Here is a 72,089-nt window from a genome sequence, read left to right as displayed (position 1 = left end):
AATATAGTGGGATGGGCAGATTCCTTTCTTGGCTTTTTATGGTGTTAACACCTGGTGAGGAACTGCACTGTGGAAACCCTTGATTTCAGGGAGAAGATCAAGGCAGTAGTTAGTGTGCAGGACAAAACGTGGTGCACTTGAAGCATGCTTGGGAGCCTGTTTCAGACATTTATCAATCAAGGATGGCCATCAAAGCAATCTAGTTTACCTCAAGAAGTGCAACCTTATTTTCCATACAGAGATGAGATTTTGTGTGAAAAAGGTATCATAATGAAAGTCCAAAAGTAATTGTTCCAAAGACCTTGCAACCAGAGTTCAGTACTATCTGCATCATGGTCACCCAGGAACCGAATCTAATAAAAGAAGGGTAAGATACCTAGTATTTGGCCTTTTATGTCACATGACATTGAGAGAGCACTTTTATCTTGTTCAGTGTGTAATAGTACAAAGCCACATCAACAGAAGGAACCACTTCAGCTTAACCAGATTCTGGAACTACCTTGGTCGACAATAGCCACTGATATCATCAAGTGGAATGGTCAACATTGTTTGGTGTTAGTAGACTCTTACTCCACTTGGTTCAAGATTAACTTACTTCCCAACCTAGCATCCAGTACTGTCCTTACTAAGATGAAGCTTAATTTTGCTGTTAATGGTAGTCCGCACAAAGTTATATCTGACAATGGCACATGGTTTAGCCAACAGTTCAAAAGATTTGCTGAAGAATTGGACTTTACTCATGTCACAAGTAGTCCAGAGTACCCACAGTCAAATGGTTTGGCAGAACATACAGTCCAAAGTGCAAAACAGTTGCTGAGAAGTCAAAACGAGACAATAGTGATGTTTTCCTGAATCTTAGAAATATTCCTTGTGATAAACATCTTGGTTCACCTGCCCAGAGACCTCTGTTGAGACAAACCAGAACCACATTGCCAATCAATAGTCAATTGTTGGTTCCATGTGTCAAGAAAAACAGATCAGTAAAATCCATTCTGTTGAAGAAGCACCTATCCTGGAAGTCCTACTATGATAAGACCAGCAAACCGCTCAATCCATTACGAGAGTTAGAAGTGGTAAGGATGGAAACATCCAGTGGTTATGATCGGATTGGTGTCATGAAGTATAGTGGTCAAGAGCCGAGATCATACATTGTAGAATCAGTAGGAGCAACTTTTAGGTGGAATCGGAAGCATTTGAGACCAGTGTCTGAGCCTATACCACAGCAGATAGCCTGTGAGAAAGACTCTTTATCTCAGACTGAGTTGTCTGGTGTTCCAATTCCAGAGGAAGTTCCAGAGACATTCCTGTTCCTATAATGAATCCAGGAGTTCCTGATATGAGTTGTGCAGCACAGACTGTCCCTGTTGCTAAATTTAGTACAACTGTTATTTTGCAAGATATGGTCGAATCTCTAAACCTTGCAGCAGATATGAAGCAACTTGGACATGAAAATTATGTTTTCTTTCTGATGAATATAATAATGCATGGCTAACTCGGATATTCTTTTGCATAAAAGGCAATCTTTTTAAGAGGGAGGATGTAGATCAATATGTGTGTATATACCTTTAAAAAGCTATCAAAGGGCTTCCACAAGTGTATAAATACTGAGTATGTGTGAGCCTGACTGCCATTTTGTAGTTAGCTGTTGAGATGTAAGTATGTATGTATGTAAGCTCTGTTTAACTAGTTCATTCATGTTTAATGATGCTGCTACCCATCCTGATGTGTTTGCATGTATTAAAGCATCTGAACAAAACCCCAAACCTTTTTCTTTTATGTATTAGAGATGAATGAGCAGCACTCATCATACTTACTATTACAACTGCAGTAGATCATGAAAGAAGTGGTGCTGGAACCAGTCTCTTGATCTAATCACTTTCTGATCTAGTTATTTTTGGTGCTTCCTAGTCCCATCTCTGTCAATGGCTATGTCTAGTATATTATGTCATAAATGTTACTGGGATCCAGCTGATAAAGTATAACATCTCACAAATGCTTCTGGGATTCAGTTGATGATGTAATATTATATTCAGTCCTGATCCTACTTGATCTGACAATCTGTATATCATCACACTGTTGTGGATTATCTGACACTGTGATTATATGGTATGTCTCTTACCCTTCTTTTTTGTTAAACAAGAAACATATTTATTAAATTCATAGGCAATCATATATTTATATAAATGAAAACAAACCATATTGACATATTTTAGTTGCAAACATTATAAATCACTTATAATCGATCCAGATATTGGCAGTCAAACATTACATAGCTTATTCAAATCCAGCTTTCTTTTAAACCCCATCCCTCTTCCAAAAATGTTATTCTGCATGTATTGTTCCCATTATTCCAATTTATATAATTTGCTCTTCCCCTTTTTTAAACATCCCATTTTAGCTGTTTTATCTCTGTTACTATATTCACTACATCTAGTACAGTTGGATTATACTTTGATTTCCATTTTCTAGTAATTGCTTTTTTGATAGCCACCATAATTAGATTCAGCAATGCCTTACTATGTCTAGGTGATTCTGATTCTGTATTATAGCTCAAAAAATAATTTCTTTATTTATACCAATTTGCTCACCAAGTATTTCTGATAGAGTAGTCTGCAGGGAATTTTTAAAGTCTGCCAACTCATTACATTCCCAAAATAAATGTTCGCATTTACCTATTTCTTCCCCATCACACGTCTAACATTTGCAATCTACCTAAGGAAGAATTCTTTGGAGTCTATTTGGGGTATAAAAATACCTATGCAAACATTTCCAGGAAAAGATCCTAAATCTTCTTGGTTTTGTTGCATATTTGGGAGACATACATATATCCCCCATTGTTTTTTGTGAATTGCTTATCCAGTCTCTCTTTCCAATCTTTTCTAACCTCCTCTGATTGATTCCTATATCTATCATGCAATATTTTATATGCTCTACTAATTATCCTCTTTTAAACAGTGGCTTCTTTTCTAGATTCTACTAAAACTCTTATCAGTGCTGGCATTGCACTTAGGATCCCCCTATTTCTTTCTCTTTCCCTATACTCTGACATCAATCATTGATAGGGAAGGCAATCTCTAGCCTGCAGTCCAAATAAATTCTTAGCCCCTTTCCATTCTATTACCTTTCCTCTCTAATTATTTTCTTCCAATACCTTGGTTCTTTTGCCAGTTTTCTCCAATAAATTCCAGCCACTTCTTGCGTATTGTCTCTATCCCTAATTGCAGTCATCTCTATGGGCAGAATCTCATATATCCATTCTCATGTTGGCTTAGTTTTAGAATACTTTCTGCTACTTTTTGAATATAATATTCTGTATGGTTATTGTTATTCTCTTTAAGGATCTGCATCCAAAATCCCAGTCTCTTCTTGTTTCTTGAGCTTCCCCTTGTTTTGCCATTATCCCTTTCCACTTTCAATTGTAGCTTTCTGCTTGTGCTATGTATAGGAGCCTTAACTGTGTAGCTCTGAAATACCCCTTCAAATCAGGTAATCACAGACTGCCTTGTTCTATTGGAAGAATCAGCTTATTCCACTTGAAACTCGCTATCTTCCCCTCTCAGATGAAATCCTTCAGCTCTTTATTAATTGCTATCCACAACATCTCCTCTGGTTGATAAAAATATGCCTGGCCTGTATTTAAAACTAAAGAGACTAAAAATATTTTCACTGCTTCTATCTTGCTATCCATATCCATAAATCAGAGTTTCCAGTTTCTCAGTTTTTGTATTATCTTTTGTTTAGTCTTTTTGCACATATCCTTAGCTGCCACAACAGAATCTGTTTTAATCCATGCTCCTAATGTCTTAATTTTATCATGTCCCCATAAATATGGGTATTGCTGAACCAATTTGTGTGTGGGTACATATATTACAGCTACAGTTTTTGTTTTATCTTCATTCATTTTGTATCCTGAAAAGACTTGAAACTGTCTCAAAATATTCCACAACACTGAAATGTCCTTTTCTAGTTTTATCAGGTATAAAATAATATCATCTGCAAATAAAGCCAACTTTTCTTGACTAACATACCAATTATATCCTTGAATTTCTGAGTCCCTTGCTTTTTGCCATTGGTTCTAAATATAATGCAAATAACAGAGGGGAAAGAGGATAACCCTGCCTGGTTCCCCTGCTCAAACAGAACATATCAGAGAGGAACCCACCCACTTTAAGTTTTGCCTCCAATCGCTCATATACCCTTCTAATCAACTTTATAATTTTTATCAGAGAATGTAAGTGCTTCCATTTCCCCTGCTCATTAAATCCCTGCTTTCTCTGTTGAATGATTTCTCTGCATCAAGGCCCACCAACAACAGTGGTATTTTCTTACATTCTGCTTCCCTCTAGATCATCAGTGTTTTGTTAATGTTGGCAAATGTTTGCCTCCCATCCACAAAACCAAATTGATCCATACTTATGAATTTTGGCATCACCTTTGCTATTATTTTAGTCATTATAGACATAAACACTTTATAATCATGGCTTAGAACTGAAATGGGCCTATATGAAGCTGGATCTGATGGGTCTTTACCATCGTTACCTATTACAGATGCCACCACTTTCTTCCAGGATGTTGGTGCTTCTCCCCCTTTTAAAATACTGTTAAACAAAATCTTCTAGATCTTTATCAGTTTTTTCCCTCCAAACTTCCACAGGAATACCGTCTATTCCTGGGGACTTCCTGTAGATTGGTTAGACATCACCATTTTTATCTCATCTCCTCCTATCCTGTTGGTAATTGAGCCTCTAACCTTAGCATATTTAATACTTCCATAAACATTTCCATTTGTACCTTTTCTTGATTTCCATATTTCTCTGCCTTGTACAAATTTTCATAAAATTTTTGAAATATTTCTAATACCTCTACAGGATCTTTGGTTATCTTCCGTGTTATGAGCTCACTAAGCTTGACAAGAACTCTTTCTACTTTCTCTTGCCTGAGTCCATCCATCTATCCATTCATCCTCAACCCCTTTTTTCTCATTTTGCACATGGGGTTGGGGTGTCACTTCTGCAGTGACAATCATCTCGAGCCAAGGTTTACACCACTGGGAGGCTAACCCTGCTGTGGTATTTCATTCACAACACTAACTCATGCACACACTCTCACCTATGGCCAGTTTAGAGTGTCCAATCCACCTACTGCACGTCTTTGGAATGTGAGAGGAAACCGGAGTACCTGGAGGAAACCCACATGACCGCAGGGAGGACATGCAGACTCCGCACAGAAGGCACCCCAGCCAAGAATCGAAGTGGACAACCTCTTGCAGTGAGGTGACAATGCTAACTGCTGCACCACTGCGGTCACCCACATTTTGTTGCCTAAGTCATTGTGCTTAAAGTTTTTGTGCTCTGAAGTTAATATCAAAAGACAGTTGCGTAACATCACTCTTTCTCAACTCATGCATATTATAAAGGTAATCCTTCATTTTCTGTTTGATTGCTCCTCTTCTTGTTCTGTGAGATTCCCCTGTTTTGCAATACTTTAACCTCTGTCAGTCCCTCTAAAAAATTATTGTAACTTCTTAACCATATTTCTCTTTCTTTTATTTCTATTTCTACACTATTTTAAACTCCACTTTAATTGTATCCCACTCCGTAGCTATATTTTCAGATGAAATTTCGATCTTCCTTAATAACTCTCATATATTTTCCACTACCTATTCCTTAAATTCCTCTCTTTTTAACAGACAAGTGAGAAAGTGCCAGTGCCTCATTTTTATTTCATTAAACTGCTTTTTTATTTTAGTTATTGTTGGCACGTGATCTGAAATAGTTATTGGATATGTATCAAAACTTTCAAATAAATGCATTGTTCCAGTGAAATAGAAGTTCTTTCTAGCCTAGAGTTTTTCTGACTTGGGGAATTATATGTAAATTCACTAGTAATTCCAACTACTGAATTCACATCTTCCATATTAAATATTCTCCTAAATGTCTTCAAAAATCAAAATTCTTTTGTTGTATTTTCCTTTCTGGGACCCAGATATATCCTCACATATAAGTAATATGACCTGCTGAAAGCTGATTATTTCTCCCAGAAATTTCTTAAGCTTCTTTATAGCAGTTTTATGTGGAATATAAATACATGCCAGTGTAATCTCCTTCCCTTGCCAGTAGCACCTTAGTACTACAAATATACCATTATTATCTTTTTTTTTTCTCTTCTATCACCATTGGAGCTCCTTTTTGCAATTAATATAAGTACTCTCATGTTCCCTTGTCACAGATATTCCACTGAATAACCATTCTGAAATCCTTTCTTTATCAAATTTACATGCTCATTTCTTTCCAAATGTCTCCTGTAGCATAACTATTTGTACTCTACATTTTTAATATAGTTCACTAATTGTTCATTTTTGTATATATTTATGAGACCATTTAGATTTAAAGATAATATAGAAAGTGTTGTCATTATGTTAAGAAGTTATTATTCCCACCTGCTATGTGCAACAGACTTTTTTTAATGTCTAGTTACAGCTTTTGTGTTACATGCATAGACTAATGTTTGATAGGCTGATATTTTATACAGTTGGTTGTTGTCATATCCATTTGAACCCATGTCACATCTTACAAAACTCGTTTTTTGTTTTAGTGAAAACCCTCAAGCAAAAAAACAAAAAAAACAAATACACCCCAGAAAACCCCTAAAACCTATTAACTTAATACTAACACAGAAAACTTTCTACATCTTCAAATATTGAAGTTTAACTCTCCTAATAGGAACAGTTGTCCTAGACTGACAGTCACACTCACAGATGTGGATTAACCTATAGGGAAAGTTATCCATGCTAAGATGCATGGTACAGCCAGTGCTTCTACAAAGTGCTATCTGTTTTTTGTCTTATCTTTATTCTTCTCCCATATTAGAAAAACACTTGAATGCTTTCAGAAAATATTTTCTCCTAGCCATTGAAAGAAAGAAGTATTCTGTTTTTATTGCCCCTTATCAGATTGTCTCCATAGAGACATGAGAACCAGCTACATAGTTGCTTCTACAAGCATTCATTTATTTGCTGGAGGAAAACTTTTTATTATTATGTTCAGTCTCCTTTCTTATTTATTTGCTTTCCCTTTAAAACTTGTTACTAGATCAAGACAAGGACTTTAATCCAGTCATTCCCCCATGCAAGAGTAAGAAAAAGCACATTAATTTTTCTTGTGTCATGCTCTTCTGACATGACTTTCCTTTTTCTTTTTTTTTTATATTGTAGTGCCTACATTTCATAAAAATGAATAAGGAGAAAGAAAGAAGAAGGAAAAAAAACAGGACACCTGTTTACTTTAGTATCCCTGTTACACTTGAAAATAACTGAGAAAGCCTTACTTTATAACATGCAGGCTATATCATGCATTATAAAACATTACTGTTACGAACAAAATGTCGATTTACTTAAAGTTAATTCATCCCTTCCTCTTCTTTTTCCTAAATGTTCTTTCAAACATTAATGACATGAAGTAGGGCATATGCTTTGGAGTCACCTGCAAGTTTTACCTTTCCAGGTTTTCTTGTTCTGTCATGTTTTACAAATATAATTAATGCTTTGTAATCCCACATTTATTTGTCAATTTCCAAGTTGCTGATTTTCTTATATTTGATCTCCATCTCCCAGATCTAGTCTCTGCTTCATTTTCAAAGTACTCCCAGTTCTTCTAGTCAACTTTTGTGCTTTTTTTTTCTGTCTCTCAGGCATTTCCTTTTGAAACATTGGAAAATGTTTCACTGGCACAGTCTCTCTATTAGCTTTATTACCAGAAGAACAAGAAGCAGAATATCTTCCTGTTTGATAGCTCAGTTTTTGTTGGACAAATATTTGATATTTCTTACTTAGCATGTTCTGCATCAAAAAATGATTATACTCCTTCAGTGTTTATGTTAGTTTAATCAGCTCTGATTATATTTGACTTATTTTTTCCTCTAGGTTACTAGAAGTCACGTCTTGCACCAAAGCTGGAGTGTGCACTGCTTTTTCCTGAACAACTCCAGAGTTCTTCCAAGTCAATGTTTTCTCCTCAATTTTTGAGATTGATTTTCTTTCAGGTTCTCTGGATTTCTATTTTTGCTGGCATCCAGGCAGTGCACTTACTAGCAAGTTACTGAAGTTTACCCAAAAAGTCAAGTTTACTGGCTCTGTTTGTTTGAGTTTCTTTCACACTGGGAGATCTGAAATTAAGTTGTTACTCTGTGTGCAGCCATCTTGGAAGTCCTGCCTCTTATCCTTCTTGTCATTTCTGTAGGGGTTAATTCCTCAGACAGATGCCCAGACTGTGGGGTACTGTAGGCCCCTATTTTGACATCAGTTTTCTTCATACTATTCAATCTGCCTCTGAGGTAGGTCTTCTGTATCACTGCTATGCAGATCATATTAATTTGTACATCTCCTTCTTGAAAAATCAAATGTCTGATTTTACCAAGTTGCAAGACAGTCTGGGCTCTGTCTTCAGATGAATGAAATATAATTGACTTTAGGTCAGGCCTGTACAAACAAAGGCAATGTTAGTCATACTTCCATTTTCCTTCCTCTGTACATACCCATGTTTTCATAGGAGTGAATTGTTTAGAGTTTACATCCAAATTAAAAATCTGGTGATATAACTTAATAGCATACTGATACTAAAGAGTGACTTCTCACTATGGTTGATTTTAGGTCAGGCCTGTATAAACAGAGGCTATGTTAGTCATACTTCCATTTTCCTTCCTCTTATTCCACACCCCCATTTTCTTAGGAGTGAATTGGTTAGAGTTTACATCCAAATTAAAGATCTGGAGATAGAACTTAATAGCATACTGATACTAAAGGGTGAGGTTTTAGTGATTATCAGTCATCTTACTTTCCTCTGACGAATATCACCTGAACCAAACACCTAGTTCCTTTGGCATATTTGACAATATTAAATGTGTACTTGTTTTATCATATTTTATTACTACCAAATTCTATATCTGAAGTTCTCAGACACAAAACGTCATCATTCGCAGTGGGACCAGAATGCCATGGTGAGGATTTTGACTTGCTCATTCAGACTTTGTCACATCTCCAATATGTTATAAAGTCTGGGCTGGGTTCCTGTTGTGGCTAGATCTATATTTTAAATGGGTTATTTACTTTCAAACCCTTCATTCTCAGGTCATCAGGTGATGGCTTGCTCGTATTCCTTTAACCAGACTTGAAACATTGGGTAGTTTTTCTTTTGCCAGTCTGACTCTGGGTCTCTAGAAGTACCTACTACCTTTCCTGATTAGGGCAAGAGAGGCTGTAGGCTACTGTGGTCTCTTTTTAGGAAGTACTTCCATTATTATATTTTCAGGATGGGTTACTTGAAACATGGTGTGAATCTTTATGCAGTCTTCATGATTTCTTTCTTCTTTGACAATTTTACTAGTGATTTAATTTATGTTTATAACTGTTTATGCTTGATTTTTATGTATGTGTTTTTCTTGTTTATTATAAGAGTACAGTATTTAAATTTGTAAGCATCTGAAATAAAAAATAGGAGATATAGCTGCTAGCTGACCCTATAAACAGTAGAGAGTCTATGGCACCACAAACTGAATTGAATTCCTACCATCTACTGACTCAGAAATTCAGTATGTATAGACTAAATAAAGACATTTCACAATGGATCTGTAATTACTTCAGAGATATAAACTTCCGACTCAAAATGACCACTGTCCAATCTTGTCCAACATAGGTTCATAGGTTATAGGTTCATAGGTTGGTACTGGGCTATCTACCTGAAGGCATATATTAGCCCAGCCACGTTGTGCGGTATTCACCGCCCCTTTAGTAGTTCCCTAGACCCTTGTACTAGCAGCTATATTTCATTGTGGGGATCTCCAATGGACTTTCCAGCTTTATATAGGTTCATAGGTATGTGCAAGACTAGCTGCCTTTTCAGGCTATATTAAGCCTAGCCAGTTTCTCTTTTTGTGCTTGAACTAACCTATCCCATTTGGTTATAGATTGGCCTTACCCAGCTCATGGTCAATAACTATATATTAACCCTAATGAGAATAACTGGGGTCATACCATGAATAATTTGAGAGGAGCCATACATGAGATAAAGCATTTAGGAACTGCATCTGTCTATTAGTAGTACAGGAGGCAGTCCTGGGATAAAGTTTATATTTCCCATCCATAGATCTAAGTTGTGCTTGAAAATGAAAAGGGATAAGCTTTGTTTTATGGGGATGGGAAGTCTGTTCCACAGCAGTGGTATCCTCTGTGAAATATACCTGTCCCGACAAAACATTCTGTTGATATTACAAAAGAAGTTTAGATCCCTAAACCAAGTATTTCTGATGCCATTTGACTTCCTAATGTGCAGTTTATTCATCAGTAATTGGGCTGGAGGATGCCTTGTATGCCAGGCACAGGTCACCTCTTAGCAGTCTGTACTGTACAGAGTATAGTGATAGGGTTTTCAGTCAGTCCATATAGGACATGTTGTTTAGGCCTTGTATCCTTTAAGTAAGTTATCTCTGTGGGAATTTAAGTTGTTGCATGTGTCTGGACAGATATATGCCAAAGGGGACATTATATTCAATTAATGACCTAATGTGGGCTAAGTAAATGGGGAAAATGACATCCCTAAATCTAGACACAATCCCTTTGTTTATAAGCTGTGCAATATAGAAAGACTTTCTTACAACAATAGACAACTTTTGGCCAAAAGTTAGGTCATTGTCCACATAAGACCCCAAATCCTGAACAACTAGGTCAAGTGTTAGGGATGTATTGTCAATGTGGTAGTTGCCTGTGGTAGATGACTTCCCAAAGGATGTAATAATGCATTTCTGGCATTTTAGTTTCAGTCTGTGATTTTGGTACCGGTTATTTATTTGGGACAAAACTTCCTGCATGATAGCCATGTCATTTGGAGATTCATTGACTGCTCCTAGCTTGCAGTCATCTGCAAACTTAGTCAGCCACAGCCCTTTGATATTGACTTTACTTCAGGAAAGCAGATGCCAAGCAAGACAGATCCCTGTAGAGAACCCTGGGGGGACTCCACTGGTGACTGGTCTCTTTGTGGAGGTAACTTCACGTATTTTGACTATCTGCATCCTATATGTGAGCCAGTTGACACCCCGGTGGGTGACATAGGGGTGTGTTCCTAGTTTATTTAACTTTTCTACCATGCTTGAATGGAGAATTGTTTCAAAAACTTTGATCAGGTTGAAGTATGCCTTGTATACTGTTTTACATTCATCCATTGCTTTGGTGACTTTTTCAAAAAAATCCTGCAGGGTGATTAAGCATGACCTGCCCTTGATGAAACCAAACTGATAGACATCCAGTATTTGGAGATTCCCTATATCCTGAATGATTAATTCCATGATAAGTCTTTCCATGGCTTCACTTATGAGTCTGGTCAGACTTATAGATCTGTAATTGCCTGAGTCTGTGGAAGGTTCTCGCTTATACAGGGGAATTACTGTAGTTGTTCTCCATTCACTTGGTATAAAACCTGTATGGAAGCTGAGAATGAACAACATTGTTAGGAGTGTGGTTAAATCATGCTTCATGCTATTTAGGATACATCCAGATATATTGTCAGGACCTATCAATGCAGTATGTTTAGCTTTTAATATACTTGTAGTACTTGGTCTTGTGTGATAGCCGGAGGTGAGCCAGTTTCAGGGATATCTGGAGGGACAGATGGAGGGAAGAGATAGGTAAAGTTAGAACGAAATTTATTGGCCAGTAGGTTAGCTATATCTCCAGCCTTAGTGCAGATAACATCATTCAGGATCAGCTCAGTGCATTGCTGCATTGTGCTTTTGAGATTACAAACATAACTAAAAAATGCCTTGTAATTCTCTTTGGATTGGGTAGCTATTTTAGCCTCAAACTTGGCTTTGGTTAGTTTTATTAAGCTCCTGAATTGTTTGTTTATTTCAGTGACAAGGGCTCTAACATTCTGGGAATTACTGTTCTTACATTTGGTCAAAATTATTTTCCTTTTATTATAAAGCATGTAGATGTTATGGTTCCCCATGTGGATTTGTTTATGGGGTTTGCCCTGCACTTGCCCCTCCGGGGTACAGCTGTATCCATGCAACTGTTTACATGCTGGTATAATGTGGTAGTGTACATTTCTGTATATTCATTGGAGTTTACTGGGTTTTTGAGGATTTGAAGCTTGCCAGTTTATCACTTAGGTGTAGGTAGTTTGTCTCAAAGAAATTTCTAAAGGTATTTGGGTGGAAGGGATCTCTGGTTTCAGTTGTATTTCAAAGGAGACTGCTTTATGGCCAGATCTAACAAGTAATGAAGATACACAAGGGATGGTGCAAGATGTTTCTATATTAGTAAGGACAAGATCCAAGATTTGAGTGTTGAATCATTTCATTTTATAGATACTTTCAAATTTAAAGAAGATAAAGCTTTGTTGTTTTTCCATCAAGATCACAGATTTGGTACCAAAATTAGAATAGATAAAATATTTGCTGCCCGTGACTTATACACTAAAATCATTAATTTCTCAATCACTCCCTGCCGCTTTTCAGACCACAATTCATTGATACTAAAACTTCAAAATGGATGCAAGCCATTAATCTTTAACTCCAGAATTCCAGCATATATAACTAAGATTAAAGAGTTAAAACTAGTTCTTCTTAGATATTAATTACACCACAGAGATAAATAAAATAATGATATAGGACTCATTAAAAGCTTACATATATGGTAAAACCCTATCTTGGTATCCAGCTCCAGGACAACATTCATTGCCTCTTTCAGTAATTACGTATTGATTTATATATATATATATATATATATATATATATATATATATATATATATATATATATATATATATATAAAACACCAACACAGAAACCAAGACAAAAAAACAAAATAAAATCAAGCTTCCACTAGCGATAATTCCACTAGGCTGATTGCTTGTCTGGCTTAAACGACACTATCAATATTAAGTGTTTTTTATTAGCTAAAAGATTTTAAACTTGTATGACAAGATTATTATGATTTATTTGTAGTTATTATTATCATTACATTATTATATTATCATGGTCTTACTATTCAGTTTTTACTGTGTAGACATCATTTACTAGAGTTGCATGTTTAATATAGACATAATTAAGTATGCTTTTTCATTGGTTAATTATTTGAGTGATTTGGTATTTAAATCTGGCTTTTGCCTAAGGGTGCTTTTCTGATGAAGTTCTTTTTGGAATAAACAGAACGAAAATGTTAAAGAATACAGATTGGGCTGTCTGTTTTTCATCTCATCGCTAGTGGAAGCTTGATTTTATATATATATATATATATATATATATATATATATATATATATATATATATATATATATATATATATTGGATGGGTTCACTTTATAATCTCGAAATTCTGAAATACCGAATTTCAGAATATCGAGATCATAAAGCTAAAACACCACAATCCCAAATGCCCATAACCGCGAAATTCAAAATCCCGACACTTACATACACACACTCACATACACACAACTGTCCCACCACACAAACAAAACTAACCTACACTAGAAACAAGCAGGGGGGCTTTGCCCCCTACATCTCCCACACACCACCTACTTATATATTCTAATTCCGAGACCGCACAATCACACACACAAAGGCAACTCACACCTACACATTTCACAGCCCTTGCACACACACATATCACAACCAAAACACACACTACCATACACTGCAGCACATAACCTACACACTCATACAGACTTACCTGAATTACATCCATTCATACATCACATCACCAGAAGCTCCATACTTCGGGATTTTGAATTTCGCATTTCTGGTGTTTCGTGATTTCGAGCATTCAGGATTAGAAACTCGGAAAACTGAAATTTGGTATTTCAGTTTTTCGAGATTCTAAAGGGAACCCATATTGGATATGCTGATTGAATCTAAATCTATGGGCAGTTATTTTTCCCAATAATTTTGTGTTTTCTAGTATTATTGACTGATAATATTTTTAAGTCACAACACTTTGATTCTTGGCTTGGAGGTAAAAATACTATTAGTTTAGATTTATTTGTATTTAGGAATGGATTAGATTGTTCTAACTAGTTTTCAAATTTTGTAAAGGAGTGTTGATTGAAGAGGTTGCATGTATTAGTGTTCAGTTGTCAGCGTATTGAATTAGAGTTGCTGTGTGAGAGGCTAAGTGCATTTTATTTATAACTATATGAAAGGATAAAGGTCCTAATATTGAACCTTGTGGCATACTTAATGTTATTTGCTGAGAAGCTGACAGCTCATTAGCCCAAGGTATGTAGTGTATGCGGTGACTAAGGTAACTTTTAAACCAATTGATTGTACTGCTTGTGAGACCCAGTTCCCTGAGTCTAGGTAACAGAATGGGACACAAAACTAAATATTATATTATGAAAATTAGCAGTGCTGTTTCTGTGCTGTAAGCTGATCTACACCCATACTGTGTTGTTGAAAAATGTGTTCTGTTGGGTAGCTTACCAGCTGTAGGTGAACACATTTTTCAAATATTTTGCACAGAAGGGACAATTTGACTATAGGTCTGTAATTTGTTTTCTAGTTTAAGAGGTTTGCCCCTTTATGTAAAGGAATACTGCAGAATTGTTTCTAAAATTTGTGGATTATAACTCCTTGGACAGAATGATTTCCAAGTATAGATACTAGGTATGCAATGGCTTCTACAGCCATTTAGAGATATTCCACTGGTAGGCTGTTGATAAAAAGAGAGGTAGGTTTATGTTTTTTATATATTTTTATTGTGATGGTAGGAGTTGTGGTAAGTGAGAAAATAGTGTTAGAGCATCCATATCATTTAGTGATGTGTAAGGTACATTGGATTTGTTAAGGGAGTTAGCAGCATTTATGTGGTATGAATTAAACCTGTGTGGTATGTTATAGCTTGTTGTGCATGTGCAGGGTTGTGAATTATACCATGTTGTATATATTTTTTTAATTGTTCACCCAAACTACTTTGGAGTTTTAATGTACTTTTCTGGTATAGTAGTTTTGCTTAACCCTTGGGATGGTATTCTTAGGTTTTGCATGTGCTGATATTTTTGCAGATTTTTCCCCTGATGCCAGTTTCCTATGCTTTATTTCTACTGTGAATTAGCATTCATTTTTTATATCTGGTGTAATCCATAGTGCAAGGTTTGATTTTACTCTTTTCCTGCATTGAGATGCAAGAGAGTTTAATACAGATTTATTGAAATGAGTTACTGCATAATCTAAAAATCAAATATTTAGTCAGTTGCTTTACTTAAAGATTGACAAGATTTCCTTTATCCAGTCCAAAGCATTTTGTTTTACAGTAACTTTATCTGTGTGTCTGGTCAGGTAACTGTGTTAATCCATATGGACTATTAGTGGGGGTTGGCATAATGGTTAGGGCATTTACCTCACAGACACAACATATAGGGTTAGATGTTCACCTGGGGCTGCTGTTTGGTTATTGGCTAGGCCATAATAGTCTGCAAACAGATTGCTTATTATTTACCTGTGAATAATTTTATGAGTACACTTCTTCCAATCAGTATTAGAGTCAACTAGGATTATATATTTAAGGCACCAGCAGCATTTCCCATCTGTTCATCCACAATGTGAGAATATAGTGCACTAATCCTTGCAATAAAGTGTGCACTACTTAACTGCGCCACAAGTTTCTCCACCAGTACAAACAAGCTACAAGTTATACTTAACAAGACTTGTAATTTTGCATTTATACTGTTACTCCTGTGTGGCAAAAGTAGGATGGATCTCAGTGAAAGAAGGAGCTGTTTTAATGATTTGCACTGCATTGGCAGTTCTTTCTTTCCTCTGTATATATTGGGCCTTACAATTCTTACCCCTTAGTACTCTCTCTGTTACTTCCACATCATGACCTGCTTAAACAAAGGAAGCTATCACCATAAAAGGATAATTAACCTATCACATGACAGTGCTAGAGACCAGTCTTTGCCTCCCCTGCATAAGGTATAAGGTTATATTCTGACCTCTGGCCAATGCCTGTATGGAGTTTGCATGTTCTCCCTGTGTCACTGTAGAGTTCCTCCCACCTCTGAAAAACTTGCTGAGTGTTTCCACCTAAAACTCACATGGAACTGTGGGCAGCAGTACAGACTCTGAATGGTGCTTTATGGTAGAAAGGTTGTATAGACCAACCACTTTGGACATCTAATGTGGAACACAGTTTCCTCAAGATAGAAGAGCATGGATCACAGACAGCATGTTGTGTCAGGGCTAGCCACTCGACAGTATAAAAATTGGCTCTAGGTGATTTGGCCATGTTGACTAATGGTGCAAAAATGGGCATGAATATTTGCTGGTGATAAGTGGGCTGAGGACTTAGCCTACTCCAACCTATGCCAGGGATCCATGCTAAAGGTAGGAGGGGTGTATGCTCCCCTATTGGCCAATGTGCACCCACCAAAAAGCCCAGCAGCTCTGAGTCAATAAGCTACTGACCTGCCACTGTCCAGTTGCCCAGCTTGGGTTATCTTGGATAGCTCTGTTGAGTAGTGAAAGCTAAACATAAAACCAGCAGTCACCCTGCCAAACATGAACTAAGAATTGCTACACTCAATGTAGGTTCACTTTCAGGGTAAAGATTGAAAGTGGATGATATGATGATAATGAAGAGTGTGGACATCCTATGTATCTAGAAGACAAAATGGAAGGGCAGCAAAGCCATTTGGCTTGGGGTCCAGAGTCTACTACACTACTAGAAATAGTGTGGAGATGTGATGAAGAAGAGGTTTCAGATGACAGTGAGGGATGTCATCAGAATTAGTGACAGATTCATGGTAATTAGTCTCCAGTGTAAAGATAGGTAACTATTTATAATCTCAGCCTATGCCCCACAGAAGGGTTGTGATAATGACAAAAAGAGTGCATTCAGACACCAGTTGTAGAACATTCTAGATCAAGCAGGACAACATGAATTGGTGTTGATAATGAGTGAAATGAATGCACATAATGAAGCAAGATATGAGGGCTACCTTGGTCAACAGGGATGGGAAAACAGGAAAAAAGAGAGGCCATTCTAGACTTGTGCCTGGCAAAAGGTTTGATAGTGGCCAACACATGATTCAGGAAGAGAGACAGTCACAAGATCACATACACGAGTCTCCAATATGCAGCTCAGGTAAGCTTTCAACTGGTAAGGAAAGAACAGTGGTGTAGAATCAATGATTGCAAAGTCATCCCCAGTGAAACAGCCAGCCCACAGCATAAACCACTGGTTGCTACAATTAGCTGCAACCAATGGTCTCAGAAGGCTTTAGCATCAACAGAGACAAAGCTGAAGACCTGGAAGTTGACTGGAGAGAAAGTACAACAGTTCAAGGAATTACTCAGGTTTCTAATGCCTCAGGAAGAAGAGTAAGTAGGTGGATTCAGATCAGGATGTAGCATAACTGATCCAATGTTTGTAGTGAGAAGATAGTTAAGAAGACGCTAAAGATGAAGAAAAAGTCCAACTAAGAATTCTTAGACTTGTGAAAGCATATAACAAGGTCCCAAGAAAGCTGATTTGGTTAGTCCTGCAGTGGTTCAAAGTCCCAGAAACATTGGTAGAATTCATCATCATCAACAACAACCTTTTTCCCATTCTCCTACATGGGGTTGGGGTGTCATGTTAACTGTCACCATCTCTCTCAACTAAATGTTGCACTCCTGCCTTCTTTTACACTCATGCTTGACTGTCACAGATCTTCTCTCACACAATCCATCCACCTCTTTGCTGGATGCGCTCATTTCTTCTTACTTTCTTCCTGTCTGTCCAAAATCTTCTTCACGAGATTGTCTTCTGCTTTACTGCACATGTGCCCGAACCACCGTAATTTGTTCTCTTTGATCTTTTCTGCAATTGGAGCTGCTTTGGCTTCTGTTCTTATGTCCTCATTTCTACATCTGTCCCTCATTGTGCATCCTACCACTATCTTAGGCACTTCATTTCCATTACCTCTAGCTTCCTCATCTGCTCTACCTTTACTGCCTAGGTTTCTATAGCATACAGTAATACTAGTCTTACCAATGTTTTGTACTCCTTCCTTTTCAGTTTCTTTGTCATTCTTCTGTCATACATGATACCTGACACTCTATGCCAGTTGGCTGCACCCCCTCTGATTCTAGCTTTGACCTCTTCATTCAGACTTCCCTTCTGCTGAACCACCTCTCCCAGGTACTTGAAGCTATTTATCTGTTCCACTATCTTCCCTTTTATCTCAATTTTCATCTTCTTCTGATTTCCCCATTTTGTTGCTATTACCACTGTCTTATCTGTGCTTAGTTTCATCCCATGTGCCTTCAGTTTTGCATTCCATTCCTCTATTCTTTGCTGAAGTTCTTGCTCAGAGTCTGCCTGTAATGCCACATCACCTGCATACTGAAGCTTTGTTGATCTGTCCCCTCTGACCTGTTGGTTGATGTAGTCCATCAGCAGTATGAACAGTTGTGGGCTCAGAGATGAACTCTGATGTACACCCACTCCCACTGGGAACTCCTCTGTGAGACCAAACACTGTTCGTACTTGGGTTATTGGGTCCTTGATCATAGTCTGCACTAATCCTACCAGTTTTTCTGGGATTTTGAACCACTGCAGTACTGCCCAAATTAGCTTTCTTGGGACCTTGTCATATGCTTTCTCCAAGTCTAGGAATGCTCAGTTGGACTCTTTCCTCATCTCTAGTTTCTTCTCAACTATCTGTCTCAATGCAAACACTGGGTCAGTTGTGCTGCATCCTGATAAGAATCCAAACTGCTCATCTCCCATCTTGCTTTCTACTACTCTGCGTATCCATTTATCAATCACCCTCTCCAGAACTTTCATGCAATGTGACAGGAGTTTGATACCTCTGTACTGCCCACAGTTGTGGATGTCTCCTTTGTTCTTCTACACTGGCACAAGTATGCTTATTCTTCAGTCATCTGGGTACGCCTTTCTCTCCATACTTCTATGAGTACCATCAGGAGCCATTTCTCCCCTATTTCACCCAGCATCTTTATCATATCTGCTGTGATCTCCTCAAAGTCTGGGGTTTTCCTTGAATTCATTTTTCTAGTGCTATTCTTGCTTCTAGGGTGGGCTCCTCTTCTTCCCACATTGTAGGCTGTGTCTTGGCCAGTGCAGCTTCTATGGGGTTTGCTTCATTTTTTAAAAGCTGCTGGAAGTACTGCCTTTGATGTTCTGTGGACTGGTGAGCAGGGTGTTGCTGGAATCCCTTATGAAGGATGTCTGACTAGCTTCTTTATTTTTCTGTCTTTGCCTTGCAATCTGATATCATTTTTTGTGCCACCTACTGAGTCATTTTTCAGAAGCTGGTAAAATGTCTCCAATGCCCTCTTCTTTGCTATTGCAACTTCTTTCTTAGCTTCTTTGTTAGCCAACCAGTATTCCTTCCTAGCCTGGCCCATCTTTTTTTATCTCCCACTTTTTCCTGCACTCCTCCTTTCTATTGATGACTTCCTGGACTTCTGCATTCCATCACCAGCTTTCCTTATATGCCTTATTTCCATACCTGGCTGGGCCACATATCTGTTCTGTAGTCTTCACACATGCTGTTTTAAGATGCTGCCATTCTTCTTCAACTCCAACTATTTCCTCCTCTTCTTGGGATGCTAAAGTCCTGAGTAATTCATTGAACTGTTGTGCTTTCTCTCCAGTCAGCTTCCAGGTTTTCAGCATGGACTGTGATGATGTTAGTGCCTGCTCTGACTACTGCTTGCAGCTGATTGTGCCAATGAGTGTTTTATGCTGTGGTTGGACTGTTTCACTGAGAATGAGTTTGCAATAACTGATTTTTCCCCAGTGCCCTTTCCTTACCATGAGGAAGTCTACATGAGTTGCATGTTGGCCACTTTTGTATGTAATCTTGTGACTGTCTTTCTTTCTGAACCATGTGTTGGCTACTGTCAAGCCATGTGCCAGTCAGAGGTCTAGAATGGACTCTCCTCCTTTATTTCTGTTGGTCCACCCATGTGGAGCCAAGAAGTCATCATATCCTGTTCTTATGTGCATTCTAGTCACCCATTATCAACACCAATTCTTATTGTCCTACTTTATTTAATAGATCTTGCAACTGCTGTATGAATGCACTCTTTTCCTCACTATCACAACCCTGGTGTGAGGCATAAGCTGAGATTGTGAATACTGCCATATCATTACACTGGAGTCTGATTGCCACAAGTCTGTCTCTAATTCTGATGACATCCCTTACTCGCTTCTGGAAGCCTCTCTCTCAACACAATTCTGACACCATTTCTAGCCTGCCTTCCTCCTGAGTACTAGATTCTGGATCCCAAGCCATCTGGCTTTGTTGCACTGCCCTTCCATTATGTCTCTTGGATACATAGGATATCCAGCCTTCTCTGTACCATCATGTCATCCACTTCCAAGCTCTGTCGTTTTATTGAACCTACATTGAGTGTAGCAATTCTTAGTTCATGTTTGGTGGGTTTATTGGTTTTACATCCATCTTTCACTTGACAGAGCTATCCCAGGTAACCCAGGATAGGAAACTGGACACCAGCCAGACAGTAGCTTATTGACCTAGGGTTGTTGGGCTTTATGGCAGGCAGACACTGGCCAGTTGGGGCACATACACCTGTCACACCTTTAGCATAGGTCCCTGGCATAGATCAGAGTAGGCCAGGTCCATAACCCACTTATCACTGATAACTACCCATGCCAGTTGGTAGAATTACTGCAGGATATATATAAGGACCCAATGACTTCATAGGTTTATAGGTTCATAGGTTGGTACTAGGCTAACTGCCCTCGTGGGCCATTTTAAGCCTAGCCAATTACCCCATGTGAGAATCAAACCCTGCACCTTGCGTCTGCAAGGTAAACAACTTAACCATTATGCCAACCTCCCACCCAAGTTTGAACAGTGTTCAATCTCACAGAAGAGTTCCCAGTGGGAGTGGGTGTGCATCAGGGTTCAGCTCTGAGCCCACTGCTGTTTATACTGCTGATGGACTACATCAATAACAGGTTAGAGGGGACAGATCAAAAAGGTTGATGCATGTAGACAATGTGACATTGCATGCAGACTCTGAGCAAGAACTTCAGCAAAGGATAGGGGAATGAAATGCAAAGCTGAAGGCACATGGGATTAAATTGAGTACAAATAAGACAGTTGTAATGGCTGCAAATGGGGGAAATCAGAAGGAGCTGAAAAATGAGATAGAAAGTAAAATGGTGGAATAAGTTAACAGCTTAATTTATCTTGGACGGGTGGTGGAGGAGAAGGGAAGTCTGATTGTGGAGGTCAAAGCTAGAATCATAGGGACTGCAACAAATGCAACAAAGTGGCAGGAGTAGAGATAGAAATATGCCAATGAAGCTGAAAATAAGGTGTACAACATCGGTGTGGCCAGTACTACTGCATGGCACAGAAACATGGGCAGTAAAGACAGACAGTTGAGGAAGCTAGCGGTGATGAAGGTGAAGTGCTTGAGACAGGTGTTAAAATGCACACTGTGGCACAGACAAAGAAATGAAAACATCAGAGCAGAAGCCAAAGTAGCTTGAATTGCAGAGAAGGTGAAAGAGAATATATTATGGTGGTTTGTGCTCATGTGCAGAAAAACAGAAGATAATCTGATATAGAAGATTTGGGACAGACAGGAAGACGGCAAAAGGAAACCAAAGCATCCAGCAAAGAGATGGATGAATTGTGTTAGGCAAGAGTTGTGAGTGACAGCCAGGCATGACTGTCAATGTAAGTAGGAGAGTTACAGTGAATGGAGAGAGAGTTGGGGACAGCTAACACAAACACCCAAAGGGGATTGATAATGAGCATGATGATGATGATGATGATGAACCTAGAACATGACAGCTGCTTATACAAATTCCTTCACAACCTTCCACATTTCTTAACCAACCTCGTATACTTGCGTATAAAATAAGAAAACAGCAGTCTAGGGGTAATCACCAGAAGCTTTCTACCACTAATGGCAGGAGTTGCTTTACATGTACCTTTTTTCTAATCAATTTATTATACTTGTTAACCAAATTTGTCTCTAACTATGTGGCACGCTGTACTGGTATGTTAATAAATATATGTTGGGTGTGACTGGCGATCTGAAAATAAGGCTCCATTTACATTGTCGAAAGGGCTCTTCATCGAACGCCCTTTCATCAAACGTAAACACCGGACTACCAAAACTTTGAATGGTCACATAAGTGGATTTTTTCCCAGGGGGGGAAAAAAATCACTTGGTCATCGTCTGGAATTTGCCTTTTCCTCCAGTGTAGTGCCATCTCAGAGTTGGTATATTTAGTTGGGAGGGTGAAGCCCTCCACTTCGTAGGGTGTGACAATTTGTTTCCTTTGTTGTTGGCCAAATTATTTTTTTTTCCCTGGGAAAAAAATTTGCATGTTATGTTGTCCCATCTCGCCTTCAGTCTAACCTCGGCTCCAACTTGGCCTGTACAAAAGCTCAAGAGCTTCTATTGGCTCGACGCTGAATACTATCCCATAGTGCTTAGCGGCTATTCCCCAGATCTCGTTTGCCTCTTGAAGCTTCTGGATTGTCTTCACTGGTGCAGGCTTGAAAAATTTAATATTTTATATATGTTATAACTTTTTCTGTCTAATTGTTAGCTGTTTCTACTTATTAGTGCCATCATAATAGCCTTGTGCTATTTTTAGCTTTTCCAAACCTTGTAAGTTTTATTTGCAGCTATCCTTTTCTTTTGGCCTTGTTTTCTCCTCAAGAATCCATTTAAATTAGAGGATTCTTGCCCTTTTCTTCCTTATAAGCCTGTTAGGAGTACTCCATTTAAGTTAGAGGCATCTCCTTCGGTGGAGGAGATAGTCTTTTAACTTAGAGACTTCTCCTCCCCTCTTTTTTTCTTGAAAAAAAAAAAAAATAATATAGTACCTTAATTTACATACTTGTTTCTTTGCTGTTTCTTGTTTTATAACAGTTTATAGTTTTTTGTTATAACTTTTATTGAGAAATGTTTTCATTATAACTAGCATGTCTAAAGAACCAGCTAAGGAGCACAAGTCAGGATTCAAAAAGTGTGATTCCTGCACACAGAAGATGTCCATTACTGACAGACACAGTAGTTGTGTGTACTGTCTGGGTCCACTCCATCTTCAAGACTCCTGATCCATTTGTCATAGTTTTAGTGCCAGGGTTTTGCAGGAGAGGAGGAATAAGCTTATACTGAGGGGCTTATTAAAAGTGGACGAAGAAAATCAGACCAAAAAATCAGACAAGACTCCAAAGTCAGGTTCATCAGCTCCATTGTCTGAGCCAAAAAGCAGCACCAAACATGATGCCTTTTCAGCTCTGAGAGTTATCGGTGCCAAAAAACATGGTTCTCCCTTGGCTCCATCTGTATCATCAGAACTGTTGCAGAGCTGAAAGAGGAGCTGGTCACTGTCCTTGGAGCCTGTTCTCTTGGTGCCGGTGTCTCCTTTAATACAGTCAGTGGCAGGTAACCACAAGTCTTCCAGTCATTCCTCTAGATCTTCCAGGTTATTGGATGAGGATGTGGAGCAGGTAGTGAATAGGTTGCTTCGGACCCGGGCCCTAGCTGAAATTGTCTTGAGCCCAGTCCATCGGACCTTGGAGCTGACAATGGTACCTTCTGCTATGCCTATTCCTCCTCCAACTCGTAGGAGTTTGGAGCCTGTGAGTATGGAAGTTGTTGTACTGGATCCACCGGAGCCAGTAATCACTACTGATATCTTGGATCCGATGTCTGCTCTGGTTTCCTTGATGCTTTTGTCCATCAAAGGACCTGGCAGCCGACACTCTATGGTCAGCTCTGGGGGGAGAGTCGGGTAGGACCCTTTTCAGAGCTGGCTCTCCCACTTGATGCCTTGGCTCAGGTGAGTTCAGCTCCAACATCTGCCTCGGAGCCACCCTCAGTGCTGAGGAACTCTCATGACTCTCTGGGCTGGAGTCTCTTTCGGCCCAGGACAGCAGTGCCTTTGAAGTGATGTGGAGTGTGCTCTCAACTAAGTCTACTCCATCTTTGGCTCCAGTCTCTCTTCCCCCAAGGGACCAGTGTCCACCTTTCATTATCGCTCCATCACCCAGAGAGTAGAGAGCCAGTGCCCCAGGAAGCCACAATGGGTGGATCCTCCTCTTCCGATACCTCCCCGAAATATCCCCCCGAGGAGGTCCCTCGGAAGAGACAGTGTAACAGGAAGCACATAGACCCCCCCCCGACTCTGTCATTTCTGATACCGACTTAGAGGATTCAGAAGAATCCCCAAGGTCACCCTCTGAGGATGTCTCTTTTTCAGACATCCTGGAGATCCTTAAACAGAGGGGTGGCTGGAAGTCCCTTTCCCCTTCTGAAGATGATTCGGTATACCTGGAGGCATTTGGCTCTCACCCCTCTACCTCTTGGGTTTCTCCACCTTTCGACCCTCTCCTAGATTTGGTGAGCTGGAAGGCATGGGACTCTCCAGACTCAGTGGACCCCATTCTGCAGAGGCCTAATAAGTTCATTACGGCCCTGGAAGACAGGCAGCATTTAACTAAAGGGGTTTCTGTAGATGCAATAGTGGCAGCAGACACAAAAAAGGAGATAGCTGAAACTTCTGTATCTGTTCATCTACCGAATCAGGATTCTCATACGATGGACAAATATGGGAAGCGTATGTTCTCCTTAGCAGCTTTTACCGTACGGTCGCTGAATTATTTGTTGCATTTCACGTGACTTCAGAGGGATCTCTTAAAAGAGCTAGGAGATACCCTGCAAGGTGCTACAGCCCAGGACTTATCTGATAAGGTTAACTCCCAGCTTGCAACCTTAACCTCCATATCTGACTCCTCCATACATCTCATATCTTGTACAGCCGATGGAGCAAGCAGGGCAGCAGGCACAGGAATAGCTCTTCATAGACATTCCTGGATGTGCCTTTGTGAGTTTGCAGAAACCTTCTGTTCTTCCTTTATTGACACTACCTTTGATGACTCATCATTGTTCGGGCCTAAAGTAAAAAAAACTCTCACCAGGAGCCAACAAGATGGTAAGACTCTTTCTGCCATTGGAGTCCGTTTTTCTGCCACTACCAAACCTTATCCTAAAGGTCAAAAGGGTGGAAAAATCTGGTTCCGTAAATCCAAAGGAGCCTTATCTGACACTCGTGATGATCCTTCTCCCAGGGGCAGAGGGGGAAACAATGGAATATGTCCACGCGGCAGAGGGGGTCTGCAAAACCAGGTAGACAGAGATACTTTCTCTGGTAGGCCCTTCCAGCACTCCTGAAAGGAGGCCTACCTGTCCACCTCTGGAGGCAGTTGGGGGTAGAATACCACTGTACCCAGAAGCCTGGCTGAATTTGACTCAAGACAAATGGGTACAGTCCATTATATCCAGAGGATACAACATTCCCTTCCAATGTACACCTCAGCCACCAAAGTCTTCCCAGACATTACACCCAGTCAAAGGGATCAAGCAACACTAGAAATACAAAAGTTGCTAGAAAAAAGAGTCATCCAAGAAGTCCCCACAGACCAACTAGGATCCGGAATTTACTCAAGGTACTTTTTAGTTCCAAAAAAGACAGGGGACTGGAGACCTATATTGGATCTCAGCAGACTAAACAAGTTGGTGAAAAAGTCAAACTTCCGGATGGTAACACTGCAGTCTATACTCCTGTTCCTGGGAAAAGACAATTGGATATGCTTGTTATATCTTCAGGACGCGCACTACCACATAAAGATGGACAGGCGCTCACGAAGATTTCTACGCTTCCAGCTGGGAGCCAGTCATAACCAATTCAGAGCTCTGCTCTTTGGACTCACCACAGCCCCCAGGGTGTTTACCAAATGCATGGCAGTAGTCATGGCTCATCTGAGATGCCAAGGATTCCAGGTGTTTCCATACTTAGATGACTGGCTCCTAACTGCCACCACCAAGCAACTACTGATCAAAGCAAGAGACAACACTATCCATCTCTTCTCAAAACTAGGCATTACTATAAATACAGAAAAATCTTGCCTTGTTGCAATCACAGCATATTACATTCATTGGTGCAGATTTATATACAAATGACATGTTGACAAAGCTGCCTCAAGAAAGGATACAGATGCTACGCAGTCAATTGATTACTTTACTCAACAAGAACAGAGTACAGGCAAGATTTGTGCTGAAAGTCCTAGGCTCTATGGCAGCAACAATAACACTACTTCTCATGGCACGACTTCACATGAGAATGCTGCAGTGGCTACACTTTGCCCAATGGTCCATGCAGGAGTTACCCATGTCTCACGAAATTTTCATAACTCATTCTTGCAAAAAGGACTTACTTTGGTGGGTTCAGTCCACTCAGGTAACAATGGGCAGACCGTTTGTACTTCCTCAACCTATCGCTATAGTAACCACGGACACATCCCAGATAGGGTAGGGAGGGCATTATCTGGGACAGATGGTCCAAGGAGTTTGTAAAGATCACAAGTACAATTTGCATATCAGTGTCCTAGAGATGAGGGCCGTGCTTCTGGCATTGCAAGCACTTCAGGACTCCCTTCCCACGTGGACTATTGCAACTCAGACAGACAATATGTCGGTGGTATGGTGCATCAACAAACAGGGGGGAACCAGATCCTACCATCTGTGTTGAGAGGCCCAGAGAGTATGGCAATGGGCGACATCCTCTCAATGCTTTCTGACAGCAACGCATATCCTAGGGAAATCCAACGTTATAGCAGACAGGCTTAGCAGAGCGATTCTCATGCCTCACGAGTGGTCCCTCAGTCATGAAGTTGCGAATCAAATTTTTCACAAATGGGGCCAGCCTTGCTGTAACCTTTTTGCCACTCTCTTCAATTCCAAATGCAGCAACTACTTTGCCCTGATTTCCCCTCCAGGAGAGTCACCGAGGGATGCACTGGTTCATGATTGTCCCCTGGGTCTTCTTTATGCCTTTCCCTCATTTCCCTTGATTCCAAAAGTCATACAGAAAGCAAAGTTGTTGAGTCGCAGGTTAATTCTCATTGCACCATACTGGCCTTGTCAGATTTGGTTCCCCTGCCTTTGGCTCTACCTTCAGGAGGACCCATGGATCCTGGACCCAGTGCCGGATCTTCTGACTCATCAGTCAGGAATGCTCCATCCTACACTCCACACCCTCAAACTGGCAGCTTGACTGCTCCACTTCTGCTCTTAGCCAGGCTTCTGGAATTGTCCCCTGAAGTTCGTCACATTCTAGTCTCTTCGCACAAGCAGACGACAAGGAATCTCTATGCAAGCAAATGGAAGAGGTTCTCTTGTTGGGCTGACAAAAGACATATAGATCATTTTACAGCATCTATACTGCTAATCCTGGAATTTCTTACAGAATCCTTTAATCAAGGGGCAGCGCAGCCACTATCTGAGTTCAATTAGCTGCTATTTCTAATTATCATGTGGGAGAATCAGGATCTAGTCTAATGTCTCATAGATTATGCAAAGCCTTCCTAAAAGGTACCTTTCTGTTAAGACCTCCCTTCAGAGAACCTCCTCCTCCTTGGGACCTCAATCTAGTATTATCATCTTTGATTCTGCCCCCTTTCGAACCAGCATCATCTTGTTCATTAAAATTTTTATCTTGGAAAACATTCTTCCTGACAGCAATATCTTCAGCCAGGAGAGTATCAGAGTTGCAAGCCTTGTCTATCCATCCACCTTATTTGATCTTCCATAAAGATAGACTTTCCCTCTGAACAAATCCTTCCTTCTTACCAAAAGTTTGTTCTCAAGCCAATTTAAACCAGAATATAGAATTACCAGTGTTTTTTTCCAAACTATGGAAACAAGGCAGAGTATAATCTCCATCAACTGGATGTGCACAGACAGTTACATTTTTACTTGCACAGGATCAAAGAATTTAGGAAGTCAGACCAATTGTTTGTCTCCTATTCAGAAAATAAAAAAGATTTGGCAGTCTCAAAAGTTACTTTGTCCAAATGGCTTACTAAAACCATCACATATGTCTATGATTCCCACAATAAGGAACCGCCAGGGAAAATCAAAGGGCATTCAACTAGAGCAGTTTCTACCTCCATTGCCTTTCAATCCAGACTTCCACTGGATTCAATTTGTGCTGCTGCTACATGGGTTAACACTCATACCTTTATTACTCATTACAAAGTAGAGGTAGCCTCCCGGAACAGGGCGTCCTTTGGTTCCACTGTCCTGAGGAGTTTGTTCCCTTGAGCCACCCAAGAAAAAAGGTGCTGGGGACTCTGCCCCAAACAGCAAGACTGAACGTGAGATGGGACAACATAACATAACGAAGTTACGTACTCCCCATAACGTTCCATGTTTGTTGTCCAGTATCTCACCTTCAGTCTTGCGTCCCTCCCTGCCATTCCCCTCCTGGAGTATCTAGAAGATTTTTTCTCAGAAATTGGCAGATAAGGTCTGACTCCCATCTTGCCTTTTCTTGTTAATCTTCTGACAGCATGTTTTCAGATATTATCCTTTTTGGATAGTGAACATATCATGGGAACCTTCCTTCCTCAAACGAGATCTGGGGAATAGCCGCTAAGCACTACGGGATAGTATTCAGCCTCGAGCCAGTAAAAGCTCTCGAGCTTTAGTACAGGCCGAGTCAGAGCCGAGGTTTTGGCTCTGAACCCAAACAGCAAGACTGAAGGCGAGATACTGGACAACAAACATGGAACGTTATGGTGAGTACACGACTTCATTTTATGTGACTGTTCTAAGTTTTAGTAGTTCCGTGTTTACTTGTCCATGAAAGGGCATTCGATGAATAGCCCTTTCGACAACATAATATAGACCCCTGAAAATGTGGTTATTTTGGATAGTTTCTTGTATGCTATACAGTCATTTCTCAGATGTATTCTGTCTGCTGTATGACTATCATATGACAAGCTTTCTTGTTAGGGCACAAGCGTGTAGCTGAAAAGGACTAGTTTTGCTTAAGTCGCTTACCAAGTACCAGATCAAACAAAACAAATATGTAGGTTTGCCACCTATTCGAATGTCCAAAGTGGGGTGTTTTTTAATAGACGTGTGGCATTTTGCAGGTTAAACCATACCGTCAATGATTGTGTAAGACTGGATTATTTTTGCCAAAATAAAACCTCGTTTCAATAAAATCTGAGCTGTTTTTTTTTTTTTTTTTTTTGCGTGATATAATACCCAGGTGTTTCAAATGCACAACAATTGTTTATCCAACTGGTAAAGAAAACTTAGGAAGTATTTTGTTCTAAAAATCACAGGTCGTTTGTCATTTTCACGACCCCCCCCCCCCACCCCCCCTTCCCAACACACTCCTGCCCAAACAGGGTTATCCTGCTTAAAAGAGGAACACGTGTCAACCTTACAAGTACATGTTGAATATATTCTATCAAGCAAATGTATACATACACCCGTCACGGGTATAAAGCGTCTCTGGTAAAAAGGGTTACGGCATGGTTTACAGTAGAGAGATTACAGGTGACAGTGGTACTCGACAAACACTGCTTGAAGTATTAATGACCAGGTTGGATTTGTTACATTAACTGCCACATGCCTACTTTGGCACTAAGTTTTTTTACAGAACAATCAACCGAAACAGGATAAAGGACTCGGGTACACATTTCTTGAAGTTGGGGAAAGGCCACCCGCTTGGATTTACTACACACGTTCGTGACTTCCTCGTTAAACTCACCGTGACAACCTGACCTCTGAGAATAGCTCTTCATAGCACAGATTTTGAGACCCAAAGCTCACCGTAGACATTTGCACATTAATTTATTTATCTTGAGAAGCATTACTAGCCACTCGGCTGAGTAAACCTTGAGTCCAGGTGATTTGGTCACATTGGCCAGGGCTGATGTGATACCTCAACCCTATGTACAAGTGTGAAAAGGGGAGTTGTTGACTACCAGCTGATAATAACATACTGAGCTATAGCTGATCACTATCTAGCCACCCATTCATCCATCCACAACCCCTTTTCCCACTTTTGTACATGGGGTCAGGTGCCACATCAACAGTGACATATTTCCTAATAACTGTACATCAGGGTAGGTAAGGAGCTACTTTTTTATTAGATATAGAGGTGACTCTTATATAATCCCCCAAGTGAAATGTAAGATAGATCTGAGCGTCCTGAAAAATCAGTGGGATATATAAAAGTTGTGCGCTGGTAATAGAAAAACCTCTTACCAGGCATCAGCGTTGCCCTGCAACTCACATGAAAGTGTGTGGTATCTTTAATTAAAACTACACTTAAATATTGGTGTTTTCTTGGTCATCATATTAATGTGTTACCTTTAAGAAAACTTGAACGTTTTTATTTTCCACATCCTTACATTCGTTTACAATAAGTCTTCATTCTCACTGGTTTGGCTGATGTGCTCCCTCTGGTATGCTTTTGTATCTCTCCTTGTAATAGTCCTTTCCTTCTAGCAATTTTCAGAGATGAGGACAGCTTTCTTAATCATAGCAGCGGATAATTTCAGCTCATTTCCTACCAAATTGGTCTAATTATTGGTATTAAACTCGGGGAAATTACAAGAAGGTACTTTGATCCATCTACTTCTTTTGGCCACTAATTTGCTGAAATCGAGTTATCGTCACAATTCCAATCACTGCTGTTAATGGCAAAAGTGCTTTAATAGAGGCAGAATTCTCGCAACCCATGCTATTAGATAATTAGAGAAGATGTTAGAGAGGCAAGTACTAATCCTTGGGCACAGTGACAGGATTTTCATCCTCCTATCTTGCAGGTAGAACAAATTAATTACTGGAATCAATTAGCCCTCAAAGTACAGTACAACAAGCGAGGACCATGTGTTCCATATGTATGAGCTGGTATCTGAGTAAATTGATGGAGAACTTTAAGAGATTGCAAATTGTAATCTTCAGTTGAACCGGGTAATGGGAAATAGCCCCGAAGCGGTGCAGGAATGGAGCTGATGCGCTATCATTATTTGATGTTAGTCCTTTCAGGACTGAGGTAGAGTTTTCAATTTTTTTAATACAATTTATGTATTTTCTTTGAATTTATTCTCGGGTCTGCATAATAGTATCCCATATTTCATCCATACCTCTCTCAGCCTGTTAGAGCAAGAAATCTGGACAATTCATAAATAAAAGTGGACAAAAGCCCAAAAGGTACAATTTTTAAATATTGTTCTTACAAAGTTAGGAAGTTGATAGAATGACAGGCTTTGCGTTAGCATGAATTTCCTGAAGGGTATGAAGTCTGAAACTCAAATATCCGTAATTATTTTCTAACTTCAACCGTTCATGATTTGCCACAAATTTGCTAGAAACCCACAATTTTATGAAAAACGGACCAAAAATATGAGGCAAAAATCTGGACATTCTGCGAAAATCTATACAGCTGAGAGGTATCTGCTCTTCTTGGCCATTCCAAGAAAAGAAGAAACTGACGTTTAAAACCAGTACCTTACCTGAGTGCAGCTTGACTTGCTTATGGTCATTGTGATGTCAAATCCCAAAACCTGTATACCTAATGTGCTATTGTCCTCCTGTACTATCGTTTAGAAATAGATTGCCCTTCAAATACACTAGCCAGGTGAAGTTTTTTAACTCATAATTCTGTGCTGAATGATTTTACAGTGTTCATGGTTTATGTAAAACCTGTTTATAAACACTGTTCAGAGTCGTGTATGATGTATCCTATGCTTACTTTGCTTTTCCTGTTATTTTACTTGTAGTTTAAGGGGCTTGCTGTAAAACTACGAAACTGTTAAAGTTGGTCCGAGCAGTTCTCCGGCGATTTTCAAAACTCAGTTGCGTTAACAGGCTGATGTTACACGAAAATGGGAAAGCAAACGAATTAATGGTGATGAAACTGTCCTAAAGTACATGTTGTCGACAGAATCTAAGCAGTCCTGGAGAGATGTAAGCCTCTTTATTGCCAATTTCATCAAACGGAATGACTTGTTTGGGGGCTTGAAGGCACCGCTTTAGACTTAAGTGACACATTTCTCTTAAGAAGCTTCAAAGATTAAAAAGAACTTTTACATCTGCAAGTCAGGCATTGTCAAAGGAATTAGCCAAGAGCTTAATACCAGTAGCATTAATCTATTTATACACTTCTGCTTGTCCTGCGTTCTTGTCTGCATTATTTAGAATTGTGAATGCACAAGGCTCAAGTAATACGAAATGACCACGACCTGAGACAAAGGGTGCAGAATGACTTGTCACATGTATTTGATCGGTTTCTTGGAGTGTATTTATTGGTATTCCACCTGGATGATCCCTTCTGTCTGCCACAGTCTGAATTAACTACAAGGTTTCTTTGTGCGCTTAATGGCATGCTAATTGTGTTAACACAAAGGGGAGTTGCGTCTTTCAAGCCTTTTTCTGGCTTTGCCTGATCCATCTTTGGATAATGGCTTATTTATTTTCTGTAGTAGGATCTCATTCCCCACCAGCTGTCATATTCACAGGTCAGAACATTGATACTAATTTTCTTAATTTCTGTTAAAAAGACAGAGTCTTATGTTGTCATGCAAAACAGAACATACTTCCTTAATAAGCTTACAGCGTTCAGACACACATGGTTGTGTTCCTTTTACTGGCAAACAACATTTTAATCAAAGAAACTCACCTGTTGCTCGGTAAAACAGACAACTTTGTTTTCTTAATATTCGGTGTTACTTAGACAAGAATGCTATCAGTTTATATTCGGTTTACATCTATAATAACAGTGAGTCTAATTTTGATGTTTTAGGTTGGTTAAATATTGATTTGACAAAAAGATGATGGGCCCGTTAAAATAGCATGATTCTGAAGGAGCACACCTTCCCTGGATAAGACATGATTATTCAGTGCAGAAACTTTGTTCAGTTATATGCCCCCGGGCCCCTCCTCGACTACCACTATTGAGTCTTATTTCTGCCTTATGTCTATGAATGTCAAATAATTTCGAATTGACACAAACAAGTAGACTTTATGCAATGAGGTAATGGATTTAAAAAGTTTTCACTTTATTTAACTGTACTGTTCTGCTTTTTGAGCTCTGGGTATACAAAAACATACTATATCAGCCTGAAACGGCAGTTTTTAATGCACTGCATAATGGCAAGTTACTCTTAGCACATACATAAGTCGTTTTCATCATGTGCAAATTATAATCGAAGTGAATCAGGTGGATCCCATTATTTAATAATTATTTTAAATTACAATAATTGTCAGCATGGTGTTTGGAACTAGGCTGCTACAGTTGTTATAACTTTACTTGTGGCGATGGTACATTAAATGCATAAGCACATTCGCTGAGTTCTATATTAAGGTATGCATAAACAAGCTACTCGGTTCATACTTATGTAAACGCTGATCAGAAAGTGGCACAAAGCTGTAAACTGGGGAAAAAGCAAATTACAGTCAAATACTTCTTAGCCACTCCCTCAGCACACCGATGCACCCCAGACTGTGCTGTATTAAGTGTACCTGCCCCTGCCTCGTGTTCAACGATGTCTCTTTCAAAAGTTTCGCAAAATGCTGAATGCAGCAGCCCCTGAGTTTGTAACCTTGCTTATTACACTCTTTGTTTCTTTCTCGTCTACTATACAAGGCAACGCGCAGTTATGGGCCGCACCTGCCAACTTTCCCTTTAGTACTTTCTCCTGTTTCCAGCAGGCTTGCTATATGCTATCTGCAGAAAGTGAAAATACCATCTGGTTGAGGTAAAACTATTTCTCACATCAAGAATCTGGCACGAAGACAATTATAGCCTGGGCTAAAATCCTCAGAATAAGAGCGTTTTTTTTAAATATTGGGCATCAATCTCTTATAAAGCTTGAAGAATAATAGGAATCGTATTAATATGTATTTCCCGAAGAATATGAAGTGTGCAGCAGCAATGAATGCCACGTATTATTGACATTAAATCGGTTCGGTTGTATCATAAAACGCTCATTTTATAAATGACAGAGACATGCTGGAATGTCAAGTCTGTTGCAGGGTATGCATATTAGGTTAGTCTTTTTATGTAATAGCATGTGGTAAGGGGCCTCCGCGCTACATTTGTCCGTGACTGCTTTATCCATAGACTGTATAGTGTTGTCACTTTCTGTACATTCCATTATGAATCCATATGGCTTATTTCTGTACTTCCAGTGTGACTCCATATAACGTATTCTTTGTACATTCCAGTGGAACTCCATTATAACTTATCTTAGGTGATCACGGTGCGTTATTGCGGTAGACCATATTTCGGAAGCTTGCATCCTATTTTTTTGTACACCTCTTGAATCCAGTAGATGTAAATAGCATGTTAAGGAATGAACCCTCTACAATGATGCCCCCAGTCGTTCATTGTTCGCTACTGCACCTTGCTATTGCTTGACCTTATGCCTTGCTCCATTCTGCACTCCATTTAGCAGCACATTTCCCGATCGGTCTTTTCCCCTAATTAAATGGAAGTGCGTACATTGCCTAAAGTGCAGCTAAGTAAACAAAAATAGGCTAATCCCCAACGCCCACCCAAAACACTCACTCTCACACACACACACACACACACACACACACACACACACACACACACACATTCTGTAGCCCTAAAGGGTAACTATGCTTTTCATTCCCATTAATCCATCCCTAAGAGAGCAGCATACAAAGAATGCAGAGTGTAAATAGTACTCAACTATGTTTTGACAGCACACTACGATGTCTGTGAAATGTCGCTGTCACATCCCCTGTCAGTTTGTGTAGGTTTGAAGGAGTAGCTACACCTCAGCCTTGTAAAACTTAAAAACATCACAGGAAATGTATTAGGTTACTGATTCTAGTTAGAAGTCACTAAAATTTCCAAACGTAAGTATTAACTTCATTTTATGTATGTGTTATTAACCGCGGATGGCCAACTTAACGCCACATATAGTAAATGTGGCTTGGGGTTATGAATCTATACAGCGGCACTAAATAAGTCACTCTTGCACTCTTACCATTCAAATCTAACTTTTAATTGCTGCGCAAGGACTGACCTCTAAAAATAAAGGATACCACTGCAAAGAGAAAGAAAGAGATACAGAGACTGTAGGTACTACAATTGGACAAGAGTGAAGAAGGAATTTTTTTACATCTCCCCCGTCTGTGAAATACTTCCTCTCCACGTAAAGCAGAGTGCCTCATTAACCACTTTAAGCGCAACCTGGATAACTGGATGGGGAACAGAAACTACACCCCTGGGATTCCACCTGTGTCCCTGCTGGGCAGTGACATCGGATGCTGCCTTGTTGGAATATGGGCTAAATTCTTGGCTAAGCTTGTAAGAGCTTCAAGGGTCAGTAGCCTAGTAACTTCCTATGATCTCCACCAAACCCCCAAAACAGCACGCGCGCGTGCACCCCCCACACACACACACACACATTACTGCCTATACTTCCATCCACATGACAGTCCTGTTTAATGCCCTACAAAAAAAAGACGAAAACGGTAAATGTGCAAATTTGGGACAATTAGTATTGATCTGCTGTGGCGACCCCTAACCGGGAAAAGTCGAAAGAAGAAGAAGTATTTTGAAACTTCGCTGTGCTTTTTGCAGGAAAAAATAACGATTGTGTGTCTAAAACATTTTAATAATTTATGAATTTAGAAACCACTAACAGCCATGACCAGTGACAATTTTTTATATTTATTTTTAATTTTTAAACATAATCTCCTTATTATGGATAAACAAGACTTCTTGTTTCGGCTTTTCCCGGTTAGGGGTCGCCACAGCGAATCACCTGTCCGCTCATGATTAGCAGTGGAGTTTTTACGGTGTCAGGTTGCCAGCCCGTCGCCTATCCTTCCATAGAAGGCACACACACGCACGCACTCACGCCTAGGGCCAATTTAGAGTGTCTAATCCACCTACAGCATAGTTTACATAAACACTTTCAGGTTATAGCATCACTCTAATAATAGGGTTGTTACCTTTTCAAATGCCCAAAGTGGGACATTTTTGGTACAAACGTCAGATTTTGCAGAGCAAAACTTACCCACGGCCAGTACAAAGGACAGAACTTCACTTTTTTGCCTGAATAAAAGCTTATTCTTATAGCATTTTAGTTGCTTTTTTCTGTTTCTTATAACATGTAGGTGTTTCAGATACAGAATAACTGTTTTATGCAACTATTACATAAAATATAGGAAATATTTGTGTCCTAAAATCTCAAGGATATTTGCCATTTTTTTTCATTTTTTTGCAGGACCCAACTGCCTAAAGAGGGACTGTCCTCGCAAAGTGGGACAGGTGGTAACCCTATCTAATAAGCACATCGATTATATGGTATTCCCATTTTTAGGTAATAAACTGAAATTATCTCCTTTGCACTGATTGCGGATATGCTTTGTTTTAGAAAGATGAATCATTAATAAAGCGTTGATTTTTTTAAATGAATACTTCTGTAAATAATTCCAACTTTATTAGATATCTAAAACATGCCAAGTGTAATATGCGCGCACACACAATGAAAGTACGCACACACATAATGCTCCCTTTTTTTACAGGCGTACGTGAGAGAGGGGGGCAGGACTTGAAAATACATCGCAAAAATTATGATACTATGTGTGAAACAAAATAAGTGGTATACGTTATACAATTGTGCGTCCTTGGTTTTGTAAATAAGTGAACAGAAAATGCGAAGTTGCTGTAAGAAAAGCACTTTTGGGCGTTTGTAACTGGAAGGCCTGTTTAACCCTGGCATCCTTTGTAAACAATACATGCTTGAAGACTGCATAGATCCTATAGTGCATAGCTCTCATTTTGTGTACTACTGTATGTTTTACCTATTTATATACATATATCCTACTTCTCAACATATTAGAGTAAGAAATCTGGACAAACCCATAAATGATGAGGGAACAATGTCACAAAAATGGGGACAATTTTAAGTATTGCTTTTACTAACTTAGAAAGTTGATAAAATAACATATTTTACATTAGTATGAATGTTATAAAGTATATAAAATCTAAAATCAAATTTCTATCATTATTTTCTGATTTCAGCCCTCGATGATTGGCCAGTGATTTGCCAAAAAAACACATTTGTTGGAGAAACAAACTAAAAATCTGAGGCAAAAATCCGGGCACTGCGAAAATCTGGATAGACGAGAGTCGTGTGTCAGTGAGAAGCACTATGCCAGTGAAAGAAATAAATAGTACAATGTCGTGGAAAGGTACCGTCAGCTGTCCCTGATTCTCAGACACACCCGCAATTCTGTCCCAGCATTGTGTATGCCCCTCAATATTTATGACTTTTCTTTGTTAAAACCGTACTGATTAAAATAACCAATCAGTCTTAATTATTATTATTAGAACAGTTTTAGTCATCAGTAAATATATATCAGCACAACCTCTTTTGTCCCGACAGATGTAACACTGAATAATACCAAGAAATAAAAGTGTTTTTTTTTCCGTTTTTATATCAGTATTTCGTGTTTTGTCGTTGACCTTTGTAAGGACAAGTTAAAAAAAACTTAATTGCATTGTCAACTATTCAAATGTTGTTAAAGTTTGTAGCATAGTAGCAGCTAAATATTTTCCATAAGAAAGACGTGGAATAATATTGCTTTCTTTTACTGTCCCGCAGTTTCTCCCACCCTCTTTTCGCCACCTTTTTCATTCACTGAGATTGACAGAAGCATAAAAAGACAGACGGTAAGTTTTAAAGCCGTTTGCGACTTTTATTGCTCATAGCTCATAGTAATAAGCAGACTGCACTTGCGGGTCATTTTAAGCCTAACCGATTCCCCTTCCAAAGACGAGAACTAAACTCTATACCGTGTGTTTGTGAGGTTAACACCTTAATCATAACACTCGGATTGGCGATTTTAGTTTGCAGATCACATGTGAATATTTACCTTGTAATGGCATACACAATGAATGGACTGATCCATCAATCGCGAACTGAACTAGTAAAGGAGAGAAATATGAATTGCATGTATTTGCGAGTAACTCCATTTGTTATGTGATTATTTTTGTTTGTCGGGATTTTTCCTGACTGCACAAAAGTCAGTTTTGCGATCAGATGTTACACAAAAACGTTTAGGAACGCTTCGGTTACTTGTACCAGAATATTTCCTACTACAAGTAGCTGTTACACTGCTCTGTTAAGGTAGGGTGGGTTAGGGTACCATCTGTTGCTGGAGGCTGGAGCTTTCACTTTATATTTCATTACAACAAACATACTTTTAAGACAAGTAATCTGACGCGCATCGCGCGCGCGCGCGCACACACACACACACACACACACGCACACACACACACCTGTCCACAGTAACAGTGGACGTCTAGCATATAAATGCTTTATATATACTTTGAAAATAATTTCCAATATAGTATCAGCGCAGTTTAGGACACAATGCAGAGGAAAACAAATCCATTTTGTTGAGTAAGTGGAGATGCTTGATGTTTTCTGTTTTATATCATCTGTGGTCTTCATGATAATGTTTTACAGAAATACACGACATTTACGAACCTTTTTCGTGGAGATAGGCTTGTTTACATGTAGCATAGTGGTAGATTTGGTTTATTTTAAGAATACTGATAATCTGACCAGTGAAAGGACGTAAAGCTGGGGCACCTGTATTTTTAGTGCCCTTGGATGGTTTTAAAATGGCTTATCAGCAGAGAATGAAACATTGCCCAGTCTGGCAAATGGACAAAGCAACATAGAATGTAGTCTTTCTTAAAGAAGCAAAAAAAAAAAAAAAAAAAAAACCCTTCACAGGAGCAAGTCACTATCCCACCATTCATGGAAGGTAAGGTGTACTAATCTGGCAACAATACCCAAATGTAAATAAAGGTACAAGGAAGTGAGATTTTTGGAGGCAGCCAAACACAAATTAACAGAAATGTTTTACAACAGGAAGATGAGAACTACAGTGACAGCCTGAATGAGATGGATGTGGATTTTCTTTCTGACTAAGATAAAAGATGAGTCGGGGATGCAATGGATGCTCAGTGATGCAAACATAATTCAGACAAAAGGGATCTTGTATTAAGAATTTAGAGAAGGGCCATATTTTTAGGCTAGGGAGAGGATTCAGAAGAGGCAAAGAAACAATTCTTTACCAAAGGGGTGGTAGGCAGCAGAATAGTGTGCTATATGAGCTGATAAGCATCCTTGCAAAAAAAGAAAAAAAGAATAAATGAGTGAGACTGATTTTTTTTTTTAAATTCTGCTCATTAAAGTGTTACAAAATAAAAAGTCTTCAACCAGCAAATATCTTAGCACTTGGTCTCATTTACACTGCTGGAGGTTTCCATTCCTCACTACAAGCTGTCTGTGCTCCTCATCTCCAATCTTTCCAGAAGAATCTGCTACCCGTACCTGAACTTGCTCTTAATACCACTTCAAGCATATCCATTCTAATATGTTTTGACTGTCCTCCATGTCTCCCTCCACAGATCAACCTATTCTTACCCCATCCTTCCAGATGGCCATTGCCCAGTCCCACACAGTCTGTTCTGTCATTAGCCAACTTCCCAACTCCCCCATTTAGCCCAGAAGTCCACATTCTCTGAGCATCCTTTTGTATTACTCTGTTCTCTACCTTCTAGTGTCATATGTCATAGTCAATTTGTTTCTCTTCTACATGTTGAAATGTTGCCCTCTATCCTCTTTCTTCCTAACTTACTCTGAATCATACAGTAGTTTTGTTTGCTTCCCATATATCTTCCCTGATATTTATCCTGACAAGGTGCAACTGGTCCCACAATTTACTTACCTTGTCATTTCTATGATCTTATGATTCTGTGATAGCCTTTCTGATGTTTTCAACTTGAAGTTTATTAATATTAAGAAACTGACATAAATCCTGCTTGCCTACCTTACATCTTTTATTTGCCAGTTCAAAATTTGTCAATTTTCCAACCTTCTTATCCAGTGGTTATCTAATAAATGCATTCTTTATGTGTTCTCACTAAAACATGGTATAATCCATTGACCACCCACTGTCACATTTTCCCTACTTATTCTAGGCTAGTTTCCCTCCCAATAAAAGCCATCACTACATCCACTATAAGCCCTTTCATTGCTGTAGGTTAATGGCACCTAATATTCACTATGGTGAGAAGTTCCATTTTAAGAATGCTATATTCCCTCCACCCGCAAACTAAGGGGAACCTTCTTCCACCAACTGAGTGGTTTGTCTCTTTCCCCCAACAGCCACTGCTAGCACCTTATAATTTATATTAATCAGTGCTTTCAGCCCTTCCTCACCTTCAGAACTAAGTATTTTGTCAACAGCTCCACCCTTGACAGTCATGAATGCCTCACTCTTTCCTGTGCATCTGTTTTGTCATGCCGTACAATTGTCATCACCAATGTCATAACATTTAGATTCAACCCAGCTTCCTCTCCCAAACATCTGAATACCTCTAATACTCTAACTCTTTTTGTTCACATTCTCTGTTGCAGACATCCAGTGATTCTCACACGTGAAATCTAAGCCTGCTTTCCCTGCCTCTCTCTTGACCCCCTGTCTTGTAGCCTACACTTCTACAGGGATGAAAATGTGGTAATAGTGGGCACGCTTGTCTCATAACCATTTAATCTGAAGGTGTTGAACTGTTGCCCATTTACCATCAGCCTTGAGTAGGACTTTTGTAAATCACTGCCACCCATCTTCAAAGCTTTAAACCAAAGCCAAACCCTTCTCTCACACTCTCCAAATATTCCCATTCATATGTCAAACAACACTACTTGTCTATTTGTCCTTGTCCTTTGCAGTCTTCCATCCTACTTATCAAGCTGCACCAGTATTCTACTGATTATCAGTCCTTCACTAAACTCTTCTGCTTCTCTTCCACGCACTTTGCTAATCTCCCTTCTAATCTGCTCATAACCACCTTTGTCAGTATTTTAAACTGCATTTATGAGTACTAAATGCTTATAACTCTTAGCCATCTCTTCTTCTTGTTCTACTACTCCCTTTTGCAAAACCATCAGTAGAGGTCAGTAAAGTAACTTAAGAAGCTCCCCAGGCTAACTTCCATTTTGTGCAACCCATTGTAGGCACTGTTCCAGTCCACCTTCTACCAACTTTTAAAGGTCCACTAGTAGCATATTCTCATCCAGCACCTTCCTTCCCCTTTATTGCTTGATTGCATTCCCCTCCACAGCAGATGTAGACACTCCACACATCCAGGACTTGTATACTACCCTTTACCTCATCTAACACCTGATTTAGTCCATTCCCTCTTTCTAGTACCCAACTGTTTGTAGAATACTTTAACAACTTCCGCCATCTCCTTGGTGTACATGACCATTTCACACTCCATTCATACTTGCCTTTACTTTTTCTGTTCTCTTCTTTTAACTATCTCTGTGTTCATACATCTTGTCAGTTTCTTCTTGGAGGTGTGGTTCACTTATATGTCTGGGCTTCAAATATCTTGAAATCAAAGAGTTAATTATGAAAAATCCAGCATTTGAAAACAATTATAACTTAGAATCCAACAGTCTGAATAGGCAAAATGCATATGTATTCTTAAGATCTTGGATTAGTATAAATTAGTAACAGAGATATGGGGATGAAGTCCCTCACAATAAGGTGCACTCTTGCAAAAATAATGTCAGATGCATACAATGGTTACTTGTCATAATGCATTCAGCTGAATATATAAGGCAACATCTGATCTTTAATTATACTCAGACATGAAAACTAACATCACCCTCAATAGTAAAATATGAAATTGAAATGTAATGATTGTCTTGTTTCGCTCAAATTCCAGTGTTTTGCTTTACTACATGGTGTTTTTTTATTAAAACAAACATTCATGTTTGTTTTTATTTCATGGCTATTGGGATATCTTGAATTCAGTCATGATTTGATTTTCCATCATTTGTTTTTAGACATGAATTCCTTATACTATGGCAATGTCACTGTTTCCTTTTTCCTCTTAGTATACACTTCATTCTCCTTCATCATCACTGTCTACCTTTCCTCTGCATGTGCACTCCCCTCCAATAGGTTTTGCAGCATTCTTCCAAGTCCTGGCCACCTCTCTTTTCTCCTCAGTGTCCCCCATCAATGTACAAATTTCTTCCTTTAGCCAAACCAAGACATTTTTCCTTTCCCAGTTTCTTATATTTCATGTCCACCTTTTGTCCAGCAGTTGCCTTTCTACCAAATTCACCATTACTAATGCATGGTCTAATAACCAGTTCTATACCACCCCCATCACTCCAACCACACCTACGTTTTGTGCCAAAATGAAACAATCAGTAAACCACACCAGCCCTATCTAATTCTTCTACTGGCATGAAGACCTCAGGTTATTCCTTTTTTCTTTTTTCTTTTCCTTCATCCTCCTGCATAAAGCTAATAATCCAATCTCCTACAATTCCACTATTGTTAGTTTTATATTCTTTTATTCTTCTCTTCTTTACCATTCAGCCAATCTAATTCATCTATGAGTGTCAGGTTGAAATCTCACAATTACCACATATCTTACTCTACTCTAACCTTCAGATAACTCTTTAAATTCTTTAGATTTCCTAATTTGGCCCATAAACACAGTCAGTTCTACACATCATACCTCCTGTCCTCTAGTACACCATTATCCATCTCCCACTTTTACTTTCCTTCCTCACTACACCTCCTGCATCAAATTCATAGAGATCAATGCAAGGCAACACCACTTCTTTCCAAATTCAGTATATCTGTCTTCACTGTACATTGCCATCTCTTTTTCTGATTCCTCAGCTCTTTATATCCCACCTTTACTTCCTTCAGCAAAACGTCTGTTGTCTCTCTTTTATACTTTTACTTGATATGTATCCCTCTTAACAGGATGTGATATCCCCTTAAACATTTTATGTAATCACTTTTACTCTAACCTTCCCCAAGTCACCCTTATGTGCTGGAGTATAGTTTATTGGCCGTTTGGGAGGCTCTTCCATCCTTCTGATTCAGAAGCCTGTGTTTGTGCTTGTTTCCTGCCTTTTCTGTCACTAGTCTAGTCCAGGTACATATTTGCTGTATCCAGGACTCTTTGTAAGCTTCTGATCCCCCTCCCCCCAAGCCTTTCTGTGTTGGAGGGAAGCCTTCTAGTTTATCAGTGGGAGTGGTAAGCATCAGGTAGCCTATCTACCATGGGAAGAGTGGGTTTTGGCCCAGAAATTGTAGCTACTGGCTGTTTGGGCAGTTTTTTCCCATCTCTTTCAACTTTCTGGTTTAAAAGCCGCACTTGCGCTTGTTTCCCACCTTTCCTGTTACTAGCCTAGTCCAGATACAGAGTTGCTGTATCCAGGACTGCTGGTAAGCTTCTGAGCCCCGCAAGCCTTTCTGTGTTGGAGGGAAGTCTTCTAGCTTATCAGTGGGAGCGGTAAGCACTAGGTAGCTTATCTACCACAAGAGGAGTGGTTCTGGCCCAGAAATTGTAGTTTATTGGCTGTTTGGGCAGTTTTTTCCATCTCTCTCAACTTTCTGGTTTTAAAGCCCGTGTTTTTGCTTGATCCCCACCTTTCTCGTAACTAGTCTAGTCCAGGTACAGATGTGCTATATCCAGGACTGTTTGTAAGCTTCCGAGCCCCCCAAGCCTTTGTGTTGGAGTGCAGCCTTCTAGCTTATCAGTGGAAGTGGTAAGTACTAGGTAGCCTGTCTACCACAAGAGGAGTGGTTCTTGGCCCAGGAATTATAGTTTATTGACCATTCGGGAAGTTGTCCATCTCTTTCAACTTTCTGGTTTAAAAGACCACATCTGCTCTTGTTTCCCATCTTTCCTGTAACTAACCTACTGGAAAGCACTAGAAAGTCTTAAACTGATATAAGCCTTCTAGCTTAAAAGAGAGACTTTGGAGTGATTGAGTATCAGTTTTCTGTATTTTCTTGCTGTACTTAACTGTTTTCCACCTAAACACTGATTTTTCAGCACTTATTGTGATTTAAAAGCTTGTTTTTTTTCACATATTGTACTTATTTGACTGCCTGCACTTTTAAAAAGTTTTTTGTTTAAATAAATTGTTTAACTGTTGTAGGCTACACACTAAAGTGCAATAGCCTTTTCTGATCGCTTGTAGTCATTTAAAGCTGTTTTAAGTGTACTTTTTACTGTTTTTGCCTTATCTTTAAAAAAATAAATAAATACATTTCTTGTTTCCCGCCTTTCTAAGCTAGTATAGTCCAGTTTTCAGGCTAATGCTGAATTCAGGGCTGTGTTACAAGTTTCTGAGTTGCCCATACCTTACTTGGATAGAGGGAAGTTCCTCTGTTCACTTGTGAGAGAGGGGAACTTTGAGCAGCCATCTGTCCCTGGAGGAGTGGTTCCAGCCCAGAAGTTAGTAGTTTAAAAAACATGTTGCACGGTTTGGTGCGCTAGGTTGTGTGTTAGCTAGCGTTAAATTATTCCCAGCTCCACTAAGTCTCCTCTTCAGTTTTTCACTTGAAACTAGTTTAACTCTCAACCTAAGCACTCAAAAAGCATCCTACAGTCCAGCACTTGCTCAGACCTAATAGCAAGCACTAATATACCCTGACACTTGATTGCCCAGCAGGGCAAGACTATTTATCCACCCCTCACCAACCAAGCAACTAAGCAGCTCACCCTACTATTCAGGCATGACCAAAGGGCAACTTCAGGTGTACTCTCCAGTCCAGCTGGTGAATCTGGGTATCCTGAGGCAATATTACAACTGCCTCATGTACACAGACAGCCCTCTCCTCCTACCACAAAACACTAACATATGTGAGAGATGCAATTATACAGCCAAACTGGAGGCTAAGGTATCTCCACCCAAGACTGGAACAGACAGTCACGAGGAGAAGGTTAACACTTGCACCACACCTCCAGCCTCACATAGACCTACTAAACCAGCACTGGCAAAAAATACACATAAGTACACAAAATCATACTCGGAGGCTCTAAATAAAAACCTGCAGAAGAATCAGAAAGCTCCAAAGGAGACACCCACAAAACCTGCACCTCCCGTCACAAACCAGATGACACATAAAACACAAAATCAATGTGCCGCACAATCACAGCCCCTAAGGCGAAATAACATACCTAAAACACTAGTAATAGGTGACTCAATAGTCAGGCACACTGACACCCCACTCACTAGGTTGGACAAGGAGAAGGTTACTGTTAGCTGCCTGTCAGGAGCCAGAATCCCCCACATAACACAAGCACTCAGGTCACTCCAGAACAAGTACAAATATGACTCTGTCAATGTTCATGTTGGTGTGAATGACCTGAGCCATACCTCCCTGGATTACATGAAAAGAGACATGGAAGAGCTCTCTGATCATGTAGCCCAGGCAGGTATGACCCTGACCCTGAGTAGCATCCTGCCCTCACCAAGAATGAAACCTCAGTATAAAGAAATAATGATCAATTTCAACAATTGGTTAAGCTTCTGGTGTCATTCAAACGGGATCCAGTGTCTGTCAGCCTGGGATGACATTCTCGACAAGCTGCATTGCTTCTCAAGAGATGGCTTGCACCTGTCACCCCTAGGCTTTTGAATACAGGCCAAGGTTCTTGCTGCCCCACATAGTGCCTTTTTTAGGCAAGCCTCAAAATTCAAACCCACCTGCGTAAACAGCACAAGTAAAAAAATGAGGATTATGCTACTCAATACCAGGAGTTTAAATCTCAAAATGCATGTGCTCAAAGCACTTCTAAGTATGGAGAACGTCGACATCTGTGCAGTAACTGAAACCTGGTTCAAGGCTCCAGAGAGCACTCCAGCACTACTGGGCTACAACTCATACCACATATTTCGGCCACAGAACACGGACCAAAACACAAAAGGAGGGGGTGTATCCATATTCATCAAGGATACCCACACCTCCAGGTTAGTGGCGCAGCATGATACCTCTGAGATCATCCATGTGCAACTAACATTGGGCAAATCTGCAATGCAAATTGTGGCCTGCTACAGATCACCCTCCATGACCCAGGACCACCACTCCACCTTTCTGGAGACACTGGAAAACATGAAGGTCCTACCGAACACCCTGATCTTGGGAGATTTCAATTACCATACCATTAACTGGGAAAACTACTTGAGTACAAACTCCCAGGCTCAGAGCTTCCTGGAATTTATCAACTCAAATGCCCTGGATCAGCTGGTAAACTCCCCTACCAGAGGCCACAACATATTGGACCTGGTCATCACCAACATGGGCGACAGGTGCTCCGTACCAGAGGTCAACCCGTCACTGGTTAGATCAGACCATAAACTAATCACCCTGGATGTCCACACCCCACCACCCCCCTCCCCAACCAAGGAAACCACAGTGAAAAACTTTTCTAAAGCAAACTACAACTTACTTAAGGCAGAAGTGGTAAGTTTCACAGCCCCCACGCTAAAGGATAACCCTGCCCAAGATGCAGAATCCTTTACAATTGCACTCTGTGAGCACCTACAAGGATGCATGGATCGTGCCATCCCTAGCAAAACCAAGACTCACTCCCCTAAGAGAAGGAAACCAGTCTGGTGGACCCTGCCATAAACAGGTTATACAACAAAAGGAGGAAACTAGTTCAGAAAAAAGCAAATCCCAAGAAGGAATGACATCCCTGATCAGTATCAGAAAGAAACTAAGGTCCCTCATAAAATCATCCAAGGCTAACTTCGAAAGAAAAATATCCAAGGATTTGAAAGATAACTGCAAAGCCTTCTTTAGCTATGTGAAGAATCTAAGTGGCAACTCACAGATAGGATCTGAGATAGTGCAAAATAGCACAAAATATACTGAACCTGCTGATATTGCCCACATACTGGCAGATAGATTCATTGCAAACTTCACCTCTCTCTCACCTTCAAAAGGGCCCACAACAATACAGGAAAAGTGTAGTGTTCTGGAAATCACAGAAGCACAGGTGAAAACAGCCCTTTCAAAAGCCAAAAACACAGCATCAATGGGGCCAGATGTTGTCCCAGGCTGCACCTTGCACGAACTACAGAATGAACTAACCCCCCCACCTAAACACGCTGTTCAGCCTCAGCCTCTCCACAGGCTATGTACCCATAGAATGGTACACAACAATGGTTATTCCACTCCACAAAGGAGGGGCCACAACTGACCCTGGTAACTATCGCCCCATATGCCTGACTAGCCTGGTCTGCAAGGCTATGGAGTGCAACATCATGGAACTCATTAACAAAGACATTGGGAACCTCCAAACACTTGACCCGACCCAGTTTGGCTTTGTTAAGGGCAGATCATGCCTACTAAACCTGGTTGACTTGTTCAAGACAGTTACCAAGGCCATAGATGAGGGAAAGATGGTTCACACAGCCTACCTTGATCTCGCCAAGGCGTTCAACACCATTCCTCACTCGGGTATTATAGAAAACTCACCAGTCTGAACATAAACCCCTATATCACAAGATGGGTTACCAACTGGCTTACAGACAGAACTCACACGGTAAGAATAGTGGGCTCCAGGTCTGACTCTAAATAAGTCACACGTGGTGTCCCGCAAGGCTCGGTTCTGAGACCCCTACTGTTCAGCATATATTTCTCAGAAGTACAGGCAAACACAGGAGGACTATGGCTAACCAAGTTCGCCGATGACTGCAAACTGGGAGCCATAATTGACTCTCCGTCTGACATGGACATCCTCCAAAAAAGGCCTTACTGAGACAGACATCTGGTGTCAAAGTCATGGCCTCAAGGTAAATGGCAAAAAATGCATAGTCATCCCATTTGGGGAAAAACAAAACACCCACAAATTACCACATAGGTGGCAGCCCCCTTAATACAGAAGAGGTAATAAGAGATCTGACGACCCAGGTACATAGTAATCTCTCCTTTGATAATCATATTGCCAAAGTAGTTAGGAAATCCTTCTATGTGGCCCATCTAATTACTAAGGGGTTTGCATCTAGAAATAAAGAGGTTATAGTGCCCCTGTACTCGTCATTCATCAGACCCATCATAGAGTAAAATGCCCCATTTGGGATGTACCTCACTAGACACTTCCAACAGCTTGAAAGACCACAAAAGCACCTCACCAAGAGGATTACTGGCTTCAAACATTTGTCCTATGCAGCCCGACTGAAAAAACTCCGGCTGTACTCAGTGGCATATCACTTACTCAGAGGTGATCTCTGCCTGACTTACAAAGCCATTACCAGCTCAGAATTGATGGACATGCTCCACCTAAAGAAATCCAAGTCACTGCGAGCCACTCACTCTAGTGAGCTAAACCTCACCACAACAATAAATAGAACATGCTGGAGGGATAGATTCCTGTCACAGAGACTCCCCATGCTTTGGAACAAAATTCCTAACTACATTAGGCAGAACCCCTCACTAACATTCTTCAAGAGAAGCCTTGACGAGTGTATGGGTAACAGAAAATACACCCCTGGGATCACTTCATTGGCTCTGCTTGACAGAGGCTCAGTTAATTAATCAATGGGGTGGCGAAAGCCAACACACTCTGGCTAGGCTTATAAATGCCCTCGGGCAGATAGCCTAGTACCTGCCTATGAACCTATGAACCTATAATGCCCTCTAAATGCAGTGCTCAGCCTTTTGTGCAGTGGCTGTGAGTACTGCAAACAAAATTCAATAGCTGCTAATTATTCCTTCCCTTATCCTTCAGAATACCACAACAATCTACATCTCTGTTCATGTGCATTCATTTTTCCCAATAATCCTACATTTTATCATGACATCCTCTGGTTTGCTCCTGCAATTATTATTATTATGTCTTCTGGACATCTTCTATTATTAATTTGCAGAATATTAACATCATAATAAAATTTTGAAGAATTACTATAGTCAATTGTAGGTAATCTATAAGTATATAACAAGTATCTAATCTGAAAATACACAGACATATTTACAAATCTCTTTATGATTCTAACTCAAACTTCCTTTCACCCATAATCCCTACTACCAAAAATGGACTGAAAGAATGAAAACCTAAGATCATTTTATATCAGGATTAATAACTGAACCCCTAAAGTCAGTTCTTAGGCTCTAAGAAACCAGGTAAGTTTGTATTTTGCAGCTGTGCTTGAACCGTCTGTCTAGGAATTTGTTCTTAAAGAAAGTCTTATTTTTTTATTTGTTCTTCGCAAACTGTGCATGTTGCCTCATGGCTATTATATCGATATGGTACCCGAACCTGATCAGATTTTCAATGAATATTGATTAGTTGAGCCTGTTTAATCAAACATATTCAAATATAAAGCCCCAGGTGAAGTGGAATGTGGGGGGGGGGCAAACCTTCACTTAACTAATTCAGCTTCCTCTAATGTCATACAGCTGTAGGATAAGTTTAACACTGCAGACTTGGATTTGAATCTTGTCAGTAGAAGAGGATTGACTGATCTGTGTTTGCAACAAAGTGAATCAAATGCACAACTGAAAACCTTGTATACTAGATTTCATTATATCTCCGTAAGGTGCATACCTGCTGTAGGCATTACAAGCGACACTGATTCCCTAATGTATTTCCATATAACTACTTGCATTCTGGAGCAGAAACCTTATTACTTCCTCATTATATAACAGTTGTAAACCCAGTTAGTTTAAATAAATTCTGATCTGTATCTATATCAGCATGTGACTATACTGCTAATGTAAATAATTTATAATCTCAGAACTGTATTTTGCTAGCACCCGAAATGCTTCAGACAGCTGATGGCAAAGAAATCAAGGGATTCAACAGTGTTAATAGTATAATGGATGACGTACTATCAGGGGTAGACCAAATAGGTGCAGAATGTATAAGTATATTGCTAAAGGGACTGATAAAGAAAACACTAAGGTTGAAAAAGGTCAGAGTAATATTCAAGCTACAAAACTAAAGATATGTAGAATAAATATATGTATATATATATATATATATATATATATATATATATATATATATATGTATGTGTGTGTATGCATGTGTATATATATATATATATATATATATATATATATATATATATATATATATATATATATATATATATATATATTAGACGCACACATATATATATATATATATATATATATATATATATATATATATCACACACACACACACACACATATATATATATATATATATATATATATATATATATATATTATATATATATATATATGGTTCTACCTCACTTGACGACACCTTGAACATCGACACGGAATCGCGAGCCAGAAGATCGAAGTGCAGAAGACCATTGTGACGGGACCTAGAAGATCAACAGTGCAGAAGACTGACCCGACGGATGAAAGCACCGACGCCGAGGATGCCGAAATGGGAAAAGGCTGTGTAAGTATGCGGTAGTGGCCGGACGTTAGGGTGCGAGTAAGGTAAATGTGGATAGGGGTGGGTTAAGTGAGTTAAGGTTAGGGAGCGGGTCAGGTAAGTGTGCGGTAGTGATTGTGTTTGGTTTAGGGGCGGGATAAGTGAGTTAGGGTTAGGGAGCGGGTCAGGTAAGTGTGCGGTAGTGATTGTGTTTGGGTTAGGGGCGGGATAAGTGAGTTAGGGTTAGGGGCGGTCAGGTAAGTGTCGGTAGTGACGGACCTTAGGGTTAGGGTTTGGTTAGGGTTGTAGGTAGTTGTGTATGTGAGGTTTAGTGTGGGTTTGTAGGGATTTTGGTGTCCTTGTGTTGTGTATGTGGTTTTGACGGGAATGTGTTTTGTTTGTTGATTGTGGTGTGTGAAGTGTATGAGGTTTCGTGTTTGTGTACCGTCGGCTATTTACCGTTGCCGGGCATGTGGAATTCGTGTTTTGTACTGTCGGTTATGTGGTTTGTGATTCGTTGTCGGTGTTTTGTGTTTCGTTTATGTGAGGTAGAACCATATATATATATATATATATATATATATATATATATATATATACACACACACACACACACACATATATATATATATATATATATATATATATATATATATACACACATGCATACACACACACACACACATATATATATATATATATATATATATATATATATATATATATATATATATATATGGATTCACTTTAGAAGCTCAAAATACTGAAATATCGAAATTCAGTATTTTGAGCCCATAAAGTGGAATCCTGAAAAAACGAAACCTCAGAAGCGCGAAATTCAAAATCTCGCACACTGGAGATTTTGAATTAGCGCTTCCAGTGTTTTGCTGTGGTTGTGGATTCAGTTAAGTGTCTATTTGTTAAGGGTTTTGGGTAGGTTCATAGGTTCATAGGTAGGTATTAGGCTATCTGCCCAAAGGCATTTATAAGCCTATCCGGAATGTGTTTGCTTTCGTCGCCCCCTTAGATTAGTTCCCTGTGCCTCTGTCCAGCAGATCCACTGAAGTGATCCCTGGGGTAAACTTCCTGTTTCCCATCCACTCGTCAAGGTTTCTCTTGAAGAGTGTTAGTGAGGAGCTCTGCCTAATGTAGATTGGAATCTTGTTCCAGAGCATGGGAAGTCTCTGGGACAAGAACCTATCCCTCCAGCATGTCCTATTTATTATTGTGGTGAGGTTTAGATCCCTAGGCCATGTGGCTTGAGGGAATATGGTTCTCTTTAGGTGGAGCATGTCCATCAGTTCTGGGTTGGACATGGCCTTGTATGTCAGGCAGAGATCACCTCTGTGTAGGCGGTATGCAACAGAGTACAGCTGGAGTTTCTTCAGTCGAGCTGCATAGGGCATCTGTTTGAGGCCAGTGATCCTCTTGGTGAGGCACTTCTGTGGTCTTTCCAGCTGTTGCAGGTGTCTTGTAAGGTACCTCCCAAATGGGGCGTTGTACTCTATGATGGATCTGATGAGTGATGCATAGAGGGTGACAATAACCTCTTTTGATTTGGATGCAAACCCTTTTGTGATTAGGTGGGCCACATAGAAGAATTTTCTAACCACTTTGGCAGTGTGATTATCAAAGAAGAGATTACTATCTACTTGGGTCCCCAGATCCCTTATTTCGTCTTCCATATTTATGGGGCTACCACCTATGTGGTAATCTGTGGGTACTTTGTTTTTTCCAAAGGGGATGACTATGCACTTTTTGGCATTTAGCTTGAGGCCATGGTTTTGACACCACGTATCTGTTTCAGTGAGACCCTTTTGGAGGATGTCTGTGTCAGCTGGAGAGTCAATTATAGCCCCTAGTTTGTAGTCGTCTGTGAACTTGGTCAGCCATAGTCCTCCTGTGTTTGCCTGTACCTCTGAGAAGTATATTCCAAACAGGAGGGGTCCTAGGACTGAGCCCTAGGGAACGCCACTTGTAACCGGTTTAGAGTCAGACCTAGCTCCCACAATTCTTACCGTGTGGGTTCTGTCCATGAGCTAGTTGACAACCCATCTCGTGATGTAGGGGTTTATGTTCAGGCTGGTGAGTTTGTCTATAATACCAGAATGGGGAATGGTGTTGAAGGCCTTTGCGAGGTCTAGGTAGGCTGTGCAAACCACCTTTCCCTCGTCTATAGCCTTGGTAACTGTCTCAAAGAAGTCCACCAGGTTTATGAGGCATGATCTGCCCTTAACAAAGCCGAACTGGGTAGGATCCAGTGTTTGGAGGTTCCCAATGTCTCAGTTAATGAGATCCATGATGATGCGGTCCATAGCCTTGCAGAACAAGCTAGTCAGGCTTATAGGGCAATAGCTCCTGGGGTCTGTTGTGGCTCTATCTTTGTGGAGCGGAATAACTGTTGCTGTGCTCCACTCTATGGGCACATAGCCTGTGGAGAGGCTGAGTTTGAACAGTGTGTTTAGGTGATGGGTTAGTTCATCTTTGAGCTCATGTAGGTCACAGCTTGTGACACTATACAGTCCCATTGATACTGTGTTTTTGGCTTTGGAGAGGGCTGTTTTAACCTGAGTGTCTGTGATTTCAGCGGCACTACATTCTTCTGATATGGTTATGTGCCCTTTTGGGGGTGAGAGGGGGTGAAGTTTGCAATGAACCTGTCTACCAGGATGTTGGCGATATCAGTTAGTTCAGTGTATTTTGTGCCATTCTGCACTAACTCCAAGCAGATCTGGGAATTGCCACTTAGATTCTTGACATAGCTAAAGAATGCCTTGTGGTTATCTTTGGAGTCCTTGGCAATTTTTCTTTCGAAGCTAGCCATGGATGGTTTTATGAGGGATTGTATTTTCTTGCTGATACTGATCAGGGATGTCTTCCCCTCTTGGGATTTTACTCTTTTCTGTACTAGTTTCCTCCTTCTAGTGTATAGCTTGTTTATGGCAGGTGTCCACCAGACTGGTTTCCTTTTCTTGGAGGAGTGAGTCTTGGTTTTGCTTGGGATAGCACGAGCCATGCATTCTTGTAGGTGCCCATAGAGTGCATTAGTAAAGGATTTTGCAGCTTGGTCAGCATTATCCTTTAGCATGGGGGATTTGAAACTTTCCACCTTGGTCTTAAGTAACGTGAAGTTTGCTTTTGAAAAGTTTTTCACAGTGTTTTTTTTGACCGGGGGTGGGGGTGGAATGTGTATATCCAGAGTGATTAGTTTATGGTCAGATCTAACCAGCAAGGAGTTGACCTCCAGTGTGGAACACCGGTTGCACATGTTGGTGATGACCAGGTCCAATATGTTGTCACTTCTGGTGGGGGTGTTGACCAGTTGATCCAAGGCATTTGAGTTTATAAATTCTAGGAAATGTTGGGCAAGGGAGTTAGTACTTGAGTAGTTCTCCCAGTTAATGTTTGTGTAATTGAAATCACTTAATATCAGGGTGCTTGGTAAGACCTTTATGTTTCCCAGTGTTTCCAGAAATGCAGAATAGGGGTCCTGGGACATGGTGGGTGATCTGTAGCAATTTACAATTTGAATTGCAGTTCTGCCCATTGTTAGTTGCACGTGGATGATCTCTGAAGCATCGTGCTGTGCCACTAACATGGAGTTGTGGGTATCCTTGATGAATATGGATACGCCTCCACCTTTTGTATTTGTTCCGGGTTTTGTGGCCGAAATGTATGGTATGAGTTGTAGCTTGGTAGTGCTGGGGTGTTCTCTGGAGCCTTAAACCAGATTTCTGTTACTGCACATATATCGATTTTCTCCATACTGAGGAGTGCCTCGAGTGCATGCATTTTGAGGATTAGACGTCTGGCATTGAGTAGCATTACCCTCAGTTGTTTGTTACTTGTGCTATTTATGGCAGTGGGTTTGTCTTTTGAGCCTTGCCTAAAAAAGGGACTGTGGTGTGTGTTAGTGTGTTTTGTTGCTGTGATTTGTGTGTGCGAGGAGAATGTAGCTTGTGTGGTGGTATTTTGTGTGTGTTTGTATGTAGTGCGACCTTGGAGTTAGAATATTTAAGTTGGGGGGGTGCATCCCCCCTCATGGGGGGTGCAGGGAGGCTTGCCTACCCCTGCTTTTATGTGGTAGAGAGCTTGTGTTTGTGTGTGAGGAGGAAGGTGTGTGTGTGTGCGTGTGTGTGTGTGTGTGTGTGTGTGTGTGTGTGTGTGTGTGCGTGTGTGTGTGTGTGTGTGTGTGTGTGTGTGTGTGTGGGGAGTAGAAATGCTAATTTAAAATCTCCGGTGTGCGAGATTTTGAATTTCATGCTTCTGAGTATACATATATATATATATATATATATATATATATATATATATATATATATATATATATATATATATATATATATATATCAAGGCTTGAAACTAGATACTGAGAAAGAAAAATAAATTGTAGAAATGCTTCTTTTTGAGGATAAGCAAGATCTCATGAGATTTCTTGAAATGGTGCACCATCTTTATTCCAAATATGTTGAATTTAAGTTTGCCATTTCAGAAAGTATTGCCAAATAATAGGGAAGGACACTGGAGTACAGAGCAAAGAAAAAGATTTGAAATGCTTCCTCAAGTAATAGTTAAACCCACACTGAAGTGATTTGATATGAATGTGTCGGTCACACCGTAAGCAGGTGCCAGCAATAATAGAACCGATACAATAAAAATGTACACCAGTTGCTTATTGCTCTAAATCTTTTATGCAATATTAGTGAAGATGTGCTTAGATTGATAAAATTGCTAACAGCCATAGTATATGGCCGCAAATTGTTCCATGAATATAGTTATGGGAAAAGAGTGCTGGTTGAAACAGTCTATAAGCTATTGCAGATTCTACTTAGGAAGCATTGCAAGGCACGGGCAAGAATGCAATGTGCACTACAGAGACAATAAAAGTAGTAAATAGTTGTGAAATATAAGCCAGGAAAAAGATGCATGTAATAGATATTCTTGGTCATTCAAATTTTCCAGAGCAAAGGGAAAAATTGCCTGGTGAGGAACTGAATGTAAATTAGATAAACTGACAGTTACTTATGAGTGAGAAAGTTTCAACACTGCAATAAGAAAAATCAAGAAACGCTTTAAGCTATGGTAATGCTAGATTGCTCAGAACAGGCAACCACTATGAGGAAAGAAATATAGTTATTCGTTTAATTTAAAAAGGACAATAATACATACAAGGTTTGATGCTTAAGGTAAATAAAATACTATTACCTAATCAGCTGTGGAAGGCAATGTTGGCAGAGTGGGTATGCATTTCTTTTGAAAACTAGATTGCCAAATATTTTAGGCAAACACACCAATCTGTCCATAGATTCCTAAGTCTATAGACTACTCCAAGCATAGCCAAGAAACCATATTCAAAAGTTCCCTCCAGCATTGAGAAGGGCAACACAAGATAATTTGAAGCTATCCATCCAATTATCTAAACTTACCTTGGTGGTAGCAAGTGTGCTACTCTGCTCCAGATGTAGTGGATGTTTGCTCAAGGGGTGTGAGATATGATGTGATATAAAGCTATCATACCAACATGTCTTATTTATCTGTGTATGAAGATTTAGGACCTTTAACCAGGTATTTAAGAAAATACTTGTTTATTGAAGGAACAGGACCAAAGAGGAGCAGGACTTTTCATGGCTCAAAAATTAGACCCAAATCATCACACAAGAGTCTGTAAGAGATCAAGTATGGGGAGAGAGCTGCCAGTCTGAATAACTGAGGTTCCTGAGATCATCAATCTTTTTAATGAGTAATCTGTGAGAACCCTCAAGTTGAGTAATATGTTTTGACAAACACGTGCCAAAACGGCATTATATTCAACAAGGGGACTAAAAGAGGGTAATTAAGATATCTATAAATCCAAAGAAGATGTCTCTAAAATTACTTGAGCCAGGTAGAAGGATTTCTTAACTGCTTCGGAGACATGATGGTCAAAGACAAGAAATTACAAACAAGAATCCTTACTGCTGCAACTGACTGGAGTTGTGTGGTACCTATATGGCGTGATTTGGAAATGTTTTGTTTACCAAAATAAAATATTCACAATTAGTTTGAGACTATTATTCTTGCAACAATTGCTAACATACTCTGTCCTGTAATGTAGCAATTATCAGTCAGTGGAGGAATGAATAACAATATCCAGTTCACTGTTATCCCCAGACTTAGACAACCATGGGTATATACAAGCAACAGTCTTCTCAGCAGCCCAGACAGCATCAATGGCAGATACATATCCTGTAGTAAGGTTGAGATTGAACAGTAGTTTTATGTTTGGGTTAATAGTATAATGGATGACGTACTATCAGGGGTAGACCACATAGGTGCAGAATGTGCAAGTATATTGCTAAAGAGACTGAGAAAGAAAACACTAAAGTTGAAAAATGTCAGAGTAATATTCAAGCTACAAAACTAAAGATATATAGAATAAATATATGTGTATATATATATATATATATATATATATATATATATATATATATATATATATATAATGTTATGCATGTGTGTGTATATGTATATATATATATATATATATATATATATATATATATATATATATATATATATATATATATATATATACATACACACACACACATATATATATATATATATATATATATATATATATATATATGGATTCACTTTAGAAGATCAAAATACTGAAATATCGAATTCAGTATTTTGAGCCCATAAAGTGGAATCCTGAAAAAACGAAACCTCAAAAGCGCGAAATTCAAAATCTCGCACACTGGAGATTTTGAATTAGTGTTTCCAGTGTTTTGCTGTGGTTGTGGATTCAGTTAAGTGTCTATTTGTTAAGGGTTTTGGGTAGGTTCATAGGTTCATAGGTAGGTATTAGGCTATCTGCCCAAAGGCATTTATAAGCCTATCCGGAATGTGTTTGCTTTCGTCGCCCCCTTAGATTAGTTCCCTGTGCCTCTGTCCAGCAGATCCACTGAAGTGATCCCTGGGGTAAACTTCCTGTTTCCCATCCACTCGTCAAGGTTTCTCTTGAAGAGTGTTAGAGAGGAGCTCTGCTTAATGTAGATTGGAATCTTGTTCCAGAGCATGGGAAGTCTCTGGGACAAGAACCTATCCCTCCAGCATGTCCTATTTATTGTTGTGGTGAGGTTTAGATCCCTAGACCGTGTGGCTTGAGGGGATATGGTTTTCTTTAGGTGGAGCATGTCCATCAATTCTGGGTTGGACATGGCCTTGTATGTCAGGCAGAGATCACCTCTGTGTAGGCGGTATGCAACAGAGTACAGCTGGAGTTTTTTCAGTTGAGCTGCATAGGGCATCTGTTTGAGGCCAGTGATCCTCTTGGTGAGGCACTTCTGTGGTCTTTCCAGCTGTTGCAGGTGTCTTGTAAGGTACCTCCCAAATGGGGCGTTGTTCTCTATGATGGATCTGATGAGTGATGCGTAGAGGGGCACAATAACCTCTTTTGATCTGGATGCAAACCCTTTTCTGATTAGGTGGACCACATAGAAGGATTTTCTAACCACTTTGGCAGTGTGATTATCAAAGAAGAGATTACTATCTACTTGGGTCCCCAGATCCCTTATTTCGTCTTCCATATTTATGGGGCTACCACCTATGTGGTAATTTGTGGGTACTTTGTTTTTTCCAAAGGGGATGACTATGCACTTTTTGGCATTTAGCTTGAGGCCATGGTTTTGACACCACATACCTGTCTCAGTGAGACCCTTTTGGAGGATTTCTGTGTCAGCTGGGTAGTCAATTATAGCCCCTAGTTTGTAGTCATCTGCGAACTTGGTCAGCCATAGTCCTCCTGTGCTTGCCTGTACCTCTGAGAAGTATATGCCAAACAGGAGGGGTCCTAGGACTGAGCCCTAGGGAATGCCACTTGTAACCGGTTTAGAGTCAGACCTAGCTCCCACAATTCTTACCGTGTGGGTTCTGTCCATGAGCTAGTTGACAACCCATCTCGTGATGTAGAGGTTTATGTTCAGGCTGGTGAGCTTGTCTATAATACCAGAATGGGGAATGGTGTTGAAGGCCTTTGCGAGGTCTAGGTAGGCTGTGCAGACCACCTTTCCCTCATCTATAGCCTTGGTAACTGTCTCAAAGAAGTCCACCAGGTTTATGAGGCATGATCTGCCCTTAACAAAGCTGAACTGGGTAGGATCCAGTGTTTGGAGGTTCCCAATGTCTCAGTTAATGAGATCCATGATGATGCGGTCCATGGCCTTGCAGAACAAGCTAGTCAGGCTTATAGGGCGATAGCTCCTGGGGTCTGTTGTGGCTCCATCTTTGTGGAGTGGAATAACCCTTGCTGTGCTCCACTCTATGGGCACATAGCCTGTGGAGAGGCTGAGTTTGAACAGTGTGTTTAGGTGATGGGTTAGTTCATATTTGAGCTCATGTAGGACATAGCCTGTGACACCATACAGTCCCATTGATACTGTGTTTTTGGCTTTGGAGAGGGCTGTTTTAACCTGAGTGTCTGTGATTTCAGGGGCACTACATTCTTCTGATATGGTTATGTGCCCTTTTGGGGGTGAGAGGGGGGTGAAGTTTGCAATGAACCTGTCTACCAGGATGTTGGCGATATCGGTCAGTTCAGTGTATTTTGTGCCATTCTGCACTAACTCCAAGCAGATCTGGGAATTGCCACTTAGATTCTTGACATAGCTAAAGAATGCCTTGTGGTTATCTTTGGAGTCCTTGGCAATTTTTCTTTCGAAGCTAGCCTTGGATGATTTTATGAGGGATTTTATTTTCTTGCTGATACTGATCAGGGATGTCTTCCCCTCTTGGGATTTTACTCTTTTCTATACTAGTTTCCTCCTTCTAGTGTATAGCTTGTTTATGGCAGGGGTCCACCAGACTGGTTTCCTTTTCTTGGAGGAGTGAGTCTTGGTTTTGCTTGGGATAGCACAATCCATGCATTCTTGTAGGTGCCCATAGAGTGCATTAGTAAAGGATTTTGCAGCTTGGGCAACGTTATCCTTTAGCATGGGGGATTTGAAACTTTCCACCTTGGTCTTAAGTAACGTGAAGTTTGCTTTTGAAAAGTTTTTCACGGTGGTTTTTTTGACCGGGGGTGGGGGTGGAATGTGTATATCCAGAGTGATTAGTTTATGGTCGGATATAACCAGCGAGGAGTTGACCTCCAGTGTGGAACACCGGTCGCACATGTTGGTGATGACCAGGTCCAATATGTTGTCACCTCTGGTGGGGGTGTTGACCAGTTGATCCAAGGCATTTGAATTTATAAATTCTAGGAAATGTTGGGCAAGAGAGTTAGTACTTGAGTAGTTCTCCCAGTTAATGTTTGGGCAATTGAAATCACCTAATATCAGGGTGCTTGGTAAGACCTTTATGTTTCCCAGTGTTTCCAGAAATGCAGAATGGGGGTCCTGGGACATGGTGGGTGATCTGTAGCAATTTACAATTTGAATTGCAGTTCTGCCCATTGTTAGTTGCACGTTCATGATCTCTGAAGCATCATGCTGTGCCATTAACATGGAGGTGTGGGTATCCTTGATGAATATGGATACGCCCCCACCTTTTGTATTTGGTCTGGGTTTTGTGGCCGAAATGTATGGTATGAGTTGTAGCTTGGTAGTGCTGGGGTGCTCTCTGGAGCCTTAAACCAGATTTCTGTTACTGCACATATATCGATTTTCTCCATACTGAGGAATGTCTCTAGTGCATGCATTTTGAGGTTTAGACTTCTGGCATTGAGTAGCATTACCCTCAGTTGCTTGTTACTTGTGCTATTTATGGCAGTGGGTTTGTCTTTTGAGCCTTGCCTAAAAAAGGGACTGTGGTGTGTGTTAGTGTGTTTTGTTGCTGTGATTTGTGTGTGCGCGGAGAATGTAGCTTGTGTGGCGGTATTTTGTGTGTGTTTGTATGTAGTGCAACCTCGGAGTTAGAATATTTAAGTTGGGGGGGTGCATCCCCCCTCATGAGGGGGCGCAGGGTGGCTTGCCTACCCCTGCTTTTATGTGGTAGAGAGCTTGTGTTTGTGTGTGAGGAGGAAGGTGTGTGTGTGTGTGTGTGTGTGTGCGTGTGTGTGTGTGTGTGTGTGTGTGTGTGTGTGTGTGTGTGTGTGTGTGTGTGTGTGTGTGTGTGTGTGTGTGGGGAGTAGAAAAGCTAATTCAAAATCTCCGGTGTGCAAGATTTTGAATTTCATAAGGTTTGATGCTTAAGGTAAGTAAAATACTATTACCTAATCAGCTTTGGAAGGGAATGTTGGCAGTGTGGGTATGCATTTCTTTTGAAAACTAGATTGCCAAATATTTTAGGCAAACACACCAATCTGTCCATAGATTCCTAAGTCTATAGACTACTCCAAGCATAGCCAAGAAACCATATTCAAAAGTTCCCTCCAGCACTGAGAAGGGCAACACAAGATAATTTGAAGCTGTCCATCCAATTATCTAAGCTTACCTTGGTGGTAGCAAGTGTGCTACTCTGCTCCAGATGTAGTGGATGTTTGCTGAAGGGGTGTGAGATATGATGGGATATAAAGCTATCATGCCAACATGTCTTATTTATCTGTGTATGAAGATTTTGGACCTTTAACCAGGTATTTAAGAAAAATACTTGTTTATTGAAGGAACAGGAGCCAAAGAGGAGCAGGACTTTTTCATGGCTCAAAAATTAGACCCAAATCATCACACAAGAGACTGTAAGAGATCAAGTATGGGGAGAGAGCTGCCAGTCTGAATAACTGAGGTTCCTGAGATCATCAATCTTTTTAGTGAGTAATCTGTGAGAACCCTCAAGTTGAGCAATATGTTTTGACAAACACATGCCAAAATGGCATTATATTCAACAAGGGGACTAAAAGAGGGTAATTAAGATATCTATAAATCCAAAGAAGATGTTTCTAAAATTACTTGAGCCAGGTAGAAGGATTTCTTAACTGCTTCGGAGACATGATGGTCAAAGGCAAGAAATTACAAACAAGAATCCTTACTGCTGCAACTGACTGGAGTTGTGTGGTACCTATATGGCGTGATTTGGAAATGTTTTGTTTACCAAAATAAAATATTCACAATTAGTTTGAGACTATTAATACTCTGTCCTGTAATGTAGCAATTATCAGTCAGTGGAGGAATGAATAACAATATCCAGTTCACCGTTATCCCCAGACCTAGACAACCATGGGTATATACCAGCAACAATCTTCTCAGCAGCCCAGACAGCATCAATGGCAGATACAAATAGTACATCAAGAAGACTGTAAATGAACAGCCCCCTACAAAAGCTGTACTGCCAAAGCATAAGATGAAAGATTAAAGAGAACCCACCATAGAAGGACAAAGTGCACTAAGGGAAACAAAGTCAGGGAAAGTGGCAGGCATAGATGAAATCATGGCAGATATGATCAAGATGTGTGCATTAAGGAAGAAATGGCTCCTAAGACAACATATTATGGTATGGAGAGAGGCATATCTGAGACAATGGGGGAATAATCATTGTAGTCCCAGTGTACAAGAACATAGGTGATGTTCACATCTGCAGCCAGTACAAACTCCTGCCACACTGCATAAAGGTGCTAGAGATGGAGGCTGATGAAAGAAGAAACAGAGTAGTAGAAAGTAAGATGAGACATGAGCAGTTTGGTTTCAGTTAAGGGTGCAATACAATCAACTCAGCATTTTTAGTGAGGCAGATAGTGGAGAAGCTGAACATGAAGAAAAAGTCCATCTGTGCATTGCTGGACAAAGGGAAACCATATGCAAGGTCCCACAAAAGCTGACGTGAGCAGGTGCTAAAATGGTTCAAAGTCCTGGAAACATTGGTAGAATTACTATAGGCTTTAATGAAGAATCCAATGACACAAGTACAAACAGTGTTTGGACTCACAGATGGGTTCCCAGAACCCACCCCTAGATGGACGATATCAACAAATAGGTCAAAGGTAACAGATCAACAAATCTGTTATATGCAGACAATGTGGTACTACAAGCATTTATTTATTTATTTACTTATTTACAGTTGATTTACCAGGATTGTCCATTGGGCCTGAAGTACCCGTTTTCAATGGAGTCCTGGGGAGAAAAGCTCCTGAATAAAGATACAAAACATTACAGAAGTTTACACATTAACACATTCAGTCAAATTAATACAAATTGACAAAAACAGTGAAAAAAAAACTTTAACAGTGGTTGACAAAATAGAGAAATGTGTGTTCAAGACAAAAAACAGAGGAACAGGTGATTACAAGCAAAGAATCTTTGGTTATGCTATATAAGACTAGCATTGCATTGTTGTAGAAAAATATGTAGTATTTAGAATGGAATACTAGAGTTTAAGAATTATTAGGGTGTTATTGCTTTAGCTAATTTATAGTTCCTGGTATATATGATGTGGTGCCTGTAGGGGGGCAGGCTAGACTAGGAGGGATGAGAGCAGGAGCATTCCCAGGAAGATGTTAAGTGTGAGTGTAGGAGGGATGAGAGCAGGAGCATTCCCAGGAAGATGTTAAGTGTGTGTGTAGGAGGGATGAGAGCAGGAGCATTCCCAGGAAGATGTTAAGTGTGAGTGTAGGAGGGATGAGAGCAGGAGCATTCCCATGAAGATGTTAAGTGTGAGTGTAGGAGGGATGAGAGCAGGAGCATTCCCAGGAAGATGTTAAGTGTGAGTGTAGGAGGGATGAGAGCAGGAGCATTCCCAGGAAGATGTTAAGTGTGTGTGTAGGAGGGATGAGAGCAGGAGCATTCCCAGGAAGATGTTAAGTGTGAGTGTAGGAGGGATGAGAGCAGGAGCATTCCCAGGAAGATGTTAAGTGTGAGTGTAGGAGGGATGAGAGCAGGAGCATTCCCAGGAAGATGTTAAGTGTGTGTGTAGGAGGGATGAGAGCAGGAGCATTCCCAGGAAGATGTTAAGTGTGATTGTAGGAGGGATGAGAGCAGGAGCATTCCCAGGAAGATGTTAAGTGTGAGGGTAGGGGGGATGAGAGCAGGAGCATTCCCAGGAAGATGTTAAGTGTGAGGGTAGGAGGGATGAGAGCAGGAGCATTCCCAGGAAGATGTTAAGTGTGTGTGTAGGAGGGATGAGAGCAGGAGCATTCCCAGGAAGATGTTAAGTGTGTGTGTAGGAGGGATGAGAGCAGGAGCATTCACAGGAAGATTTTAAGTGTGTGTGTAGGAGGGATGAGAGCAAGAGCATTCCCAGGAAGATGTTAAGTGTGAGTGTAGGAGGGATGAGAGCAGGAGCATTCCCAGGAAGATGTTAAGTGTGAGTGTAGGAGGGATGAGAGCAGGAGCATTCCCAGGAAGATGTTAAGTGTGAGTGTAGGAGGGATGAGAGCAGGAGCATTCCCAGGAAGATGTTAAGTGTGTGTGTAGGAGGGATGAGAGCAGGAGCATTCCCAGGAAGATGTTAAGTGTGTGTGTAGAGATTTTTTAAAAGCCGGAAGGTTAGCAGTGGTACGGATGGAGGGGGGAAGGGAGTTCCAATTGCGTGCCAGGGAAAAGGACAGCAGATTTTTCCCTGGCGAGTGAAGAGGTTTGTACAGTTCTATCAGATTTTGGTTATTAGATCTTCGGGCTCTTTGTGGTATGTGCATTTTAAAGGTGGAGCTGAGTGAGGGACAGAGAGATGGATGGAATATGAGTTTATGGGCAAAGCAGAGCTGAGTAATGGTGAGATAGTTAGGAAGATCAAGCCAGTTTAGTTTGTGGAGAGATAGACAGTGGTGGGTAGATGCTTTGTGGCCAGTGGCAAATTTGGCAATTTTATTATAACATGAGGACAGTTTTGTTTTAAGGGATGATTGAAGATTTGTTAGAAGAGGAGCCCCATATAGAAGTGAAGGAATGAGGAATGTTGTAGCAAGAGTATGTTTAGTAGATGTGGAGAGGAATTTATTATGACGGTAAAGCATGCCAAGTTTATAATTTTTTTTTTATGTTTAGTAGTAGGTGGCTATTGAATTTGAGCTGGTCATCTATCAGGACCCCTAACAGTTTGCTTTCAGATACTAGTTCAAGAGGGGTGTTGTTTTGGCTGATGATAGAGAGTAGATTTTTGTTAATGGTTGTGTTTTTAGAGGGGGTGAATACCATAAGCTTGGTTTTAGATGCATTGAGTGCTAGATTATTGTTTTTCATCCATTGTTCTGTGGTAGAGAAGGCCTCTTGGGTTAATTTTAAGAGAGTGGGAATGGATGTGGCTGTGCAGATGATTGTAGAGTCATCTGCATATTGAACAAGTTTGGCGTGGGGAATTGAGTGGGAGAAGTCATTTATGAATATATTGAAGAGGAGAGGACCCAAGATGGAACCTTGGGGGACACCAGTGGGTGTATTTAGAAAGGAGGAGATGGCTGTTTTCCATTTGACAGCTTGTTGCCTATGGGAGAGATAGTTAGTGAACCAATTGATAGTGGCAGCTGATAGGTTAAGGTTAGATAGCTTAGTAAGGAGAAGGCTGTGAGATATGGTGTCGAAGGCTTTAGAAAGGTCGAGAAGGAGAGTGGATACAACAGAGCCGGAGTCTCGGGCAGTATTTACTGTTTCCAGGAAGGAAAGGAGGGTAGTCATGGTGCTGTGGCTGGGTCTGAAACCATGTTGTGTGGGGGTTAGTAAGTTATTGTCTAGGAGATAGGGAAGGAGTTGGAGATGGATGCATTTTTCTAAGAGTTTTGATATAGGAGAAAGGATGGCGATGGGACGGTAGTTAGTGATATCATTGTTCTTGCCTCCTTTATGTAAGGGTATGATGAAAGCTCTTTTCCAGAGTGTGGGAATAAGACCTTCTTGGATAGAGTGATTTATTAGGATGCTGATGGGGAAGGCAATGGCATCAGCAGCAATGTTAAGGAAGTATGAGGGTATGTTATCAGGTGCATTAGTACATGGTTTTAGCTTTTGCAGGAGCTTTTTTATGGTAGATGTAGGGATGGGTTTTAGGGAAAAAGGTGTGAGTTGAGAGGTAGGAGATGAGGGGGGAGGAAGTAGGTGGGATGTAGGTGTAGAGGGTGTGGTGTTATTGGAGAAGGATGTGGTAAGTTTAGAGATAGAGTCTAAGAAGAAAGAGTTGAATTGGGTGGCGAGATTGATATCTGGAGCACTTGAGTCTGGGCTTGGGTTTTCTGCAGTGCCAGGTTTTAGGAGTTTATTGATACCTTTCCAGAATTTTTGAGGGTTGGTTTTATAGTTGTTTTGAAGTATGGAGTAATAGTTTTGATGATCTATTGTGATAAGCTTTTTGACTTTGTTGCGAAGAGTTTTGAATTCATTTAGGGTAGAGGAAGTTTTGTTTCTTTGGTAGTGTGCCCAGGCTTTGTCTCTCAGTCGCATGATAGTTAGTGTATTTTTTGTAAGCCTGGGGGCGGTATTGTTTCAAATTCGTTTGATTTTTATGGGGGCTAGACTATCCAGGAGTTTCAGGAAATTTGTATTGAAGTATGCAACAGCATTATCCAGGGGTAAAATTTTAGTGGGTTCCAATTTGTTGATTTTAGGGAGTCTGAGAAGGTTACTGGGTCAAAGTTTTTTAGGTTTCGAGTGCTGATGTGATTATGTGTTGCTTGTAGTGGACATGGAAGATGTTTGGTGAATATGGAAGATGGTCACTGAGGGAGCCAGGGAGAGTTCCACTGTCGGTGTAGTAGTGGGGGTGAGATACTAAAATCCAATCTAGGGTACTGCCAGTGGAGAAATCTTTAGAGGGTCTGGTAGTCTGGTTGATGAGCTGAGAGTATTTATAGAGGTTAATGTTTATGGGGTGTGTGGGGGAATTAATGCAGGACCAATTAATGTTTGGGTCACCCATGATAATAGTTTCATTACTGATATTGATAGAAAGCCAGGATAGGATGTCTTCTAAAACAGAGACATTGTCACCAGGGGGGATGTAAAGTGAAACTATGCAGATTTGTTTGTGTTTGTTTAATTGAAATAAAGCTAATGTTAATTCTGCGTTGGAGAAATTTGGAATGGGTTTGTTATAGGGAGTAATGGATAGGGTGGAAGAATAGAGTAAAGCTACCCTGCCACCCTTTTTATGGATTCTGTCTTTTCTGATTATTGAGTAGTTTGGAGGTAGAACTTCAGTGTCTTTTATATGAGGTTTTAGCCAGGTTTCGGAAATAGCTAAGATGTCGGGTTTGTTATGTAGAAGCCATGCTTGTAGATTAGGGATTTTGTTTGCTATGCTTTGAGCATTTAGAGAAGCAAGTAGGATGGATTTGGATATGGAGGAAGTGGTGATTGGGCCAGGGTTAGGGTGTATATCTCCAGATAGGAGTATGATTGTAAGATGTTCAATTACATTTCTAAGACGATTGGATTGTCTTGTTTGAATGTTGTAGGTTTTCAGATATTTGTGAATATTGGAGCTTGGGAAGGGACTAAAGAGTTTGTAAGAAGTGTTTAGTTTATAGTGAAAAAGTAGATGTGGGGTTAATGGGATAGAGTTCAGGGGCTATTGAGATAAAAGACTTTAAGTCAGAAAAGGGGATTGTGCTGGTAGAGTGAGTGGGTGGAAGATAATATGTGGTGTTGGGTTGGGTGAGATAGTGGATGTATGTAAGGATGAGAAGTAATAGTAGATGAATTAAGAGTGATTTGTATGTTGTAGTCATGTTGTGGTTTTGATAAGGTGTTATAGACTCTGAACAGTAACTTCAGCACATAGGATGAAATTGAGTACAGCCGAAACAGTAGTCATGGTAATAAATGGAGAAATCAGAAGAAGGTGAACAATGGAATATAAGGAAATCTAGTGAAGTAAATTAACAGCCTTAAGAACCAGGAAAGTGTGCTTGAAGAGAAGAGAAATTGGAATGAAGTTGACATACCTAGAATTAGAGGTTCTGCAACCAACTGGAGCAAAATGTTAGAAATAGTATGTGATAGAAGAATGCCAAAGAAACTGAAAAGTAAGGTATACAAGACAGTTGTACAATCAGTGCTTCTGTATGACAAGAAACCTAGATAGTGAAGGCAGAGCAGCGGATGAAGTTTGAGATAATGGGTACAAAGTGCCTGAGATGTACAGTAGGTGGTAACCATGGGAGATATGAAGAAATGTGAACAGCACAGCTGAAGGCAAATTAGCCCCAGTGACAGAAAAAAATAAAGGAGGCTCGATTATTGTGGCTCAGCTGCATTTGCAGGAAAGCAGAAAATGCTATAGTAAAGTGATTTGGGAGAAACAGAAAGAAGGCAAGAGGTGACAAGGATGTCCAGCCAAGAGATGGATGGTTTGCATGAGAGAAGACCTGTGATAGTTGGGTATATAAATCAAATGAGTTAGGAAAGTGGCACGGCATCAAGACAGGTGAATATAGTTGACATAACCATCTGAACTCATTTAAAATGGATAAAAGGGAATTAATAATTATGAGAAGGAGAAGTCTTAGCTTGGTCTGATAAATGGATGTCATATATGAGTGGTCCCAACATTGATCCCTGTGGTATACCCCAAGTATCTTTTTTCCTTTCAGAAGTGGCACTTTTGATTCTAACCACATGGGTTCTGTCAGAGATCCAGTTTGCTATCCATTGTACATTATATAGATTTATAGTCAGATTTGCAAGTCTGTTAATAATACCTCCCTGGAGAACAGCGTCAGTGCCTTTGGTCTGGTACAGATGTGACATTTTATTCCAAACAGATAAAAACTGGATACGTATAGAATGACACCAGCAACACAGCCAGTTATTAAAGCCACCAATCTTGTCTTAGAATATCAGAATTGCTATCTTATCCTTGAGTCTCAGAATTATTCTGGTGGTAAAATACCACTCAAGACCAGTGTCTTTTCTTCCTCAGAGACATGAATAGCAAGGACAGCCATATTCTTCTGCATGTCCAGTAGATTGGCTAAGAGACTTCATTACATTCTAGATACTGGCTCCAGAATGATAGTTACCTTTCAACCTAGTCTTATCTAGCCTGCCGAAGATTGTGTCCATATGTCTGACAAAAGTCACCTATTAGAAAACATTACCGTGGATGGACAAGGTACCAGCAAGCCTTAAGGGCTTGGAGTCTACACCTTTCTGACTCTTAGAGGTATGAATACTAGCTACGAGCATGAAATGTGAAGATGGGGATGTTGCTGCATGAGCTAACCGCATGAAGGTTTTAACTCTGGGAGACTTAGAGAGTATTCTCCTAATGCCCTCAGTTTAAGCTAATGCAGTGCAGGCGATGTGCGCAGTAGGTGTGTGTATGTGTACTGTACTTACTCAACAGGTTTTGAGGAGAGAGGGTAGTCTCCAAATTCAATACATACTAATGTCTCTCACATATTAAATAATTGTGAGGCAGCAATAAAAGGTTTTTGGTAAGCATGAGACAGTTGCTACACTGTTTCATAATAATTAGTGCTATCAGACTGGCTATTGAAGGAGAAAGACCTGAATGAGATTTCAAAATGACTAGTGCAGTTGAAAGGGTATGAGAAAAAAGGATAGCTTAATGAACTTTATATAAGGCAAACAATTATAATGGATTGATCCAGAAAATGTTAATGATATGGCATGTGGCTAAAGTATGCACTACTATGAGATGTGATTCTGGGTACAATAGCTAGCAGACTCTGAACACAATGAGTAATACGTGATACTATTCACAAGATAGTTTAATTCAGTACTCTCTTGTATGGAACTGTAGAGCAGTAGCTTTAAGTACCTAAACAATAGCATGATTAGTTACAAATAGCAACTACACAAATGATTAAAAAGTGCAATCACTGACTGAGATAAGTTAACTTTGTTTTTTATCTAATTGTTATCAATAATTGGAAACACTACAACATTACCATAAATAGTTTTAGCAGTGCAATATTACTTAGATATTGCCAGTAATGAACAATAATGCAACAACAAGAGGGTACAACATTACAATACTACTGTAATATAATAACAGTTCAGTCAACAGAATAACATTGCTAATTTTGATAATGCAAGCAGATGAAATGGATTGTTAATTAACAGACAACAATTTTCACTGTATATAATAAGGCAATAGAAATAAATTCTATGGAGCTAGCTTATTTAAATGCAAAAGAATAAGACAGACAATAAAACAAATGACAACTTCTATTCTGTTTAACAAACAACATTGCAAAAATGTGTGGAGAAAACTTAATTGCAACCAATCAAATAAAAACACATGATAATTCATATTATTTGTGAAGCAAGCTTATTAAAGTTCAGTCAGTCAGATTCACAATAATAGACACTTTTTACAAGGATACGCTATGCTAACAAATGTAGAGTTAGTAATTAAGTATATAAACATAATACTAAGACAAATACACAATTAATAAAGTAATAATCAATAAACACATGAATATGGATCAATTGTTAAAGCTAATAAGTATCAGGCTAATACATAAATATCATCAAAGTAGTACAATCAAACTTAACAATAAAATCAATCACAACATTGCTGCTAAACTGAAAGAGTGAATGTACTGGAGCTCACATAATCTGTGACAAGGACAGACAGGTTACTTTACCTGTTGTAGTCTAGACTATTGTGCTGTTTACCCAATAGGATTTTGCACAGCAGCATACCAAACTGAGAAAACCTCCAGTTATTTAAAATCTGTAAGGCTGTATCCCTGAAGAAACTGGCCAGTCAAAATCTAGACTATACCCTCATATCAGCCGACCAATCAAAAACAAACACTTTAAACTTTTGGTGGAGCCCAGGTTCAGGTAGCTGTCACATGGAAGCCTCTACTGTCACCAGAGGTTGTTACATTGTATTCCAAGTCCTGCGAAGCTGAGGAATTTCTTGTAATGCACAGAATCTGTAAGGACAAAGATGGAAAAGGGCATTGTTGTCTTCTCTTTCTCTGTAGTCTCTTGTTGTGTCCTGTGGATTACCTGTTATAGTACTGGCAGGAGTGCAATACTGCAGAGTATGAACTGAACAAGCCACTGGTTATTTAAAGCCTGTAAGTCTTGACTGCATAGAAGCCAGCCAATCAAAATCCAGCATACATTCTGACAGAAGCCAGGCAATCAAAAACAGGCACTCTGATCCATTGTAGTTGTAACATGGCAACACCTACTCTTATCAGAGGGTTCTATACTGTAGACCCAGTCCTAGGAAGGTGGTGAAGTCCTTGTAGTGCATTAAATCAGATAAAATGTAAATGGGGTTTTGATCGTCTCCTTTTTCTCCCTTGTAGTTTCCATTTGTCTTCTCTGGATTGCATGTTAGAGTGCAGTGAAGCAGCCCAACACTGAAGAGCCCTGGACTGAACAAACCTCAAGTTATTTAAGGTCTATAAGGATTTGCCCCATAGAACCCATCCAATCAAACTCCAGCTTATATCCCCACAGAAGCTGTCTAATAAAAAACAGGCACTCCAATCTTTCAACAGATCTCACGCCTAGGTAACAGTCATGTGAAAGCCTCTGCTCTCACAAAAAGCTGCAACACTTCAGAACCAGTCTGGCTTACTGCACACCTGGCCTTACTAGTACTATTGATCTAGTCTTTCTACTGAAGAGAGACTTTTTAAAGTGTGGAAATTCATTTTATCTTGAAACAAACTGTTATTTGCAGATAGCACTGTTTCTGATGCTGCAAACTTTCCCACGACATTAGTATATCTAGGTAAGGGGGTATAGAGATGAATCCCTCTGAAAAAGTACTTTTCTGGCTGTTAGAATTTTTTTTGTTAGCATTTGTTGGTGCTGTACTTATTCTGGCACTTCATTTATATTTATGTGAAGGTTTGATCCTAGTGTGTGGTTGAAATGCCAAAATTTCATATAATGGAGTTTTCACTTTTCTATATGTAGTTTTATGACAGTCATTACTTTGGTACTAAGTTATGAACACAAGTCCATTGTTAGGAAAATGAGTCACACTTAGGAACTGCAAAGTGTTAAGAATAAGGGTACTTACATATTATGGCAACCAGATTTTAAACCACTCGATAATACGTAAGTAGCAATACCTCTTGACACTTCTGCAGTTTCTAAGACGGTTTGTACTTCATTTGGACTGTACACAAAACAACTTAGTATTTCTCACTGATTTAAATAGCAACACATTTGAATTGATGTTATACGGAAACAGGAGCCCAAATTTTCATATTTTGCGGACAAACAAGATTCCGAGCAGGACAACCGGGTCTTTTGTACGCTGTACCACATTTAATGGCAGTTTGGGAGTAATGTGTCTTTCAAATGACGGGCACTCATTTTAAGGCAGGCAAAGTACCTAGACTGCTAATTACATTTTCAACACAGTGACCTCACTCGATGTGTAAGTAAATCAGATGCCACATCATGGACGGAAGATACAGTCCTGCTGCACAGTTTGGTTTTGTCTGAATGTAGTAGCAGACATAAAGGCAAACTCAACTATGGACTGAGCACTAGAATCTGTAAATGACAACACAGCATCAAGAGGTATAATCCCTTCAACAGTAGTCCTAATGTAGTAAACTGAATGCAGACACAAATGCTGAGAAGCTACACACAGTAATCACAATACAAGAATACAGCCTACAGTTCCACTGTGAAGCACTTTGCAGACACAAAGCGGGGAGATACGCTACTGAGGAAGAAGAATTTTACTGTTGTTCCTCTTCCTACATATAACCACATTGACAGAATACCAGTTAACACTTCATACACACCTTTCGACTTAAAGATGAAGTCATTTTGCAATCACATTACAAATTGCACCAGGTTAAAAATCTGGTTGTGATAATACGTAAGTAAGTATTAGTAATTATTATTATTAATAAGTAATAATACTTATGATTTGTTAGACCAGGCCAGGACTATTAGTGCCAATTGAACAGGAAGTTTTAGACTGTACAGTGCATAATGCATTGCATAACACAAATCTGAGAGAAATGACGTTTTGTTACTCATTCGCAGGGAAACTATGGAGTAAAGTAGAAGAAGATTTCTTTCAGATCCTTAACTGTGTATAGGTGATCTTGATTGTTATTCAAAGTTTCATCAGATCATGAAATTAACAA

Source organism: Protopterus annectens, chromosome 8.part0 (genome assembly GCF_019279795.1).
Source record: "Protopterus annectens isolate FY-2018-M chromosome 8.part0, PAN1.0, whole genome shotgun sequence".
NCBI lineage: Eukaryota > Metazoa > Chordata > Ceratodontiformes > Protopteridae > Protopterus > Protopterus annectens.
Note: the sequence above shows the minus strand (reverse complement) of the source record.